At 35.7% G+C, this 65,926-nt stretch overlaps 5 protein-coding genes across 6 annotated transcripts in view; all 5 read right to left on the bottom strand.

Annotated features, from left to right (window-relative positions):
* Positions 1–5,199: 5,199 nt before the first annotated feature.
* Positions 5,200–21,392, bottom strand: LOC123526332 (uncharacterized). Of its 2 annotated transcripts, none has more exons than XM_053522853.1 (4): positions 19,116–21,392; positions 13,400–14,636; positions 11,184–11,332; positions 5,200–7,818 (listed from the first exon to the last, which is right to left on the bottom strand). In XM_053522853.1, the coding sequence occupies exons 2-4, from the start codon at positions 14,628–14,630 to the stop codon at positions 7,516–7,518; spliced, it is 1,683 nt and encodes a 560-aa protein (XP_053378828.1). In that variant the 5' UTR covers positions 14,631–14,636; positions 19,116–21,392; the 3' UTR covers positions 5,200–7,515. The 2 variants fall into 2 exon arrangements, with proteins under 2 accessions (XP_053378828.1, XP_053378829.1); XM_053522854.1 differs by having other exon boundaries at positions 7,674–7,808.
* Positions 21,393–25,490: 4,098 nt separating this feature from the next.
* LOC128548333 (uncharacterized) lies at positions 25,491–29,658 on the bottom strand. Its single transcript, XM_053522852.1, has 2 exons — positions 29,278–29,658; positions 25,491–25,945 (listed from the first exon to the last, which is right to left on the bottom strand). The coding sequence occupies exons 1-2, from the start codon at positions 29,359–29,361 to the stop codon at positions 25,499–25,501; spliced, it is 531 nt and encodes a 176-aa protein (XP_053378827.1). The 5' UTR covers positions 29,362–29,658; the 3' UTR covers positions 25,491–25,498.
* A 1,304-nt stretch (positions 29,659–30,962) lies between these two features.
* LOC123526331 (uncharacterized) lies at positions 30,963–34,154 on the bottom strand. Its single transcript, XM_053523993.1, has 2 exons — positions 33,977–34,154; positions 30,963–32,012 (listed from the first exon to the last, which is right to left on the bottom strand). The coding sequence occupies exons 1-2, from the start codon at positions 34,115–34,117 to the stop codon at positions 30,963–30,965; spliced, it is 1,191 nt and encodes a 396-aa protein (XP_053379968.1). The 5' UTR covers positions 34,118–34,154.
* A 3,609-nt stretch (positions 34,155–37,763) lies between these two features.
* Positions 37,764–46,728, bottom strand: LOC123526330 (uncharacterized). Its single transcript, XM_045305441.2, has 4 exons — positions 46,570–46,728; positions 43,739–44,984; positions 41,911–42,149; positions 37,764–38,773 (listed from the first exon to the last, which is right to left on the bottom strand). The coding sequence occupies exons 2-4, from the start codon at positions 44,979–44,981 to the stop codon at positions 38,093–38,095; spliced, it is 2,163 nt and encodes a 720-aa protein (XP_045161376.2). The 5' UTR covers positions 44,982–44,984; positions 46,570–46,728; the 3' UTR covers positions 37,764–38,092.
* Positions 46,729–65,352: 18,624 nt separating this feature from the next.
* The window catches only part of LOC128548332 (uncharacterized), an 8,998-nt gene continuing 8,424 nt past the window's right edge, over positions 65,353–65,926 (bottom strand). The window contains exon 2 of the mRNA XM_053522851.1: positions 65,353–65,926. This exon is cut by the window's right edge and continues 2,497 nt beyond it. The gene's annotated coding sequence lies outside the window, so the exon portion shown is untranslated.

Genomic DNA, 65,926 nt, shown 5'->3' with positions numbered 1-65,926 from the left:
TATTAAAACATATGACACGTTAAAATAATCAAAATAATGATTGAAATTAGTGTGAAATGTCCGGTGCACTTTAATCATGGTCAAATATCTCAAAAATAAGCACACGGACCTATACATTTTATTTCACCAAATTATAGGTCATGTGATTATTTACAACTGTAAGAAGTTTCACCAAAATCTACATTGTAGGAAAAAGTCTATTCGCGAAAATGTTATGAAAGTAATGATTTTCCCATAGACTCCCATTATGAAATATTGCGTGAGGTCCAAATTTTTCAAATCAGTCTAGCAAAAAATCAAGCACACGACCCTATCTTTTTTATTTGCTGAATGTTGTAGGTATATTCTGACGTTTTGAAAAATCAGAGTTTAATCAAATTCTACATTGTAGAAAAATTTCCGATCCAAACGTGCAGAACTACCTTAATAACGTTTCTTAATTTCGTAAAATGTCTTTAAAGGAATTTATGCATTATTTTCCTTTATCTTCATGCATTGCTAAACTTTCTATCTTGGCCTCACTGACACTTATTACCTGCTGCCGCAGGTATATTGGAATGCAACAAGTAGTGTAGCACATGGGGAATGGGTGATATCACGTGCTTTTTTACCGATATGTGATTGGTTTATCGCATTTATGGAACGCCGTTTTCGCAATATAGCTGGCGAGCTATATGATATATAGAGAAATGCTTGTGATCTGAATTCCTCATTCATTATTTCATATAATTTATTCAAACTTTCAGCAATGATCAATATTGATATTTAATTGTGCATAAGAGATTTTTAAATGCTCTTTTAATTTCCTGGATTATGGTTCTGTGTTGTTTTACTCTATATGTCAACGACGTCCAGGTGAAAGCATGAAACACATTTGTAACAGCTCTAGTAAAGTGTTTCAATAGTCAAGGAATGTGACCAGCTGAGATAAAAGCTATGTTATACATAAAAGGGAAATATAGTTATTTTGCTCAAAACAATGACTTTCAGAATTAAGAAATGCCATTTTAAAGAACTATTAAAATAAATTTAGATTAGATTAAAAATAGATTTATCTCCTGTTGCGATTCTGTGTATTTCATACTTATTTGGAAATGTCTATTTCGTAGATCTACTTGTAAAACACGTAGAATGGAGTAATATTTCCCACATGAAAGCGTATAGTACGATAAAAAAACAAGCTCGATTTTCACCCATAAATTACTTTTTAGACTGTGGTCACACAAACATCGATAACAAGTTCTTGTCTGTTTAACTTCTGGCCGCAGGAAATCTTTCGACTTGTAAAATAACTGTAAGTGTAAGCCTGAGAAAAGCCTGTATGTTGTATATTGAATACAGAGAGATTTTTCGGTATTACGGATACCTATGAAGATTTATCAGTGCTATTATTGCAAGTCTGCCATCGATGTGCGTAGAGATAATGTAGACCACCATATTGGTCCGAGAGCTCACGGACTTTTATTGCAACAACTGAGGCCAAAGGAAGTTTATACATTTTTGGAAACAATATTTCATATCCTCCATGAAAACCCATTTCTTAAGTGTCAAAGCCGTGCCTATCTATATTTTGTTCACTTATGTTTGTTATAGGGGAGGTAAAACTCACTTGTAAAAATATTAGGGGGTAGGGTAAAGTTTACGTCAACAACTTTTTTCACTGATTAATTACAGTAACTATCTGATTGTCAGTAAATGTATATATGTCCCACCATGACAGCAATAACGAATTCATCAAAAAGGACCGAAAGGCAAACTGGATATTCAAGGTCAAAGGTCAGATTTATGTAAAAATCACAAAAATTGGCATATTTGAAATTTATTTTTATTCTTAAAAAATAGTTTGTTATCATAAGATACTCATCTTTATTTATGTAATGTGTATATATCAGCCAAAATCAGAAATGTAAATTTTATTGCAAAAAGTCAAGGTCAACCCTGATAATTGAAGGTCAAACTTCATTTTTATGCAAAAATGTGAAAATTATAACCATAACTTTTTCTAATCTGTTTAATATGTTTTCAAATTATTAGTCACTAAAATTAATTCGTTTTAATGTTTGTATGTCAGGCAAAGTCAGCAGTGCGGATGTAACCCCAAAACTGTCAAGAGTAAAGCTAATATCAAGGGTCAAAGGTCAAATTTGTGTTAAAAATCGCACGAATAGCTGCCTGTTTGATATATAACAGATATATTTTAATCATTATAAGTAATTGCTCTGGTTTATTTTAATGTATATATGTCTCACAATGTCAATAATAAATATATGGTCAAGTTCAAATGTAATACTAAGGGTCAAAGGTCATTTTCAAGTAAAAGAATGAAAAAAATAGCTCTTTAACTTTTCTCTTTTTACTATATATATGTCAGACGATGTCATGGAAGAGAAAATATGTCAAGGTCAAACCTGTTATTAAAGGTCGGGAGTCTTTTTATGAATAGATCAAACTGTAGCATACTTACTCATTACTTTGTTCAAAAATAGCTTGTTGTTATAATTCACGTTTAGCAATTTATTTTAATGTATACATGTCAAGCAAGGTCAGCAATGTAGGTTTTATCCTAAAAGTTCAAAGCCAACCGTTTTATCAAAGGTCAAAGGTCGAATTTGTGTGAAAATTCGCAAAAACAGCATTTTTGCAATGATTTTTCTTCATTGTTTCAGGTATTTTTGTCGACACTTGTAACGGATCATTCTTCATTTTAAAGTACATATAACAGATGATAACATTCTTCCTTGATTATGAAAAATCAGTCGTTGTCAAACCTGACATTAAAGGTCAAAGGAGAGGGTCTTCAAGAAATCCGCCACTATGAAAAAAAGGCTTTAACAAGTTGGGGAGCAAATGAAAAGATCCTACGTTAAGTCTACACAGGCACCGTATGGCCCATAGCAGAGTACGCATCCACCTCAAGGGTAACTTCTTCCAAAATCAGTAACGATAAACTGGACAATGTTCAAAATTCAGGCCTGAGGATAATTCTCGGAGCAACGAAAACACTCCAAAAAAGAAATGGAAAAGACAGCCAACTTTGAGCCATTAGAGATAAGACGAGAGTACAAAACCCTTGTGCAGGCAGAGAAGGCAAAGAGACTACCATCGCACCCACTCCACTCAAAACTCGAGAGCAGACCTAAAAACAGACTGAAACGACAGAGTCTCGACCATATCGTCAAAGAACTGCAGAAAGGAAAGGCAGCAGCACTAGACGCAGAGACAGAGCCGCTTGTGCCCGATGAATGGGTTCCTAGACAATGTGCTCCAAAGATCAGATTGGTGGTGCCAGGAGTAGAAGAAAAGGGAAAACAATATCAAGCTCACTAACAATCTCTTACGTTAGAAATGATCAATGACCGCTATCCAGCACACTCTTGGATCCAAGCATATACCGATGGATCAATTGAAAAAGCAGTTCATAATGCTGGGAGTGGTGCCTACATCAAATTTCCAGAACAAAATATAGATTGGCATTGCTTTGACACTAGATGCGGCAGTGAACTGCACGGTTTCTGCAGGTCGCTGGCATCTCCCCACAGCTTGGTCTCATTTGGGATGTCTGTGGGCTAAACTTTCTGGCATACTTCTTCCAGATAGTAACCGCTCTGCAGGATATGGAATGGTATTTGATCCGCACTGGCATTTTGGTGTCTTTGCAACACCCCGCTTCTTCATATGTTTTCTCAGGCCACAGTGCCCAGTGCGCTGACGGAGGATAGTTGTTTGGCTGTGCCTGATTAGCTTGCGCAGACTGTCATGATTTGGCAGGTAGCCTCCATCATTTATGTTCTTCCAGTTTGACGCAAATCCGTTCTTCCGCAGAATCTGAGATTCTCTGTATGAAGTTGGAAGTTTGGGACTGTATTTGCTTGGCTGCTTCCTTTGCAAGTTTGTCCGCAGCTTCATCTTCGTCTATGCCCACATTTCCAACAGCTGTCTCGTTAAGATGTCTGATGGACCTGCTGAGAGAGTCTGAAGAGCTCACTTGGAGTCTGTCAGGAAAACAATATTTTGTCTATTTTCTCCTCGCGCATATAGTTAGGGTGTGGCCGAAATGGGGGCTTGAGTCTCTCCTATAAAGTTTGAGAATCTCTTGCCGACTGGATGAGAGAGTGTGAGAGAATCTGATGTAGGCAACACTTCCAGCATTTGGAACTGCTTTTTCCACTGATCCATCGGTATATGCTTGGATGTACGAGTGCGCTGGATAGCGGTCATTGATCATTTCTAGCGTAAAAGATTGTTGGTGGGCCTGATATTGTTTTCCATTTTCTTCTGCTCCTGGCTTCTTCAATCTGATCTTTGGAGCACATTGTCTAGGAACCCATTCATCAGGCACAAGCGGCTCTGTCTCTGTGTCCAGTGCTGCTGGTTTTCCTTTCTGCAGTCCTTTGACGATATGGTCGAGACTCTGTCGTTTCAGTCTGTTCTTAGTTCTGCTCTCGAGTTTTGAATTGAATGGATGTGATGTTAGTCTCTTTGCCTTCTCTACCTGCAAAAGGGCTTTGTACTCTCTTCTTGTCTCTAATGGCTCAATGTTGGATGTCTTTTTCATTTCTTTACTTGGAGTTGTTTTCATTGCTCCGAGAATTATCCTCCGGCCTGAATTTTGAACCTTGTCCATTTATCTTTACTGATTTTGGAAGAAGTTACCCTTGAGGCTGATGCGTACTCGGCTATGGGCCGTACGGTGCCTGTGCAGACTTAACGTAATTTCATTTGCTCCGCAACTTGTTCAAGCCATTTTTTCATAATGGCAAGTTTCTTGAAGACCCTCTCCTTTGACCTTTAATGTCAGGTTTGACAACGACTGATTTTTCATAATTAAGGAAGAATGATATCACCTGTTATATATACTTTAAAATGAATAATGATCAGTTACTAGTGTTGACAAAAATACCCTAAAACAATAAAGAAAAATCATTGCAAAAATGCTGTTTTTGCGAATTTTCACACAAATTTGACCTTTGACCTTTGATAAAAAGGGCTGGCTTTGACTTATTAGGATAAAACCTACATTGCTGACCTTGCTTGACATGTACACATTAAAATAAATTTCTAACAATGAATTATAACAACAAGCTATTTTTGAACAAAGTAATGAGTAAGTATGCTACATTTTGATCTTTTACACAAAAATGACCTCTGACCTTTAATAACAGGTTTGACCTTGACTTATTATCTCTTCCATGACATCGTCTGACATATATACAGTAAAATGAACAATGATCAGTTACTGAAATGACAAAACAAATACTTTTAAGCAATAAAAATTATTACAAATAGGTGATATTATTGCAACATTTTACTCACTTTTTGACCTTTGACCTTTCATATTATGGTTGAATTTGAATGTTTTGAAATTATATGTGAATACCAGACATCGCCTAACATTTATATATTAAAATGAACTGATATCATTGACTAGATCGTCAAGATATTGTTAATAAAGAGAACGTTAAAGAGCTATTGTTTCATTCTTTTACTTGAAAATGACCTTTGACCCTTAATATTACGTCTGATTTTAGACGATATCTTTATTATTGACATTGTGAGACATATTTACATCAAAATAAATCACGAGAAATTACTTATAATGATTAAAATATATCTATTATTTTTCAAACTGGAAGCTATTCATGCGATTTTTCACACAAATTTGACGTTTGGCCCTTGATATTAGCTTTACTCTTGACAGTTTTGGGGTTACATCTGCACTGCTGACTTTGCCTGACATACAAACATTAAAACGAATTAACTCCAATGACTATTAATGTGAAAACATTTTAAACAGATTAGAAAAAGTTAAGGTAACAATTTTCACATTTTTACATAAAAATAAAGTTTGACCTTCAATTATCAGGGTTTACGTTGACTTTTTGCAAAAAAATTTACATTTCTGATTTTGGCTGATATATACACATTACATAAATAAAGATGAGTATCTTATGATAACAAACTAATTTTTAAGAATAAAAATAAATTTCAAATATGCCAATTTTGTGATTTTTACATAAATCTGACCTTTGACCTTGAATATCCAGTTTGTCCTTCAGTCCTTTTTGATGAATTACTTATTGCTGTCATTGTGGAACATACATACATACATTTACTGACAATCAGATAGTTCCTGTAATTAATCAGTAAAATAACTGGTAGACGTAAACTTTACCCTACCCCCTAATATTTTTACAAGTGAGTTTTACCTCCCCTATCACAAACATCAGTGAACAAAATATAGATAGGCACGGCTTTGACACTTAAGAAATGGGTTTTCATGGAGGATATGAAATATTGTTTCCAAAAATGTATAAACTTCTTTTGGCCTCAATTGTTGCAATAAAAGTCCGTGAGCTCTCGGACCATATAGGTTGCAATAATGCATCCAAACTTAAATATAGGAAATATTTCTTTCGGAAACTCAATTAGGAATCAAGACGACAGGGAGATCTATATCTTCCATTAACTTATCCATCTTTCCATCAACTCCAATATTATTGAACGTTGACTACATAAACATTATCATAATATCTCCTTTTCAAAGTTGCCTCACTATAATATGTATGACACGGGATACTTTTTGAAACTTTAGTGCACATGAATAGACTCTCCTTCCCACATCCTTCATCCATTACGAATATTGCCAGTACGTGAATGAAATATTTTTGGTAAAGTATATCTTTTATTGGATGTCTTTGCAAAGTTTACGAAAGCAATGATACCCGTCAATCTTCTATAAAAGGAACACGGCTTAGTCTAAATATAGTCCTGAAACAATATATGTGCATCACATCCACGTAAAGTATATGAGTATAACACTGCTTTGCGATTGGCTATTTACAGATTACCATGGCCTAATTTCAGTTATTAAGTTTAATCAACAGCAGGCAGTTAACCTAACCAATGGTTAGATTCTGTAGCAGTACAAATCCGTTCTGTGCAAATGACAGCCAACTTAATGAATCAGAGGAGAATGACGAATGATTTCAGACACAATATTTCTAATAAAATCGTCACGGAGTACATGCGCCACACCCGTGGACTGAACTCGCGATCTCGCGATCCGTAGATCTGCTCTCTATTGAGGTAAGTGGATCGGCTCGTTAGAATGTTGCATAGAAATAAGCAGTTATGCATACATTTGAATAGATTATTCAAAAGGCATAAAACAGAAGGACTTTCTTAAAGACAACCGGATCTCTTTACAAGGTTAAACAACTAAAAGTGTTGTTGTTGTTTGCTGCTACCTGAGACATTATTCACAAGTGATACATTTTTCCTCTACGTTTTGCCTTCGATGGTAAAGTATTTCACAAGTAGACAAGTTTTGTCGATTAATTGAACTTTGCAAACATCTTTACTTGCTCTTGATTTACTAGTGGTCGTGCTGTGTACACACGTCGAGGTGTAGCTCGAAATTTCAGAAGATTCCCCATAGTAAACTGCCTGTCCTGGAACAGATAGCGTTAAATCTAACCTATGAACCAAGTTCTTAATGTTAACACATCTTTACAATTATTTTTGCCTTTGGTACAATATTTCACAAGAAGCCATGTTTTGTCCGTCAGATGAGTTTTGAGTTTTGAGGGAATTCTCCACCTCGTCCTGTGCTTGATCTGTTGCCTGTGCTGAAGCAGTTGATGCTAAACGTGTAAATCCACCAGATGAAATCCGACGGGATTCTGCATCATGCATGGTTTGTGCTGGATTGTCGGTCTGTTCGAAAACTGTTGGCGCTAAAAGGAAAGACTCGCGATACGAAGTCTCACGCCATATTCCTGTGTCCTTGGGATCGACGTCAAGGTGTTCTGGAATACCCTGAAAAAAAGAAAGAAATCGATTCACGATATACTTGCTGACGAAATATCTAAAGGTTTGATGAAATATAATACGTACTTTCATTTTGTATATGTTCACGACATAGCCGCATATTGCGATTATGATTTGTGCACATCTCATTTTGGATCCGTTATAAAGTTTGGAAAAGAGCTTCGTTGCTGTTATTATTGCCGCCGGTGAGTTCATCTTATTTAGACAATACGACTGAAGACTGGTAGTGCACTACTGATTACATGTACTTGACCATCATCATAATATAACAAGCTTACACACATCTATGACGAACACTGAAAACATATATGTTTGTTTGTTTGTTTGTTTTGGGTTTAACGCCGTTTTTCAACAGTATTTCAGTCATGTAACGGCGAGCAGTTAAACTAACCAGTGTTCATGGATTCTGTACCAGTACAAACCTGTTCTCCGCAAGTAACTACCAACTTCCACATTTGAATCAGAGGTGGAGGACTAATGATTTCAGACACAATGGCGTTTATCAAATAGTCATGGAGAACATACGTCCCGCCCGAGGATCGAACTCACGACCCTGCGATCCGTAGACCAACGCTCTTACCTACTGAGATAAGCGGGTGGGTTTGAAAACATATATGTAATTACGCACAGGTAAGTTTGGAAAAGTTCTGACAAATAATTGTGACAACCTTTTTCAATTTACAATAATAATCGAAATAATATTACAATGTTTCTGGTAATAAAGAAGCGATAAATATGTCAAACACTTTACACAAAATGTAAACTAGTACGAAACAAGAGCTGTCACTAATGGTGACAAATGCCCCCGCAGCACCTTGACCTTTGATCTGGTGACCCCAAAGTCAGTAGGGGTGGTGTACTCAATAAGTACTATCAGCATGTGAAGTTTGAAGGTCCTGGGTGCAGTGGTTCGCATGTAAAGTGCCTTCATGCAAAAAGTTAACGTTGGCCCCTGTGGCCTAGACCTGGTGACCCCAAAGTCAGTAGGGTCGGTGTACTCATAAAATACTATCAGCATGTAAAGTTTGAAGGTCCTGGGTGAAGTGGTTCGCGAGTAAAGTGCCTTCATGCAAAAAGTTAATGTTGGCCCCTCTGACCTTGACCTTTGATCTGGTGACCCTAAAGTCAGTAGGAGTGGTGTACTCAATAAGTACTATCAGTATGTGACGTTTGAAGGTCCTGGGTGCAGTGGTTCCCGAGTAAAGTGCCTTCATGTAAAAAGTTAACGTTGGCCCCTGTGACCTTGACCTTTGACCTGGTGATCCCAAAGTCAGTAGGGATAGTGTACTCAATAAGTACTATCAGCATGTGAAGTTCGAAGGTCCTGGGTGAAGTGGTTCGCGAGTAAAGTACCTTCATGCAAAAAGTTAACGTTGGCCCCTGTAACCTTGACCTTTGACCTAGTGACCCCAAAGTCAGTAGGGGTGATGAACTTAATAAGTACTATCTGCAAATGAAGTTTGAAGGTCCTGAGTGAAGTGGTTCGTGACTAAAGTGCCTTCATGCAAAAAGTTAACGTTGGCCTCTGTGACCTTGAACTTTGACCTGGTGACCCCAATGTTAGTAGGGGTGGTGTACTCAAGAAGGACTATCAGCATGTAAAGTTTTAAGGTCCTGGGTGAAGTGGTTCGCGAGTAAAGTGCCTTCATGCAAAAAGTTAACGTTGGCCCCTGTGACCTTGACCTTTGATCTGGTGACCCCAAAGTCAGTAGGGATAGTGTACTCAATTAGTACTATCAGTATGTGAAGTTTGAAGGTTCTGGGTGCAGTGGTTCGCGAGTAAAGTGCCTTCATGCAAAAAGTTAACGTTGTGACGAACGAACGAACGAACGAACTAACTACTAACTAACTAACTAACGAACGGACGGACAGTTGAAAACTAATATGCCTCCCTTCGGGGGCATAAAAACTTAACCCAAGTTAAAAGGGGCCATTTTTTCAGTCAAACTCCTAGATGGAGATATGTACACTTGCCTCAAACTGGACATGTTGATGGTACACAAGTGTTGAAAGTTTCAAAGACCTATCTAAAAAAACTTTGTCAAAATGCGGACTGGTACGAAAATATTATACAAAATTATACTGTCTTGCCTTGCAGGTAGAAATTGGTAATTCCAAAAGTGTAATATGTAACTTAGGAGAGATCTAAAACTTGATCCGTTAATTGTAGCAGAACCAGTTGCAAAAAAGTATCGTTTCCATCTAATTCTGAAAATATTTGTTTAAATCCATGTTCAAATTAGGACATAAAATGACTAAATACCTCGTCTTCCTTTTTATATCTAAAATCAACAGAAATCCAAGGACTGCAGTTTAAAAATGGCCCTTATCTAATCTGACTAAAGTACTTGATCTTCTAAACGAAGATCTGAGAATGGCCCATTCACATTCGTCTTTGGTATTTTTATTTTCGCAAGTCTACTTTTATTTGAACCAATCAAACGACTTTATTCAACAAGTATTTGACTGAACCATCAAAATAGTGTCGAATGTCAAAGGGTTAGAAACATGTACAGTCAGATCGGAGCCCGAACCCTGGACCCCTCGCTTACAGGGCGAGTGCCCTACCAACTGAGCTAACCGGCTGTCTTACACCTTACGTGACCAAGTCCGTACCATGACATATGATTTCTCTCAAACATGAGGGCTTAGTCGCAATGTGGTCGTCATAAGAATTGTAAATATGAAAAACCAAGGCTAAATATAGATTTTTTAAACTAAACTTTCATATGCAAAATGCAAGTAAGGCTCTGATTTACTTAGCGGAAAGGTCGTCAGAACGAGGCTATCAATAACGCGTGATCCGATCCAATGTGCGTAGTATTAATTGGAGATGTACTTTAGTCAGATTGGTCCCTTATCCAACGTGCCACAAACAGATCTGAGAAAAAGTGGGAATCGTGTTTGACGAAAGAAACATTTTCATTGGAGGGTCAAAATATGGAATCACTTCAAAAAATTATCATACTCGAACTGTAGTGGTCGTATGAGTCTTGGGAGTTGACTATATATGTTTGTATGTGTTTGTTAATAGATATGTTCAAAGAATGTTAGACACTGAATGGGAGTCTTTAGACATCAACTGAAACCTCACTTACCCATAATATTTTGAAATTAGAAATGGGTTTCATTATTTCTTATTCAAATTACTAACATGTTTCATGAAAATCAGATATTCGGCTAATAAACTGATTTATTCTAATTAGCAAAGTTATGCCTTTTATTCACATTTTTTAACACTATTCTTTTCCGCTTGATACATAATCAGTCTGAAATGTTGTCACCATTTTCTTACGATGACTAAACATACTTAACAGCTGTTCAAATTTGAAAATAAAACACAATGTACATACATTCTTTAAATATTCAACTGCCATATCAGGATCGTAGTAACTTGCTCTCATAGCCTTGTGAACTGCTTCAGGTTCGAAACCCATGTCAATAAACTTTGAAACTGTACTTTGGTTGAACTGACCCCATTCCTGCTGCAGTAGGCGTTTCTCTTAAAAGAAAAACACAATTTTAAACGTAAATGTCTTGTGATTCTGAATACATCTGCACTCCTTCCTGAAAGGTGATATGAAAATATCAAATAAGAGATATCGAGTTATGAACATACATGAAGTCGCCCACCTAGGTTGACACACTGTACTTCAGAAGCTAAACATTGTGTCATATCCCTCTCATTCCGTAGAAATTATGTAGAAATTAATAATACCAGAAAACATAAAGGTTTCCTATTTGAAAATATTGTTAAAATAAATTACATCACTTTCAGAGATCTCTGGTCTAGATTAAGGAGGAGAAAAGCAAAATATAACACAAGATAAATAAAAACCAAATAATATAAGTAGAAAATTTACTTCAGTATTTTCAGTATATTTATATGCATTTATATGTGTTTACATTCATGTTCCGAAAATAACTGATCACAACTGTTAAGTCTTTGTATTCACTATGTTGTATTCAGTATGATATTGAAAGTATTTATTATCTCTCTGTATAGTTTCAGACAAAAATGTTCTTTTCATGTGACATAACGTATGTTCTTGGTATTGCATTTACTGGTGACTTATAGGCCCATTTGGCAAGGTGTGTTTAATTGCTACATATTGTATATTAGTGACATAACAGCCTTACACGTAACCGCATACCCCTAGCTAAACAAGTGCCACCGTAGAGACCATTACTAGACAGACGAAGAGTCCAATGTTTGGTAAGTGATCCCCACTATCTCCCCCCCCCCCCCCCACCAAAAAAAAAAAAACAACAACAAAAAACATACTATCTTGTAATATTAAAAAAATAAAAATATGAAACAGAACTTTGAAAAACATAGTTATGCCGCCATCCTCATAGACTTAGCATGTGACGTTTTCTATGGACTATAACTCTGTCGAAATGACTAGAACACTGCAATGAAATGCACAGTTTCACTTTATGAATACCCCTGCTCCGGTCAATATCCCTTTGAGAGTTTCTGAAGAAGAACCAATACCAATGAAATCCTGGTACCACATGTCGAATAATAAGCCTTTCACAATGTGCACTCACATGTGAATATTTATGAGACCCGTTTTTTCTCCTAATTAATGTCAGGAGTTTAAATTAGACGAAATTCTTACATGCCTTTTTTTTAAAAGAAACTTACATATTACTAAGGTGGTTTTGTTTTAATATTGATTTGTAAGCTAAAATGAAGAAAGTATAAAAATAACAAAAAAAAAAAAATATAGTTTTAGGCTTTAGCTGTGATAATAGGGCATAAATAACTGCCAAAATATGTCATTAACAAGATTTGTCAAAATCACTGTTTTCCCAATTCTTTCCATACATACATTGATTGAGTCTGATTAAACATTTTGTTAACACATTGTAGTGTTTTCTGTAAATATTTGTATTTTCAAAAGTTTTCTTTAGCTCACTGAGTCAACTAATATTTATTTTGGTTTTAATTTGTTTCTAAAGGAGTTCAATAAAATTGATGTTAAACATATTACAAAAATTACCTTCTTATTGGTTAAAAACACAATAAGGTCGAATCATTGCATAATTGTGTAGTGAAGATAGACTATATGAATTATAAATCCATAGTCATTAATTCTGTCACGTTTCATCAAATATCGACCAGTTTTAATTGGAGCAGAAATAATCCGAGGACGTATTCTAGCATAAAACAGATGTTTTGCCACTTTTAGGGGATGTTTTAATAGGAGAGAAAACGTGTGTTAACAGTGATTCTCACGCTCGCGTGCTGTTAAAACACCATTTATTTGTGCGGGTACTGTGGCAAAGCGTAAACGTATTAAGGCTCCAAAGGGGATAGTTCAAAAGGAAATGACTTCAACGTGAAAAGACAACGTAATTTTTACCGCGCATTTCATGGAAATTTAGTGATATTGAGAGAAAACATATTCATTTATTTGGTTCTTAAGCATTTTATGCTAGAATAGCGTTATAGTGTTTTAACATCTTCAGAATCCTTTGGGGTTCTGCAGCTGTTATAACACAAAAAACCCATACATTTACCCTACATTGACGTACAAAATAATAATACAACATAACATACCCTCATCTCTACTCTGTCTCTCTTGTTGAATCAGGTGCCTCAAAAATGCATCAAACTCATTAACGGTACTGATTTTGTCTGGTAACTGCCAGAGTTTCCTCATTCCGTTAAGCATAGATTTTCTGTTGATTGTTTTCTCTTCTACGAAGGTCTTAGATCGAAGGCGAATATGCCTATTCACTAAACTAATAACGTATTCCTGTCGGGTGCACACATCTAGTTCCTTTATCACAGATTTGAGACATTCTGCGACAGTTCTGTTTTTATTTTTGCACTTAATATCATGGTGAATACAAACTGTTTTCAGCATGTATGACGTAAACGATGGAAGGCGGAAGAGGTGATCACAGTATAATTTCGTAATATATTTCATGAATATATAGATGACTTTGTGCTCTTGTTTCATTACAGACTGCATGTATTGAACCTCAGCTTCAGTCACAGTCACCTTAACATCGAAATTGTTTCTTGTCGCAACAAGCAACAGAGACTTGCGACTTAAAACAAGTTCTGCAAAAGCTGGGCCTACACAGTCTTCTGCTTTGAAACAATCTTCAATGTTATGATATCTTATTGCAAGGGATAAATCTACAGATATTTCTCTGTTTTCCAGTTCAAATTCGATGAAAATGTTAGGTGTACTATATTCGGCTCCTTTTAAAAATAAGGGGATATTGTTCACTGTTTGTAATTGAACTTTACACGCTATGTCGGTTAGCGATACGTCAGTCAGCCCTATCTTATTCCCATTTCGAATTTTCTCCCACAGTGTTGAAATGAAAACATGTCCGAATCTATATTCGCCCTTGTTTTTTGGATAATCGACACTTTGGAAACATTGCAGATGCCCGTTTTTACAGAGCGTGTTCCATCTTGATTTTAATCTGTCGTCTGCAACTGCAACTTTGACTAAACCTTCCTGAAAGTTACTTGCATTGTTATCTATAATTACAGAATCTGGTTGCGACAAGTCATCTATTACAGCTAAAAAGTCGAACTCATCAGGATGTATTATTTTAGTCCCCTCAGCATAACTTCCTGCGTGAATCAGTTCCGATAACTTAAATAAAGTATTTGTATTTTCTACCGCATCCAGCCAAGTCTTTAAATGGAATTCAATTGCATTACGAATCAGGTTTGCTCTCTCACATTTAGTTTCTTTCTGCACTGACTTGACTATACCTTCTATTAGTGGAGAAAGTTTTTCTTCATTTTGTAATGCACGTTCCATCACATTCTAAAACATAAAAAAGGAATTTTATCAGTGAATATAGAAGAAATAATTTCTAAAAAAATAGTTATTCTTTTTAATCAAGAGGGCCATGATGGCCCTATATCGCTCACCTGAGTAGAGTTGTTTGCTTGAACATATTTCTTAGCTAAAGCTTTAAAAACAAGAAAATCAGGAGAGTGGGTCAAGCTAAAGATTATGCAAGATTACTTTTTAAATCTGTAAACAAAATATTACAGGTGGTCTAAATCCTTTTGCTGTAGCTGAGAAAATAAGAGAGTAGGTCAGTAGGTCACACTGACGGTCAGTGAAAGTCTGTTTAAAGATCGGCATGCAAAACTATACATGTCATCCTCATTTCAAGGCTTATCTTAAAAAACAAGAAGATAGGTCTGTAGGTCATATTCATGATTACTGAAGTCAGTTTTAAGATTGGTGTGCAAAACTGTACATATCATACACATTTCAAGGCTGTATCTAAACAAACTAACCAGTAGGTCAACGTTACAGTCAAGTAACTCCTAATTACTTTGGGTCATAAGATAATTAGAATTAAACAGCCTAGGAAATATGATCAGATAATTTTTGAAGTATTTTTTCCTATATAACTCATATAAAAACTGTGTGACCCTTGGGGCAGGGCCTCTTTTAACCCCAGGCGCACAACTTGAACACTCTTGTTAGAGAGCCACTAGGCAATGCTACATACTGAATATCAAAAGCCTTGGCCTTGGACTTTCAGTCAAGAAGATTTTTAAAAGGTTTTCCTATGTAAGTCTATGTTAAATTTTGGACCCTTAGGGCAGGGCCTCTTTTTACCCAAGAGGCACAATTTGAACAGTCTTGGCAAAGGACCACTAGACAATGCAACATACCAAAAATCAAAAGCCTAGGCCTTGCAGTTTAAGACAAGAAGATGTTTAAATGTTTTCCCTATACAAGTCTATGTAAAACTTGGGACTTCCGGGACGGAGCCTCTTTTCACCAAAGGGACGTAATTTGAACAATCTTGATAGAGAACCACAAGGCAATGCTACATACCAAACATCAAAGGCCTAGGTCTTGTTGTTTCAGACAAGAAGATCTTTAATTTTTTCCTATTTAAGTCTATGTAAAACTTGAGACCTTCGGGGCGGGGCCTCTTTTCACCCTAGTGGCATAATTTGAACAATCTTTATTGAGGACCATCATATGATGTCACATGCAAAATATTAAGGCTCTATGCCTTGTGGTTTTGGACAAGAAGATTTTCAAAGTTTTCCCTATATAAGTCTAAGTAAATCATGTGACCCCCAGGGCGGGGCCATATTTGACCCTAGAGGAATAATTTAAACAAACTTGGTAGAGGACCACTTGATGATGCTTTATACCAAATATAAAAGCCATATGACCAGTGGTTTTGGACAAGAAGATTTTTCAAGTTTTTCCTTTCGGTTTCCATGGCAACCAGAGTTCTACATGGAATTCAATTCTTTGAACAATTTTCAAAGAAGACCATCCAAGAAACATCCCTGTGAAGTGTCATCAAAATTGGTCTAACGGTTTAGGAGACGTTGTTTGTAGGAATTTGTGTACGGACGACGGACGGACGGGCGGACGACGGATGGTGCGCTCACCCTGAGCCTTTGGCTCGGCTCAGGTGAGCTAAAAAGGAAGATTTAATCAGTTATAGCCTCTTATACAATTTAGTAATCTTCTGATATTAGCAAGTTTTTTTTACGTTTTTTTTTCTGGCAGATTTAATTTTTAATTGTACAGATAAAATGTGAAAAGAGTAGTACAAAAGGGTAAAATAGATGATTATTGGATAAGATAAATTTATAAGATAATTCTTGCACTTTAACTTTTCTTTAGCAGGTACTTGTCATCCTATCAAAAGACATAAAATTACGTATGTTTCGAAACAGAATATCAAAGTAGATATTGATCAACAAAAGTTTTTCTTGGCAAATATTATGCATTTTTCTTTATTTTTTTGTTTCAGTTGCATAATATCATTATGTTAAGTTTCGTAAGACTCCATTTTTAGTTCCAAAGTAACTGTCTATATAAGAACTATGTATAACATGAACATCAGTAAAAAAAATGCATTCAAGATTAAATCATGATTCTCACAAAAAATAAATACTTTTGCTGTAGTAAATGGGCATTGATTGTAATTTTTCGAGTGAATCTATTTTCATTTTAGGGAAATAAAACTCATGAGCTAATTCATAGTTTGCTTTTTACTATGTGTGTATAGTGTTTTCAAAGCAGACATAATGATAACTATGCCTGTTGTAATACCATTTTGCTTAAACAGATGCTTACTGTGACATAAAAGTCGTCAAATAAGGCATTTAAATGCACATTCATTGCTTTCTATAAAATTAGTTAGCCTTTTAAGAGCAAAATAGAGACTCGGACTTTGGAATGGACAACAAGGTTACATTCGGCAGTAAGTCCTCTGAAACAGTATTTAATCGTTCGTTTCTGTTTAATATTAATATACATATTGTAAATAACATTGACACCAATTAAAGGGCAGGGATTTTATAAACTACACAGGTTTTGTCTCAAATAGGTAGGTTTTGACGGGTTAGTATCAAAACTAGCTTTTGGCAAGCTAACATTTTCTCTCATGAAAATTGATCATAAATAAATGCATGACTCAACATGGACTCATGGTCTGATGGAGTCTGTTTCATGTATAAAAAAGTAATGTATATAGTGGGAATGTAGTTAGAGGATATAAAAGCCACTGTTAAAGGTCACGGGAAGAACAGCTAGTCAGCGAAGAGTATCACTATCCCATGACCCGGAGTACCAATTAATTCCATTGATTCTAGATGCTTGTATTATCATCGACTGAAATCTAATACCATCTTAGGTAGTAAGTTACTGAATTGCATCGATATCTGCTTGTTATGGTTTCGTCTCTAATCGAAGTGACGACTCCGGCGAAGTGAATACCATTTTCACTATGTTAGTGTCAGAAGTGTCCGACACCTCTGGATCCTGCCCGATACGTAGCAGAGTGCCGATAAGGCAATACCCCGGTCCGTTTTTTTTTGTTTTTTTTGGGGGGCGGGGGTGGGGGGGGGGGGGGGAGGTTTATTTGTTTATTTGGCTTTCCACTTTTTCATTTTATATTTTTATTTCTATTGATTCCATTTCTCTGACAAAGGCACGAAACTCGTGCCAAACCGAAAGTGCCTTCATTTGTTCCGGTTACAACATCAACCGTGGAATCGCAAAATAATTACATCATCAAAGATTATTCTAAACAATAAGTGTAATGTTTGTTCCAGTTAATTCGATAAAGGTATACTAATCTCTGCCTTTTAGTGAAATTACTTCATTGGGTTTACATCACAGGCCAATAAAAACATAATAATAAAGGGTGAGTGTGGGGTCATTACCTCTATGTAATGCCTCTACACGTCTATTGGTCGTTAAGGGGGTGTAGCAGTTAAATGAACTTTTTGTTGAACGCATGTTTGGTACTGATGAAGAAGTAACGGGTGTTTCAGTATCAATATCGATATCAGGATAGTCAAATGGTTCAAAATACTCAGAATCCTCCCCACTGTCGCTTCCACTTGCAACTCTGTATTTTTTACTGGTTTTAAGGTGACCAGGAGAGGATTTATTGCGCCTTCGTTTGTTGTTCTGTTTGCGCGGCATTAATTCTCGATAACAGTTATACAGTTATACAGTTATTGTATTTTTCCGTGATAAACGCTCACCGTCAAATGATTAATTTCCAGTCACTATAAATATTCTCAACATATTGTACACATTATATCCTTGATATCTGACTCAATTCGGGTTAAATTCCAAAAATTCTACATTTTTCTTTGTTGGTTTACAAAAATGCCGCCATATTGTTTACAACCGGAAAAATCCCTGTAAATGAGCACTACGTAAGCGCTCAGGCCCTTCTCGCACACCATACCTATAGTTCGGACTTCTTTCATGTGTAAAGGCATGTGCACAAAAATGACAAATTTTGCCAACACCTGGTAAATTGTAATGTGTTTTTTAGAAAAGTAATAAACGGAGATAGAAAAATAGCTCTCAGCTCATTTACACGGATAGTTTAGCTTTATTATGTATGTTATAGTTTTTCGCAGTTATGCACGATGACATAGAATACTTACCCCGAAAATTGTGACATGAACATACTGATAACTTTTCCCACTTTACTTTTTTAATTAAAGTAAGAGTTCAGCACTTCATGGTTTTGATGTATTGTCACATTGGAATGACGTTTGTTTTACAGTAACTTCGAAATTCCTCAGAAATAATATCATGTACCCCACCCACCTAATTCATAATTTCAAAATAGCATAGGCCTTAATAAGTACACATGAAATAGTTAAATGCAAGTCCGTTTTTGTAGAAAATATACAGTGAAACTACACAAACAGTGTATTGTCAAATAATCCTTAAGTACTAAAATCACACATCAAAGGTAAAGTTAAGTGATAGATATCTACTTACTTTTAGTGATGCAAAATGGCGTATAAACAACTAAGGGATATAACTGAGACTATTTTAAGGTTGTTCGTAATCTCTGAACCGTACTAATACCGTACATCCAACACGGAAGTAGTGTTTATTGCAGTATTGTATTTAACCACGATATGATTATAATGAATTGAATTAGATAAATATATTACTTTATATATTAAGTTAATGTTCATTCATATAATTTATGTCTGACAAATTTTTGGGGAAAACACTTAGTTTATTAACTGCTCTTCAAATTTTCCTCTGCTTAACTTAGAATGCTAAACTTCAATATGTCTTCAATCTGTGCAGCAAACGTCTTTAATTATTTTTACATATTTAAATAAGTCCATTCATTTAAAATGCAACAGAAAAGCTCACAAACATCTAGGACTTACACACGAGCGAATGAAGGCAGGCACTTGACGATACAAACAAAATCACCTAAGTCAAGAGGTCGGTGATGTTAGCAATTTTATTTGCGTCTTTAAACAAAAATTAATTGACTGTATGAATCAAATGTGGCATGAAAATATTCATAGCTCGACTCGTTGTGATACATACAAACATTTTAAAACTTGTTTAAATCCCGAAAGGTATTTGTGCTTGAACTTGCCATTTTATGTTAGAAAATCACTTGCAAGATTTAGATGTTCTAGCCATAAATTTGCTATCGAGACTGGTCGCCATTTTGCAATTCCAAGAGAAGATCGAATATGTAGATACTGTTTCATTAATTTTGATATTGAATGCATATAAGATGAATTCCACGTATTTTTTAAATGTTACAAATATAGGCAAGAAAGACAAATTTTTATATATTCCTGGTATGCTGGTGGAAACGAATTCCCTCATTTTATTAATCTCATGCAATCTTCAAATGATGATAGAATTAAATACATTGCTTTTTATGTTAACGCTATTATGAAGCTAAAGGATAATGAATAGTTACATTTCTGTGCACAACTCATATTATTATATTTGTTTTATTGTAATATTGTATTATGGGCCGGAGGCCTTTATTTACAAAATAAACTTTGTTCTTGTTCTTGTTCATATAATTTATGTCTGACAAATTTTGGGGGAAAACACTTAGTTTATTAACTGCTCTTCAAATTTTCCTCTGCTTAACTTAGAATGCTAAACTTCAATATGTCTTCAATCTGTGCAGCAAACGTCTTTAATTATTTTTACATATTTAAATAAGTCCATTCATTTAAAATGCAACAGAAAAGCTCACAAACATCTAGGACTTACACACGAGCGAATGAAGGCAGGCACTTGACGATACAAACAAAATCACCCCTTTCCCTTGTCATATATTTGACACAATTTTAATGTCTTTTCAATATTCGAACATACTTAAGACAGAAATTTGGTAAAAATTTATAAGTCGTAAAAATATTTTTTCCGGTGTAACAGTCGGAAAAAATCAACTGGTTGGTTCCCCCTCCCGGTTGTTCCCTCCCACCACCCTAGTTTTTGTGCATTAACAAGGGAGAAAAACCAAATGGTTCCCCCCACTAGTTTTTGTACATAAACAAGGGAGAAAAAAAGACAACTGGTTGTTTTTTTTTTCTCCCTCCTAGTTTTTCCCCCGGGGCCCCTAGTTTTGTACATAAACAAGGCAGAAAAAACAACCGGTTGGTTTTTTCTCGCCCTTGGTTGGTTGTCCCCCTAGTTTTTGTACATAAACAAGGGAGAAAAAAAAACAACTAGTTGGATATACCCCCTAGTTCCCCCTCCCCTAGTTTTTGCACACAAACAAGGGAGAAAAAACAACCGGTTGTTTTTTTCCTCCCCCCTGGTTTGTTTTTGCATCTAGTTTTTGTGCATAAACAAGGGAAAAAACACAGCAAGTTTTTTTCTCCCTTCCCCCGCTCCCCCCATAACTGGTTGTTTCTTCCCTTGTTTATGCAAAACAAAACTAGGGGAAAATCTGAGTGGTTGGTTCTTTCCCCCTAGTGTGTATGTGTCTACATGTGTGAGTAATAGGCAGTGATGGGGATGCAGCTGACTGGTTGACTCTTTCCCTCTTAGCATGTATGTGTGAATAATAGATGGTGAAAGGGGAAGAAACTGACTTGTTGGTTCTTTCCCCCTAGTATCTACATGATTGTGTGATTAATGTACAGTAATGCGGGAAACACTGACTATTTGGTTCTTTCCCCCTAGTGTGTATGTATCAACATGTGTGAATTTTAGGCGGTGAAGGGGGAAGAAACTGACTGGTTGGCTCTTTCCCACCTAGCATGTACAAGTGTATGTGTCTACTGTGTGAATAATAGGCAGTGAAGGAGAAGAATCTAAAACTGGTTGGTTCTTTCCCCTAGTATGTACGGGGTCTACATGTGGGGAATAAAGTAGTGATGGGGGATGAACTGACGGGTTTAGTTCTTTCGCCCTAGCATGTATGTGTGAATAAAGGACGGTGAAAGGGGAAGAAACGACTTGTTGGTTCTTTCCCCTAGTTGTACGTGCCTGCATGTGTGAATGATAAGCAATGAAGGGGGAAGAAACTGACTGGTTGGTTCTTTCCCCCCTAGTGCGTATGTATGTACATGTGTGAAAAATAGGTGGTACAGGGGGAAGAAAATGACTTCTTGGTTCTCTCCCGCTTAGAATGTATGTATTTACATGTGTGATTAATGTACAGTAAAGGGGGAAGAAACTGACAAGTTGGTTTTTACCCCTAGTGTGTATGTATCTACATGTGTGGATTATAGGCGGTGAAGGGGGAAGAAACTGACTGGTTAGTTCTTCCCCTCTAGTATGTACAAGTGTATGTGTCTACATGTGTGATTAATAGACAATGAAGGGAGAAGAAACTGACTGGTTGGTTCTTTCCTCCTAGTGTATTCTTCTTTCTCCCTTGTTTATGCAAAAAATCACCTTTACCGTGTGTTATTAATACATGCAGATATACACATACCAGGGGGGAAAGAACCAACTAGTCAGTCTCTTCCCCTTCACTGTGTTTACTGAGACATCCAGATAAAAGGGGTTTGGGGGTTGGGGGGGGGGGGGGGGGTGGAGAAAGAACCAACTAGTCAGTTTCTTCCCTTTTCACCGTATATTATTCAGACATGCATTCCCCCTTTACAGTGTATTATTCAGACATGCAGATACATAACATACAAGGGGGAAAAACCAACTAGTCAATTACTTCCCCCTTCACCGTGTATTATTCAGACATGCAGATATACACATACTAGGGGGGAAAGAACCAATTAGTCAGTTTCTTCCCCCTTACTGTGTATTACTCAGACATGCAGATACATGAAAGGGGGAAATACCAATTAGACAGTTTCTTCCCACTTCACTAGTATTATCCAGACATGCAGATACATACATACAAGGGGTGGGGGGGGGGGAACCAACTAGTCAGTTTCTTACCCCTTCACAGTGTATTATTCAGACATGCAAATGTACATGTAACAGGGGGAAGAACCAACTAGTCAGTTTCTACCCCCTTAACAGTGTATTATTCAGACATGCAGATACATAAAAAGGGGAAAAGAACCAACTAGTCAGTTTCTTCACCCTTCACTGTGTATTATTCAGACATGCAGATATACACATACCAGGGGAGAAAGAACCAACTAGTCAGTTTCTTCCCCTTTACTGTGTATTATTCTGACATGCAGATACATAAAATGGGGAAAGAACCAAATAGTCAGTTTCTTCCCCCTTCACCGTGTATTATTCATACATGCAGATACATACAATGGGGGGAAAACCAACTAGTTAATTTCTTCTTTATCACTAGCCATGATTCCTGACAATGTGGTATTTGATGATTTGTAGTTATTTCATATATGGAGAGGAATTTATATAAGTTTTAAATAACTTGTTTTCCGATCCATTAATTTCATGCATTTATTGTTGTATACCATGTATGTCAAACTTGCTGAAATAAAGTTTAAACCAATTTCTTCCCCCTTCATCATGTATTATTCACACATGCAGATATACACATACTGCGGGGGGGGGGGGGGGGGGGGGGGGGGAAGGGGAAGGAGAGGAATCAAATGGTCAATTTCTTTCCCCTTCACCGTGTATTATTCAGACATGCGGATACATACATACAAGGGTGGGGGGGGGGGGGGGGGGGGGGGACCAACTAGTCAATTTCTTCCCCCTTCACCGTGTATTATTCGGACACGCGGATATATACATACAAGGGGGGGGGGACCAACTGGTCAATTTCTTCCCCCTTCACCGTGTATTATTCAGACATGCAGATACATATATACCAGGGGGGAAAGAACCAACTAGTCAGTTTCTTCCCCCTTCACAGTGTATTATTCAGACATGCAGATATAAATATATCAGGGGGAAAGAACCAATTAGTCAATTTCTTTCCCCTTCATCGTGTATTATTCAGACATGCAGATACATACATACAAGGTGGGAAAGAACCAACTAGTGAGTTTCCTCCACCTGTGTATTATTCAGACAAGCAACTAGGGGGGAAATAAAAACGAACTGGTTGTTTCTTCTTCCTTGTTTAAGCACAAAAGCTGGGTGGGGGTTGGGGTGGGGGGCGAGGAAACAACTAGGGGGTGAAAAAACCCAACCAGTTAGTTTTCTCCCACATGTTAATGCACAAAAACTTAATTTCTAGTAGGGAAAAAAGGCAACCAGTGGGGCGGGGGAGAAAAAAACAACTGGTTGGTGTTTTCTCCCGTAATTATGCACAAAAACTGGGGGTGGGGGGTGGGGGGGGGGGAACAACCAGGAGGGGAGAAAACTCAACAGGTTGTTTTTTTCTCCCTTGTTCATGAACAAAAACTAGGGGAGAATAAAACATCCGGGGAGAGGGGTGGGGGCGGAGAAAAAACCAATCAGTTGGGTTTTTTCCCCTTGTTTATGTACAAAAACTTAGTTATTAGGGGGAAGAAACAACCAGAGGGAGAAAAAAACAACTTAAGAAACACTTGACTACCACCTAAATATAAACTGGAACTGATTAAACGTCATTTTTTAAGGGGAAAAAAGTTTTATTTATTAATTCCATCAGCCTATCAGCCTATCATGGCCTATCATGTGCACAAGCTTACACACATCTTTGACAAACAGTGAAAACACATATACGTACAGTTAAGTTTGGAGAAGGTTTGACAAATAATTTTTACGACCTTTTTCAATTTACATTAATGATTTAAAATAATATTACATTGAATCAGTTAATTTACATCAAACTTCATAAAAACAGATATAATAGATACGTGAAATATAACATACAAAAAGTAGTACATTTGAAAAGTCATCCAATAAAAAGTTATGAAGATAAAAAAAATTTCAAAATCTCACATCATAACAGACTACTTTTGACCCGACCCTTAATGTTTTTATTGCCTTGGAGATTCTTTTTTCAACTTTTTTACAAGAAGTTGCAAAACTGCACTTTTTATGCTTTAAGCATGATCAGAGATATTAGAAATCAACATTCTGTTGTTCTAAAGTCATTGTTTGTATTCATTTTTGACACAAAAATAAATTTCGAAAAGTCCAACTTTATAATAAAAACAAATACCGACCTACCTAACCTATGTTTTTCAGCACATTACTGTAAACTAACAACTTTTTACGCCCAAGATTGAATCGACATAGTGTGAAAAGTTGCAGTCCATGTTAAAACCCTCGTGTAGTCGGTGATTATAAATAGATAGGCTCTAGTTTCACAGCTTAAGTAAATTCTAAGGTCCAAAGTCAAAACCACAAATCCAATTACCAAATTATAACTGCAATATATAAAAAAAGATTAGAAACGTTTCACTATCTGCTTTGCATAGTGAAATGGATGAAAGTCTGCTGGAAAACAAGTTTGGCATACAGTTTTCATTCAAAGAAAAAAACAAGCAAATTTAATTTAAATGCTTGGAAAAGTCCCCAATTATAAAATTACATGTCGTTTTTTGGGAGTGCTACCCGGTCACAAATTAAATAAAAGATAATCTGGTCAGTTGTAACAATCAGTTGAAAATCGGAAAATTATTTAATTTATGCATACATTTGAAAATTATATTAAAAACACGAAGGATTATCTTTATAACCCAAATCCAAGTAGATCTCTTTACAAGGTTAAAAGAAAAAAGCGTTGTTGTGGTTTGCTGCTACAGGGAGACCTTTCACAAGTCCATACATGTTTCCTTATCGTTTTGCATTGTGGTAAAGTATTTCACACGTAGACAAGCTTTGTTTATTGCTGGTTTTGGGAAGTTCTGTCTTAAATCTTGATTTACAAGTGGCCGTGGTGTTGTACACAAGAAAAAGTCTAACTCGAAAAATCCGAAGATTCGTCATAATAAACTGCCTATCCTGGAGCAGATAGCGTTAAACCTATTAACCAGTTCTTTAATGTTAGCATTTTATATTTGTTTTTGCCTTTGGTACAATATTTCACAAGTAACCATGTTTTGTCCGTTAGATGAGTTTTGAGGGAATTCTCCACTTTGTCCCAACTGACTAGTGACTATGTTGTGTACGCTAGAGGAAGCCTGTTCCCCATTATTATCAATCTTTCCAGGATCATCTATCCCTACATCAGTAAGCTCATCAGAAATACTCTCACGGGATTCTCCAACACACTGTGCTTGATCCATGGTCTGTGCTGAAGCAGCTGGTTCTAAACATGTAAGTCCACCAGACGAAATCTGACAGGATTCTCCAACATGCATGGTCTGTGCTCGATAGTCGGTTTGTTCAAAAACAGTTGGCTCTAAAGGGAAGAACTCACCATACGAAGTCTCACAATCATTTGGTCCTGTGGTCTTGGGATCTTTGAGAGCAAGCTCGACAAGATGTTCTGGAATACCCTGAAAAAAAGAACCGATTCGCGATATACATTCTGATGAAATATTTAGATATTTGATGAAATGTAAAAAAAAAACAAGGAAGAATATCCAAAAAGGGAAAGCCCCGTTAAAAACGTAGCCTCCCCAAGACACACACGAACAACTTCGCACACCATACACAAAAATGAACACCAAAAAAAGGGCGAAACAAACAAATACAGGAACACAGTGGGGCACCCCCTTGGAACGGTCAGTGGCAAAACCACCATGGGAGTTTAAACCGGTTTAAAGGTGCACCTAACCTCACTCTTACCCCCACCATGTTCCAAAGTCACAGGACAGTGTAAATAAAAGTAATCCCCGCCAAGTGAAACCCTAACATACGTAAAGGCAACAGAAGGTATGTAATGTAAAACACAAATATGCTCTTGTAGATATGATATAAAAATACAATCCATAAGAACCTAAAACGCATGTACTCAATGCCTTTGCAGAAGAATACTTACTTTTATTTTGCATACGTTCACGACATAGCCGCATATTGCGATTGTGATTTGTGCAATCTCATTTTTGATCAGTTATAAAGTTTGGAAAAGAGTTTCGTTGATGTTAGTTTTGCCAGTGAGTTTCTGTTATTTAGACAATAAGATTGAAGAATGGCAGTATAAAATTGATTCTTTTGTTGTAGCTTTTTCAAAATAGGACACAGCTTAGATTTAAGTTGTGGGAAAGAACTTTGTTTTTTATGTTATAGTTAATTGTCGAGTTTTACTTAATTGAAAAGTGGCAATGATGCAAAAAATGTTATTCTTGTTATAGCTACTAGCATTTAAAATTCGAACGATTTGTCAATATTTGAACATATAAAAAGAAGTGTTGATATCATGAATTATTACATTATTTATTTCGAAGAAAGTTATGGAACATGTTTTTTAAACTATGAAACACTTGACTACCACCTAAATATAAACTGGAACTGATTAAACGTCATTTTTAAGGTAAGAAAATTTTATTAATTCATTCCATCAGCCTATCAGCCTATCATGGCCTATCATGTGCACAAGCTTACACACATCTTTGACAAACAGTGAAAACATATATATAATAAGTGTACTCATTGTCCATATGGTTAGACGATATTAACATGATGTAGTGTGTCCAAAAATAAAAGTTATCATAAAAACAATGCATTTTTATCACGAAAATGAATATACTTTCTGGTATTTGTAATATTTATGTCAAGTAAGGTTAATCATAGGACATGCAGTAGAAACCAGCGTGCAGTCTAACCGCCAATATAAATGAGATACAACTATTCAACTGCAATCTTTCCATTTCTGGCCAGAAAACAAGAATTATTTGCATCCACATACAAAACATGGCGGTATAACAGTATTTTTACAGGGAAAATATATAAGATGAAATTTTGAGAATACCCTACATGCTAATTCTGGTTAATGTATATCATTTTACTATATATTTATATATTCGGCAGATGTTTAAACTAAATCATACATATATTTATTTCAGTTGGTTTAAAAACTGTAAAAGCTGTAGGTAACTGTACGATATTTATTTCTCCAGTCAGTTTCTTACCATTTGAGCTGTGATAGAAACTGCTTTAAATGTCATTTCCTTGTAGGCTGCTGGCAACGAGACACAAAATTGTACACATATGTGTTGATCAAGATAATACAACCAACCAATCACATATTATACACCACATGCCTCGTTTTATTCTTATCCGAAATTGTTTGCAGTTTACATTTGACATTCGAGTTCACAACCAATACTATTCATCCACTTCCCAGCATGTGAACTGCTACCATTATTGCACAAATAATCCACACTATATAAAAGTTTGTTTTGTGTAAGTCAAAATTTAACGTATATTCTGTTGTGTTCTATATAGCGCCATTTTCACGATAAACACATACAAAGCTGATTTACATAACACAAAAGCAGCCACTCAGGGCGCCAAATTCATCCCCTACTAGTACAGACACAGAGCGTGCTTACCAGAGGGAGAGAATGAGACAAAGCCCAAAGCCTCTAGTACAGAGAAAGAAAGAGAGAGAGAGAGAGAGGTAGAGGTGGGGGGGGGGGGTTTGGGGGAGGGATGGAGAGAGAGGGAGATCCTTTTAAATAAAGCCTGTCCTGCTAATAGACAGAGACTGGTTCTTTAACGTGCCCGGTAAATAGCACCGATATACATGAAGCCGCCTTTCATTGGAAGACCAGTGCTGGCATCTTAGTTAGTGGGATACACTCAAGTTCAAGTGCCTTGACTTTGATTCGAACCACAGACCTCTTGATTGACAGTCAAGCGTGTTACCACTAGACCTAGGGCCACCTAGCCCCTATAAGGGTTCTCTACAGACCTGGTAACTGGATCTCTAACACTTTCTTTTAAATCCACCATTTGGATATCTACATTTTGTAAAATAAGGATTTTATGTAAAAAAAAAAGTTCAGTTTTCACATTAGCTTTAAATTCATAAGTACTCCCTGTTTTGCTCTCATATATGTCAAAACCTTTCTTTCGAAATAGCTGCCGCATATTTCTTTTCTATTTTAACAACTTAGCTACATACTAAATTATACTGTCTTGCCTCTGGCAGGTAGAAATTGATAATAAAAATCACCAATAACAACGTTGTAATATGTAATTAAGGAAAGAAAATGCTAAAGCAAACTTGTTTTTGTATTTTCGCAGAACCACTTGCGATAAAGCATCATTTTTCATCAAACTCTGAAAATAATTCGTTTGAATTCATGTTCAAATTTGGGCATGCATGTACTAAATAACTCCTCTTCCTTATTCTATTATTCCATGGTCTGCGTTTGACAAATAACCCTTATCAAACGTGCCACAAAAAGATCTGAGGAAAAGTATGTATCGTGTTTGAAGATTCGACAATCACAATGTGGAATCACCTCAAATAATTATGAAACCTGAAATGTAGTGACGATGTATGGCCCTGAAGTTGGCTATATATTGTTTGTATGCCTTAACCAAATAGATAAATTATGCTCAAAGAATGATTGACGTTAAATGGAAGTCATTCGACATTAAGTGAAACCTCCTCCCCCACAATATTTTGAAATTAGAAATGGGATTTAATTTTTGCTGATTCATATAACTAATATATATTATGAAAATCAGATAGCTGTTTAACTGATTATTGTAATTAATTAGTAAAAGTTAGCTTCAGCGATAGGTACGTCTTTTGTTTCTTTTGTCCACAATATATCTTTTTACAGCCTGATACATAATCAATCTGAAATGTCATTACAATTATATAACAAGATAAAACAGTTGTTCAAATTTTAAGAAAACACAATGTACATACATTAATCAAATATTCAACTGCCATATCAGGATCGTTAAAACTTGCTGTCATAGCCTTGTGAACTTCTTCAGGTTCGAAACCCATGCCAATAAACCGTGTTACTGTACTTTGATAGAACTGATCAATTTCCTGCTGCAGTAGGCGTTTCTCTTAAAAGAAAAAATACACGCATTTTAAACGGGAATGTCTTATAACGCTGAATACATCTGCACTCATTCCTGAAAGATAATATGAAACTATTCATTAAGACAGTTATGAACATCCATGAAGTCGCCCGCCTATGTTGACATTCGTACTTTGGGAGGTAAATAGTGTGTGAATATTGCTCTCATTCTGTAGAGAGTATCTGAAAAACATAAAGGTTCTTATCTGAAAAAATTGTAAAAAATAAATTTGGTTCTTATCTGAAAAGATTGTAAAAAATGTTTATTTTATGTTTTTTTATACGCCCGAAGGGACGTATTATTTTATGACCCCGGTGTCCGTCTGTTCGTCCGTCCGAGCTCACATTTGCATACTTAGGTGGCTATAGGAACAATAGGTAACTGTACTTTTTCTTTGATGTCATTCATTCCGTAAGGCTTTTATGCGGTTATTTTTCTCTTACGTGGCTAAAAGAACAATAGAGAGAACAAAAGAGTAGCCACATAAGTATCCCTATGTAGGAACGTCCGTTTGGTGTTCGCTCTTGAACCCCTTGAAGGATTTCGAAGAAATCTGACACAAATGTTCATCACATCCAGACGACGTAGAGAGCGCATGTTTTGGATGGCTTGCTTCAGTCAATGTCACACTTAGGAGTCAAAGGTCATATGAGCCGCGCCATGAGAAAACCAACATAGTGGGTTTGCGATCAGCATGGATCCAGACCAACCTGCGCATCCGCGCAGTCTGGTCAGAATCCATGCTGTTAGCTTTCAAAGCCTACTGGAATTATAGAAACTGTTAGCGAAAAGCATGGATCCTGACCAGACTGTGCGAATGCGCAGGCTGGTCTGGATCCATGCTGGTCGCAAACCCACTATGTTGGTTATCTCATGGCGCGGCTCATATGATTTTGTTTTGTGTCAGCTCTGTAACTCTTGAGACGATGCGCAAAGCAATGTTTGGGATGGCTCGCTTCAAGGTCAAATTCATACTTAGGGGTCAAAGCAATTTCGTGTCCGCTCTGTAACTCTTGAACACCTTGAAGGATTTCAAAGAAACTTGACACAAATGTTCACCATATCGAGACGACGTGCAGAGCGCATGTTTTAGATGGTTCACTTCAAGGTCAATGTCACACATAGGGGTCAAAGCAATTTTGTGTCCACTCTGTAACTCTTGAACCGCTTGAAGGATTTCGAAGAAACTTGACACAAATGTTCACCACATCGAGTCGACGTGCAGAGCGCATGTTTACTGCACGAATGATTTTAAAGAAACTTGGCAAAATGTTAACCAAAATGTTAAGACGACGTGCAGAACGCATGTTTCTGGTGGCTCACTTCAAGGTCAAGGTCACACTTAGGGGTCAAATGTCATACCTTCGGGCGTATATTGTTCCGCATTGTGGTGCTCTTGTTTCCCAAACTTTTTCCCCTGTTTTTTATGGTTCCTTCAAGGTCAATGTACACATAGGGGTCAAGCAATTTTGTGTCCCCTCTGAAAACAAAAAAGGGGAAAAGCTGAATGCTTTCACTACACTAATAACGTATCCTGCGTGTGCACACATCTAGTTCCCTAATCACAGATTTGAGGCATTTTGCGATAGTTCTGTCTTCGGTAATACACTTGATATCATGGTGAATACAAACTGTTTTCAGCATGTATGAAGAAAACGATGTAACGGGGTTGAGGTGATCAGCGTATAATTTCTCAATATATTTCATGAATATGTAGATGAGTTTGTGCTCTTTTTTCATAACAGAGTGCATGTATTGAACCTCTGCTTCCGTCACAGTCACCTTAAAATCGAATTCATGCCTAGTCCCGATAAGCAAGAGAGACTTGCGACTTAAAACAAGTTCTGCAAAAGCTGGGCCTACACAGTCTTCTGCTTCGAAACAATCTTCAATTTTATGATATCTGATTGCGGGGGATAAATCTACAGTTATTTCTCTGTTTTCCAGTTCAAATTTGATGAGAACGTTAGGTGCCTTGTAATCCGCCCCTACTAAAAATAAGGGAATATTGTTTACTGTTGGTAACTGAATTCTACAGGCTATGTCTGTTGGCGACCCGCTGGTCGGTCCTATCCTCTTTCCACTTCGTACTTTCTTCCACAGTAAGGAAATAAAAACATGTCCGAACCTACATTTATCGTCTCTCACTGGAAAATTTATGGGTTGAAAACAATGCAGATGACCATTTTTACAAAGCGAGTTCCATCTAGACTTTAATCTGTCGTCTGCAACTGCAACTCTCACTAAACCACTTTGAAGGCCACTTGCACATTTATCTATAATTACAGAACCTGGTTGCGACAAGTCATCAACTACAGCTAAAAAGTCGAACTCATCAGGATGTATTATTTTAGTCCCCTCCGCATAACTTCCGACCTGAATCAACTCCGATACCTTAAACAATGGATTGATATTTTCCATCTCATCCAGCCAAGTTTTTAAATGGCATTCAATTGCATCACGAATCTGGTCTGCTCTCTCACATTTAGTTTCTTTTTGCACTGACTCGACTATACCTTCTATAAGTGGAGAAAGATTTTCTTCATTTGGTGATATACGTTCCATCATTTTCTAAAACATGAAAAAGAATACTAACTAGCGATGAAAATGGAAGAAACCATGTTTACTTTATTCTGTTTTAAAAACAAACAGGCATATCTAATCAATAACAGTCTCCGAGACGTTCTAGCAATTTATCGATATTAGCATTTTTTTTCTAGCAGATACAAAAAAAATTGTATAAATGTAATTAGAAAAGTTTAGCAGTAACGTGAGGATGAGTTGATTATCATTCCAGATATAATTTATAATTTTTGCACTTCACATTTTCTGCGATTGACACTAAATATCATTAAATAAAAGTCCATTCGTTTCATGCAAATATAAATCAACAGTTACTCTAAGCAACTTTACAGATCATAATGTTGCATTTTTTTCTCAATGCAGAATATAAGTATGTTATGTTTTGTTAATGTCCATTGTTTTAGTTTAGATTTTTTGGTATAATAATTAAGTATAAAAGGACAAAAACTAAATTATATTTAAGACAAAATCATGGTCAAATCATGATCATAAAACTTTTTCTCTGGTCAAATGGGAATAAAATGTAAATCTATTTTCATTTGAGAGAAATAAACGCCTCAGAAATTATTAATATTGTATTCTACTATTTATGTACTTAGCTGCAAATGATCTTACCAGAATAGTTTCTTTTACAACTGTATAAGGAGGGGGTTGGGTGGGAGGTTGAGGGGGGGGGGGGGGGGGTAAAATGTGTACGGGGGCATAAAAAGTACAAAGTACAATGTTTTTTTTTTAAACAGTAAAGGCATCCTTTTTTCTGCTTTTAACTATGAAGTGTCTTTAAGTACTTATGTACTTATGAACATTTGATCTACCAGACTTTGAACTGGGAATTAAAACAAATACGACATGTACCGTATTTTCCGGACAATAGGCCGCGGCCTATACGTTTAAAGAAGTGAAATTTTCAGGGGTGCGGGCTATACGTCGAAGCGGCCTATACGTCAATTTATTTTTTCTAAATGGGCCTGTCATGCGGCCTATGCAACGGTTTTAATTTTTCACTTGCATTTTGAAAGCCGATCGAATCATGTAAAATGTAAAGAATGGTCACTATTGCCGCGAGGGCCTTTGAAAACAGCTTAAGAAACCTACATTGGACTTAACAGTCCAATGCATTTGACGAATTAACAAGTGCAATTACCTGTAAATACAATGACTATTTATCGCGGACAATCTTTATACGACATGGTCATGTTCGACGCATAGTAGTGTATAGGCCGCGGCCAATATGCCGGAGCGGCCTATACGTTCAATTTTATTTCTGATATAGTTAAAATATACGACTGCGGCCAATACGGTGCAGTGGCCTATTGTCCGGAAAATACGGTATTCTTATAATGCACTTGAACATGTGTGATGATAATAAGTGGAAAAATTTGAATAGGCAGTTATAAAAAAAACCCTGATACTAGGTACTGAACATTGTGTGTACATCCTTCTAAAAAGATTAATAAAAAGGAATACATTGCGGCAAGTAATGCATCAGCTGTACCTCAAATAGTGTTACCATATAGTAAGATCGGAAGGACTGTTTATAACAAAATTCTAATAATTGTTTTCTTCAAGTTTTTGGTTTAGCTCCGTAAAATTTAGTGTGCTGAACTATAGACTCGTCAGTAGCCAAAAGCAAAAGCCTACGGACCGGCGGTTTATTGAAGGAGTCATATGTTATGATTTGTAACAACAACAACAACAACAACAACAATAATGATATAAAATAACGAAAAGCTACTAGTATTGTTTTCACATGTCGGCATTTGTTTCTTGTTCAGCTACTCAGATCAGGATCGCAGGAAGACCAGATGTTGCTACATTTTGTAATATACAGAAACAAGCATTTTTTGATTTTCGTTTTCGCAGAGCGCACGGCTAACTACACTACTGCTACTTGTAACAAGGTCAGATACTACCCTAGTTTACGCACGTACATTGTCTAGGAAAATACTTACAATTGTCTGTATATGAATGATATATAACGAGATAACGTTCTTTATTCCGTATACACATTCATCAAAGTAGTCCAACTGAAGTATTTTACACACTACGTTAAAGTGTCGGTTGTTATTCAGAAATGCATTATCAATAAACATCAGATCATCACGTGGTTGTAGAGCGTATCAAGTTGAGAATGATGGTGATTGCGTGGTTGTTGCATAATTTAAATGGTAATGAAGCTCTTTCGAATTTTGGGACCTTTCGATCTTTTTTACATATTTGGATAACTTTGTTCAAAGTTAATAAACATTTATGTATAAGTTACCGAAAGAATTTAATGTGCAGAAGCAGATCTGAAGCAGTGTGTTTCTTGAAGCAAAACGACAATGATCCTAAAACTCATTGCTTGGCAGACACAGTAGGGCTTAAACTCTAATGGTCAGTACATAAGCGATCGTGCCGCAAGTGTTGGAAATAAGGAAAAATGCATATTAGAGGGAGTAGGGGTGGGAGGATTTGGAATATAGTTGGTCCCAAAGATCTAAATGTTTATATAAAATAAAGGATGAACGGAATTGGTATAACGTAATCACAACCAAGACAGAAATAGTTTAGTATATGCTTAAATATAATAAATTTTGGTCACTTTGCTTAAGCAATCATATGAATATAAAAAAGAACTATTGACAATGACAATGACAATGACAATTTCTTTATTGATATATAGGCCACCGGCCCAAAACAACATAATGTTTACACAAGTATTATTATGCTAATGTACAGAGCAGTGTAAATTTTACAAGTAGGTTTCAAACAATGTAATATCAAACATATACACATAAATTCACTTCATAGCCATATCCTTACCATCTATAAGTATGATCTGTGAACTGTTCATGAATTGTAACTTAATAACTATATTTTCTGTAATATTAAACATTTTTAAACTGCAGGTAATTTGTAGTACAATTTCAATTGTTTATTTATACTTTTACTGTGCTCGAAAAAAGATATTTGAAAGTTCTGTATATATCTGTGTTTTAATTCAACTGTTGTGAAATTTTAACCATTGATATTTACATTGACAAATATATTTTTAGCAGACATTCCTTTGAAATGCAGTTTTTCTTACTTGGTTGTGCAACAAGTCAACAAGTATATTAGAAATGTATGAATTTCGGAGCTATATACACTGTTATAAAACTTACATTTTGGTTCACATTGTTGAAATATTTCAATATCAATCAAATGCACAGGTAAAATTAAAAAATGATATTGAAATCAAGAGCAACAGTCTACTTTTTTCAGTACTTCTGAATTAAAGGGGGGTAATTTTCAAAATTCCATAAAAATAACTAAATATTCATTTCCAAAAACATTTCGTTTCAAAGATCTAAATCTATGAAATGAATCCTTTTGTTCCTTAAACAAAACTCTTATGCAATGTACTAAGAATAAAAAAATGTTAAAAATGTTGCTCAAATGTGATTCGGGCTTCCCATCTGTATATATAATAAACTTATTGTATGCACGTCATCTTTGTTAAATACTATATATATTGAATATTCTATCATCTAAAATGCACGAATGTTAACGTTGAATCAAAATCCTTTAAAATGTTCTAAATGTGAACCAATTTTACGAAGCATTGCAATAACATTATGCGGCCTAAAAATCCTTTGTTTCCGGTAGCATGCTCAAAACAATTAGGGTAGGTACATGTAGGTCGGACATTTTTGTTATTTTTTATCAAGTCAGACCTTTCGGAAATAATTGTTTTGTAACAAATAAGTACAAAGAAGGGGGATAACGCCTTTACAGGATCAGTGAGTTGATTTCTAACATCGCTGACCATGTTTAAAGCATAAAAAGTGCAATTTTGCAACTGTTTGCTAAAAAGTTGAAAAAAAATCTCCAAGGCATGTGTGAGTATTTGAGTGACTAACTCAAATCCTTGTCCAGTGGATATTCTGTGAATATCATTTTCTTCAGCTATGCATCAAATACTATACAGATTTCAACTGTGTCATTGCTGAGTGTTTAAGGTCGCTTACATCCAAACAGTTGTCCTTCGTCACTATGGTGTCGGAACTTTGGGGGTATTGATTTCTTTCATCATTGCAGAAAGCAAGTGAGTTCTGCCCGGGGAACCTTTCGTAACTAATAATGCTCGACGGGACACCTGGGAATGCAATGAAAGGCTGGAAAACTGCCGGAAAATATGAACCTAAAACTGAGTCGTCGTGATGTTAAATCCAATCAAAATTAATTCATGGCTTCCTTCAGGTAAACTCTATGTGATATTTCAACCAGAACAAGTCAAGCATTTTGTTGCAGATTTATTTTCCAAAACTTAAGGAGACTCTTATAAACGATTTGAACACTAAAGTAGAAGGCGAAAACTATAATTCTTATTTTCGAAGACGGAGTGGTGAATAGTATGATAGACATGCCAAAAAGGGAAGTGAAGATTCAAAATTGTCACTATACTATAAAATGAGTGTGAAGTCCTTCCTATGAAATAGATATTCCATATGGGTTCAATGCGAGGGCGGTTTTCACTTAAATTGTGCGTTTTATTAATGGTGTTTCCATTGTTGCTATGTTTTCTGCCAAGTTTGAGTACATGCTTGTTTTTTTTTATATTTTGATACGTATTTACACGAGTATTTTTGAGCATTCTTTTACCATTACTGGTATTCGTGATTCATCTGACGGGCTTAACTTTTATTTATACTATCCTGTGCCCTTGCGTCCTTTACTTTGCCTTTGTTGTCTGTTTTTCACATATTTGTGTATTTAAGTCATTACACATCCATACAATCTACTGTTGTAGGTTTTCGTTTTTGAGGTGCTGCGTTCCATTCTTGGAACATGGTTACTTCTTCTGAATCAGTGGCCTTTTTTAGACAACAAGTAAGATTTGTAAATCATACAATGACCAGTGACATATACACGAGAATTTTGCTTAAGTAAATACGAACCAGTTTTTTTACTCAAGAAAAGATCTTGACTTGAGTTGAATAATGTTAGGACTCTATTAATCAGGAGAACTAACCAAACTAACCATTAAAATAAAATGATTCTGTGTTGTATATTATGGCAGAGATTTACTTTATCTTTCTGATACATGATGCATCTTATGCTGAAAGTGATTCATTAAGTTTTACTTTTAACATCAAAGTTATAAAATTGCACATTCTGATAAAAGTGTCCCAAAGTTATTATATTCAGATTGAAAGGTTCATTCTTATTGTGGAGTCGACGAAACATTAAAATTTTACTGTTCATGATAGAACCAGTATTAGCTACCAAAAATTGCTCTAAAGAGTAAATATCTAATTAATTTTTTGTTGCCCAGCTATATGTGTTATTTAGATTTATGTTGTTCGGGTTTGTCAAGTATTACTGTGATTTATTATGAGATCACCCAAATTGCCCGTCACAAGACCGATAATATTTTTACTTGATTAATATTTTTCGTTTTAGGATTGAAACCTTTTCACACATAGTAATGGTATTAAGCATGACACATCAGTTGCAATGGCCGGCAATTTGATGAATCATGCCGACCTGTAGAGAGATAAATGGGAAAATGTGACCATAGACATCACTCTATTATTTGATAAAGATGGCTTTGTAGAACTAATTTTCTTGCTAAAGCCTGTATATGTCTTTTTAGATATAACCTTACTTATCAGTTTAAATGTTTAGCCACATCTACAATATGCATGTAAATTAAAACGATAAAAAGACGACGTTTGAACCAAGGTTGCTGAAAAGTAATCACAGTAATGCATATGCCAATGAATAATAATTTTAATATGTACTGCAGGATTATAGTTTACAACCAAAAGGCAGATAGACATGTTATGAGGTCAAAATACTTGAAAGTTATTTTTTGCTTCCTCCTGAAATATTAACCACAAGTTATATATGTTTTCTTTACTGCTTTTACTTATTGTGGACTACTTCGCAAGAAGCTATGCTTTCTCTATTAATCTTAATCTACAAGAGATCATGTCGTGTGCACAAGGCGAGTTTTGACCATCAGGTTCAGTAAACACGCCATTATCAACCGCATATCTTGGAACAGCTAACGCTTAATATATACAGCAAATTCTAGATATCTACAAATAGTTTTGCCTTTGATACAATATTTTACAGGAAGACATATCGTTTCCATTAGATGAGTAATGAGAGAGTTCTCCACTTCTTTCCAATTCACTAGTGGTCAAGTTGTGTGCATCATACAAGGTCTGACAAGAAGTTCCAGGGGATTCTCCACTATAAACAGTCTTTCTGGGATCATACATCGCTAAACCTGTACGCTCACAAAGCCACCTCTGATGAGACTTTGTAAGATCCATGGTATGTGCTGGATCCATTGTGTTTTCGGGATGATATTGTGCTAAACCTGTCTGTTCAGGAGAGAAAGTATGACTGAATTCTCCAACATCCATATTCTGTGATGGGTCCATACTTTGTCCTGGATCATATAGCATAACACCTGTACATTCACCAGACAAACACTGACTGGATTCTCCATCATCCATAGTCTGTGCTGAAGCAGATGGTGCTAAATATGGAAGACCTCTAGACAAAATCTGACGGGATTCTCCAACATCCGTTTTCTGCGATGGGTCCATGCTCTGTCTTGGGTTATAAAGCCCTACACCTGTAAACTCACCAGACAAACCCCGACGGGAATCTTCAACGTCTGTGGTCTGTGTTTGTAGCGCTTTAATTGCGGTTGCATTTGTATCTGTGGACTGTCGGCCTAGCTCGCCTTCATGAACGTTTAGTGTACCCTGCAAAAAAAACCCAATTCATTCTTTACTTGAATATTTGTGAATATAAGACAATTTAGATTTTTATCAAGAATCTGGATGTTTTGTTTCACAGAACGTAATGAACTTTGATTTTCATCTCAAACAAATGCGCCACAAAAAACTTGAATATCATCATTGTGTAAACTGATAACTGATAAGATAAGATATAACAGGGTACTTTTGAAAAGTCATTCAAAAGCACTTAAGAAAATAAAATGGATTTCAAATCGTCCAATTGTTCCCATATGATTGCTATATTTATGACTGTTTACACAGGTACGCAATGGAAATAAGAATTATCAACAATCGTCAATTTTATAAGAATGCGTCGAATAAAGCTACATAGGATCATAAATTTCTCACAAAAAGGTAACTTTACCACCAAACAAATAAAAAAGAAAATATAACAATTACAAAACCCCACATGTATATATATATATATATATATATATATATATATATATATATATATAAGTTTTTGAGTCTTAAACTGTAAAACCTCCATGAAACAAAAACCTAAATGAATGAAAAAAAATGCTATGCAATCTGTTTGTTTTGGTAATGAGAGCCGATGTGTCCAAGCGGTTCCTTCAACTCTCTTATTTCTACCCTATTTTATCAATTTTACAAACTTCAATCAAACTGCTGTTATTATCGTTTTCAAGGGATGTTTTAACAGCAGAATAAAGCCGTGTTAACATGGAGATCACACGCTGTTAACATGCCTATTTACATATGCTATATAATATACTAAGACTACTATTTTTACCACTCATATAGACTATGTTTACAACTACCTACGTTATATTGCCAGAACAAAATACCATTATCTATTTTGCCACTCAAACTTTGCCTTCAGTTAGCTAAATCTATCAACCACTCATATAGACTATGTTTACAACTACCTACGTTATATTGCCAGGACAAAATACCATTATCTATTTTGCCACTCAAACTTTGCCTTCAGTTAGCTAAATCTATCAACCACTCATATAGACTATGTTTACAACTACCTACGTTATATTGCCAGGACAAAATACCATTATCTATTTTGCCACTCAAACTTTGCCTTCAGTTAGCTAAATCTATCAACCACTCATATAGACTATGTTTACAACTACCTACGTTATATTGCCAGGACAAAATACCATTATCTATTTTGCCACTCAAACTTTGCCTTCAGTTAGCTAAATCTATCAACCACTCATATAGACTATGTTTACAACTACCTACGTTATATTGCCAGGACAAAATACCATTATCTATTTTGCCACTCAACTTTGCCTTCAGTTAGCTAAATCTATCAACCACTCATATAGACTATGTTTACAACTACCTACGTTATATTGCCAGGACAAATACCATTATCTATTTTGCCACTCAAACTTTGCCTTCAGTTAGCTAAATCTATCAACCACTCATATAGACTATGTTTACAACTACCTACGTTATATTGCCAGGACAAAATACCATTATCTATTTTGCCACTCAAACTTTGCCTTCAGTTAGCTAAATCTATCAACCACTCATATAGACTATGTTTACAACTACCTACGTTATATTGCCAGGACAAAATACCATTATCTATTTTGCCACTCAAACTTTGCCTTCAGTTAGCTAAATCTATCAACCACTCATACAGACTATGTTTACAACTACCTACGATTTATTGCCAGGACAAAATACCATTATCTATTTTGCCACTCAAACTTTGCCTTCAGTTAGCTAAATCTATCAACCACTCATACAGACTATGTTTACAACTACCTACGTTATATTGCCAGGACAAAATACCATTATCTATTTTGCCACTCAAACTTTGCCTTCAGTTAGCTAAATCTATCAACTTTTAAAATTTCATCAACACATGTTCGTATCTTTATCTCTTTTTAGACAATTCGACAACATCGCGTGACAACGAACCAATCTATCAGCAGTCAATAAAATCAACATTCTGGACCCTGCAAGGACTAAGAAACCACTGCAATGAGAGTTTAAACTAAAACTTACCGCCAAAGGTCTATTCACACACCAAAATTCTTGTTTCAAAATGGTTTACTTCTAAAATCCTTAACGTTGATTGGCTCTATATTTATATTTAACGAAATGGCGAATTAATTGTATCATGTTTTTTTTCCAAATAGTAGTTACTTGAATGAAACATTTGACCGAATATAAAACTGATGCGGTGGAGTCAACCTTGGCTTTGCAGGAATTTGGGGGTTGGTTTAATGTTTTACATAAAATTTATATTGCAATGGTTGCTTTGTAAGCGCTTGCAAGGCCCAGAATGTTCATTTAACTGACTATTTATACCTGACCAAATGGCGAATTAATTGTATCATGTTTTTTTTTCCAAATAGTAGTTACTTGAATGAAACATTTGACCTATAAAAAATGATGCGGTGGAGGCAACCTTGGCTTTGCAGGAATTTGGCGTTTGGTTTATCGTTTTACATAAAATTTATATTGCAATGGTTGCTTTGTAAGCGCTTGCAAGGCCCAGAATGTTCATTTAACTGACTGCTTATATCTGCAGAGACTCTACCACGCGTTGAATACTACATATTAAACTGTATTCGCTAAGACAGATCAGTGTAACAGACTAATATCTGCATTCGTTGTTATGTGATGTGAGTAAGGATTCGCACTGTGTATTGTTCGATACAATGTCGGATTGTCGAAAAATAAATATATAAAAAAGTGTTGATGCAATTTTAAAAGTTGGTACATTTGAATAACTTAAGGCAATGTTTGAATGCAAAGATAGCTGATATTTTTTCCTGACTATATAAAGAAAGTAGATGAAAACATAGCTATAAAACCCTTACCTAGGGTGTAGTCATATTAGTATGGGATTTTTATAACTTTGGCTCCAAGACACAAAAATACGTCATTAAACTCAATCCACTCTTGTGCCGGACCCCTTTGATTTATCTTATATAATTAGTGGAAGTTAGCTTCAGCAATAAGTATTGCCTTCATCAGTATTTTGTTCAGGTTGTAGCACTATACATTTCTATATATCGATACATAAACAGTCTGAAATGTTTTAGCAGTAGACGAGAGTGATAAAACACATGTTCAAATTGGAGATAGTATTACAATGAACATACCTTTAACAAATATTCAACAGCACTGTGAGGGTTATTGTGACTCGCTCTCATAGCAATTCGAACTTCTTCAGGTTTGAAACCCATCTCAATAATCTGTGACACTGCTTTGTCATCAAATTGTTGAACAACTTGATCTTTTTCATTCTGTGTTGGGCTCAATTTTGATACGATTGTTGTACCCTGATTAGCATTGCTGAACTGATCCAATGGCTGCGGCCGTAGGAACGTGTGGTGTTGATCTGAAAAGTATTAAACATTTTAAACGTGAATGCTATACAGTTCAGAATACATTCCTGAACGGGTGATATGAACAAATATGGCAAACTTATTTCGAGGGATGAACATTTTGTCACATCAAACATTCCTTTATAATACCAGACAGTTCCTTAAATATATTTCAAATTTTAAAGACTGTAAATAATAAATGATATTAGTTCTAAAATCAATGCCATTATTGCTTTCACTAAAACTTGATGGAAACATTTATAAGATTAACTACTTTGCTCAGGGATACGGGAGAGAACATTTAATAGAAGACCTGTATAAAAGGCAAGTCAAGACATATGTTCATTTAAGTTTATCACTGAATATAATCCAAAATTAGCATACAGATTTAAAATAACATTCTATCTCTACTGGGTACCAAAGAATACCCAAGACGGTCACTGTATTTAAAGTGGATAAATTACAAACAGTTTAATAAAGATCTTTACAAATGGTATATAATTCAGAATAATCTTCCATAGGCATGACTGAAATATAACTATTCAATATGTCCACCAAATAGGTAAATAGAAAAAATGTTTTTTTTTGTTGTTTTTTTTTTATCTCAGTTTGTACAAAAAGTGTTACTAGATAAGAAAAACAGATTAAACTTGTACGTTTATAAGTTATTCTAGTAGTTTAGTGTTCTTGAATTTGACACAACAAATATATATCAAAATATACAAGTATTTTAATCGCACATAACCACACCAGTCATCATAAACGGAGCCGGGGTACACTGTTCCACAATAATTGTTTTTAGGGTAAACACTTATTCGTTCATATTCTTTCTTCATATGTATAATTTGTTTCGTAAATACACAAGTATTTTGTTATGATATTGTGGCGTATGGCATTACATACAATTACATACACTTTGCTTTGTTACGTTTTATGTTGAGTTTAACGTCGCACCAACACAAGTATAGGTCGTATGGCTACTTTAACCTATGATTATGGAGAAAGTCCCAAAGTGACCTTTGTGCATTACTGCATCACGAGCGGGCACCTGTGTAGAACCATCGACCTTCAGTAAGCCAGATGGATGGCTTCTTCACATCAAGAATTCAACGCCCCGAATGAGGCTCGAACCTACATCGGTGAGGGGCAAGTGATTATCGGTCAGAGACCTTAGCCACTAGGCCACGGAGGCCCCGTTCATATATAAATCAATAATTATGTTTGCAAATTATAGTCAGTAATATTGTATTTTGTTTATCATATTGTTGCTATTAAGGGTCCTGGAATTTGATTTTAAGGCTAAACAATACCTTTTCATGAGCTCACGATTGAACCACTCGGTACAATCATTACATAGTTTTGCTTTAGAGACACTTGAATTACAGTCACTAATAAGATATAAGATATATATAAGAATATCCCTTCGAAGCAAAGAAGTCCAGCTGTGACCAGTCATTAAATTCAAAGCTATTGGTCTTGGAAAGTTTCGTCAAATTTCGACCAACCTTCTAAATAAGACAAGACGCAATGACAAGATTTCGTGACGTACAGGCAGACGGACGTACGGACATAAAGAAGGATACTACTAAACAATATATCATACCCTCATTCCTTCTCTGATTCTCTTGCTGAAACACACGCTTTAAAAACGCATCAAAGTCGTCAACGGTGTTAATTGTTTTGGGCAGCTGACATATTTTCCTCAAGCCATCGTGCACATATTTTCTGTTAGCTTTCATCTTTTCTAAGAATGCACTGGATTCATACAGGTGAAATATAACATGCCTGTTTACTACACTAACCACGTGTCCCTGCCGAGCACACTCCTCTAGTTCCCTAATTACTGACTTGAAACATTCTGTGATAGTTCTGTCTTCAGTTTTACACTTGATATCATGGTGAATGCAAACGCTCTTCAGCATGTATGAAGTAAACTTTGCATGAGGGAAATCAGTAGGCGTATATATTTCCTCAATATACTTCAGAAATATGTAGATGACTTTGTGCTCTTGTTTCATTACAGATTGCATGTATTGAACCTCTGCTTCTGTCACAGTTACCTTAAAATCAAAATCGTGCTTTGTTCCGATAAGCAGCAGGGACTTGCGACTTAGAACAAGTTCTGAAAAAGCTTGACCTGCACAATCCTCTACCGTGAAACAATCCTCAACTGCATGATATCGTATTGCTGGGGACAAATCCACGGATATATCTCTATCTCCTAGTTTAAAATGTAGGAGAACATTGGGAACCCAGTAAACCACTGATGTTAAAATTAATGTAATATTGTCAACTGTTGGTAACTGAAGTTTACAAACTAGGTCAATCGGCGTTCCGGCCATGAAATGTCCTAACCTTTTTCCGTAATCTTTCTTCTTCCGTACTGCGGAAATGAAAACATGTCCAAACCTATATTCGCATAACTCAGGAAAATTTACGCGCTGAAAACATTGGAGGTGTCCGTTTTTACAAAGCGCGTTCCATCTAGACTTTAACCTGTCGTCTGCAACTGCAACCCTCACTAAGTTTTGTTGTAAGTCACTTTCACTTTTATCTATTGATACCGAATTTGGTTTTGATAAGTCTTCAATTACGGCTAAAAAATCAAACTCATCAGGTTGTACTATTTTAGTCCCCTCCGCATAACTTCCAACCTGAATCAACTCCGATACCTTAAATAATGGGTTAAGTTTTTCTGCCTCATCTAGCCAAGCCTTTAAATGGACTTCAACTGCATTACGAATCTGGTTTGCTCTCTGACATTTAGTTTCTGTCTGAACTGATGTGACTATACCGTCTATTAATTGAGAGAGTTTCGATTCATCTTCTGATACTTTTTCCGTCATGTTCTGAAGTATATAGAAGCATTCATTGAATTATAATTGTAGGTAAATGTAATTTTCCACTCTAACAACATTTGAAAAAAATATAAAGATGCTACATTTTACCTTTAAGGCAGATAAACTACGTTGCCTTAATTACATTTTGCTTTCACTTTTCAGACGCGTTAATATCATTCTACATACAGAGGACCTCTGATAGATTTGCTTAAGCATTTACCCCAAAATAAATCATAACCAGTGGCCAGTATTATTACTTATAGGCTAAATATTTTTAAAAAAATCTTGTCAATTATAAATGCCTACAATGTTTTTTTTAAGGTAAATCTATTAATGTTCTGTAGTATGTATAGAAAATAGAAATATTGATAACAATAGCCAACTCGCTACTCGATGCCTTTTAACTTTGTTATGTGTTATTGTTTTTTCCTGACTGCAGCGAAATACACAATAAGCGGAACTTTAAGGTAAAGTCTTGCTTAAGTTTCCAAATATAGACTGATTTTTTTGTTAGGTTGAACGTCGCACTGACACAATCATAGGTCATATGGTGACTTTCAAGCTTTAATGGTGGAGGAAGGCCCCTCCATGCATTATTTCATCACGAGCGGGCACCTGTGTAGAACCACCGACCTTCCGTAAGCCAGCTGGATGGCTTCCTCGCATGAAGAATTCAACGCCCAGAGTAAGGCTCGAACCCACATCGGTGAGGGCCAAGTGATTTGACGTCAGCGACCTTAACCACTCGACCACGGAGGCCCCTTAGACTAAATCTAGAATACAGCGTGATTAGGCCGTAAATTCAAATAAGTTTACATAAAGCTTTTCCGTTAATCTGAAAATGAGCAAAGAACATTATTTTTTTGCCAAATTTTAGTGAATAATGTTATATAACATTAGGACGGCCAGCACATTTTTATACAATCTCGCAAGGCATACGTATGTTTTTGACAACACAGAAAATGACGTCAGATGACTTTCAGCTTTTCCCGGAAGTAACGAAAATGAAAGTACACCGGCTAAACTTAAAAACGAAAGTCACATTTGCATTGGCCAATAGCCAGGGTTCACGCGCAGGAGCCAGTCCGGATGCGTAAGGACTTGTTTTGCTAATGAGTCAATTTCAGCTCTTTTTTCAGCACATTTTCTAACGATTTGAAAATACCTGGGCTTTAGCACGACATGTCAGCTTTTTATCTGTATTTAATATATTGGCACTCGGAAACATGATCCCTGGCCTTTTCAACATGTTTACATATAAGGCCAACTTTCTACGTAGCTACGCAGTTGCTATTTGCACAAATAGATAATGATCCAACATTGCACAATTCCTTGATTATATTTACATGTTAAAGAAAGATTACGAGAATAACCCCTGGATGAATACAGCAAGAGCCATACACTGTATAGTTAGTCACACCCAAATTTACACTGATTGGGCAGACGGTGTACCTAGTACTTTAAATACCAGTAAATAAAATATAGTCTGCATTTTACCAAATGATATAGAATTGTAAACACCATCAACATATATAAAACAAACGACATAACACGTTAGCATATAAAATAGTATGTACAAAAAGAAAATACTTACAATATTGTAACTGATATATATGATAACATCTGTTTTATTCTGCTCATATACTGGTGCTTAACTGAATAAATCCGATTTATATCATAAACACAACGTGTAAGAATTTGATACGAATGTAACGTAACAGCGAGAGAGCGTATCAAGCAAACAGCGACGTGCCTTTACTACCTAACACTTGGTTAGTTCTGAATTCGTGTTCGTATCAATATCAAAGCTGGACTAGTTCAACTGTATAGTGCAAGTTTCCCTTTGGCAAATATTTCAATAAAAAATGCCAGTAACTGATTTGGCGGCTCAGACTCGAAAAGAGTGTTTTCATTCCATTTAAGAAATAATATATCTCATCCAGTGATTTGTCGTTGAATAAATCATTGTTTGGAGTTCAGATGCGAAGGAATTATATCACGAGGGCGCAGCCCGAGTGATATAATAATACGCATCTGAACGACAAACAATGATTTATTCAAGAGCAAATCACTAAATGAGATATCTTATTTCGATTCTAACACGTTACCAAGGATTTTAAGTACATCATTGACGTCATTCATTAAATATTTGCCCGTTTTCAATCGGTTTCTTTTCCAGCGCGCCGCTATGCCGTTTGACGCCATGACGTAATAACTGTGACGTCAGAACAGTGATTTGTTGTATAATAATTCACTGTTTTCTGCCTTCTTTGTTTAATAGGAAAATGAATCGGATCGTGTTAGAATGGTTTATAAATGCGCCTCATTCGAAGAATATCCGTCCAGTATTAAAAATAGGTATAAGCATTTAACCTTCCTGGATCGAGTAACCCAGTTACTATATTTAGTAAAAACATCCGTACAGCCCTACTCTGTACCAATAAGTCACGTGGGTTCCCCACCGTAACGAACATATTCGCCCTTAACACGGGCGAGGAACTGTTACACGAGACTCGGTTGTGGAGGATATCATGTTACAGATTTAGGATGCTATGTTACAGTATTCCTGGATAACGTTACAGCATTCGGAGGATAATAATAGTTGTCGGTATTTTGTTTGCCAAAGACGTGGTAAAGATTTATCTCTTTTTCCAAAAATAAAAACTGTTTTCTAGATCAGTGATATGCACGTCTGTTGAGACATGGCTTAACCTGCGAAACACAGTCTATTGATGTCAATCAAGCGTTTTATGAAAAATTCCGAAATTTTGATAGAAAAATATCTAAAAGAAATTGGTTAAAAGATATTCCAACCGTATTTCATGCAAATTTGCATTGATTAAAATCCTCTTCAGGCATGGACTTATAAAACGAGGTAGAAAAATTACTGTTGGTCTAATATTTCTTGGTTTTATAGAATGTTGCAGCTTAGCCGGATATGTTACAGTTGTGGGGTGCTGCTTTTGAATGAGTTACAGATTTAGGATGATACTTTTTCCTTCTTCAGGATTCTGTTGTTAGATCTAAATACTGCTAAACAACATTTATTTTGTCATTTGAGGCAGTCAGACATGTACTAGAGTGGCGTTGCTGTAACGACGTTTAAAAACACAGGAAAGTCCACCTAACGGGAGAAGATGTCGGTTGTGATATGTCAAGAATCACATATGATGAACAGTTGATGATACAAGTTATGCAGAGCAAATCTCCCATCCCTTTTCCATGCAAATTGACCGATCGTTTGAACAATCTCTAAATACATCGGTTGTTAAATATTTTTCCATAACCTCTAAATAAATCACCAAAGATATCGCGGAGCGAAATCGAAAAATGTTTTAAGTGTGTATTTATTTATATTCACATAGATTAATTACTTTCGTTCAAATCTAAAAAGAGAGTGAGTTACTATGTTTATAAGGTAACTCTTAATTTTTGAACAACCCGAATTTAATGTGCTCGTGCTCGCGTTTACGCAATGCCTACAGTCCCGAGACATGCCTTCTAATGGCGCATAGTCCTGAAAAGCCCTTGCCACCGTCATACACACAAAGACAAAGACGCATATACTTTTAGATGAAAATCCTGAAACATTATCCATTTTAACTATCAGTTGCGTATAAAATCCTCTGTTAAATGATTTAGGCTCCTAACTGTGACCAAACAGATCCAATGCTTCAGATTAGCCTATTTGATTGTGGCAGCTACGCGCCTGCAAGCAGACTATGATTCGATGGTTGTTCCGACAGTAAACACGTATACATGTTTAACAAAAAAGAATCTTTTGTTATTTGAAATAAAGTTTTATTGCACATGTGCGAGTTGTCGTGAAAAAAGCCAATTAATTTCTTAAGTTCTCCATTACCGATTCCGAGAGGATAATTTCTTTTAAGCTTATTAGTAATTGAAATCGTTGATAACGACACGCATTGCCAAACTCTTCTGAAGCTAGGACACATCGTTTGCTAGCTTAATACATGTAGCATAAACAGGTACTATTTATGAAAGAACAGCTTATTAAAGTGCAAACGACGATTCAATGCGAATTGGTGATTATGGTATCATATACATTAGATATAGAACACTAGCTTTCCATTGAAAATGTTTATATATCATTTATTATATATATAGCTGTTGAATCAGATTTAGAATTTCGAAATTAGAAAAAAATGCACTTGGTATAATATATTTGTTACATCTTACAAAAAATCCCGCATAATTCATGATATCTAAATTTTATTTGCTATCCTGGTATTGTATATTGTCAAAATGTATTCCAAAAAGTATCATCCTAAATCTGTAACACATCCAGAAGAAGCACCCCATAACTGTAACATTCTATAAAACCACAAAAAATTAGACCCACATTGATTTTTCTACCTCGTATTATAACTGCGTGCCTAAAGAGGGTCTTTATCGATGCAAATGAGCATAAAATATGGTTGAAACATATTTTAATCAACTTCTTTTAGATAATTTTCTATCAAAATTTCGGATTTTGTCATTAAACGCTTGATAGACATCAATATACTGTGTTTCACGTGTTAAACCATGTCTCAGCAGACGTACATACCATTGATCTAGAAAAACAATTTTTACTTTTGCAAAAAAAAAAGAGATAAATATTTACTATTTTTTTTGGCAAACAAAACACCGACAGTGATTTTTATCCTCCGAATGCTGTAACGTTATCCAGGAATACTGTAACAGTAGCATCCTAAATCTGTAACATGATATCCTCCACAACCAAGTCTCGTGTAACAGTTCCTCCCCCGTGCTTAATAACACATAGCTACTTTGATTTACTAAAATCGATACAAATAATTTTGCACAAGAGTTTTGTTTCCTCAGGACACAGGGCACATCTTTATACACTCTCGCGAAGAATATGTGTTTTTAACAATACAGAAAATTACGCCATATGACCTTCAGCTTTTCCCAGAAATAATGAAACTGAAAGTACACTAGGTAAACTTGAAACCTAAAATCGCATCCATACACCCAAAAGTATGCGCGTGGACTTATTTGCCAGTTGGGATTCAGTTTTTAGCTATTTCTTACGACTGTAAAATATCTGGGGTTGAGATTTTTATCAGCGCAAAACTCATACGTTTCCGTAACAGAGCAAGGAATATGGAGATTTTTCAAACCTCGTCAAATCGTTTTTAAGAGCATTTTTGATGTTGTCTAAAAGTGTCAATATATTCCTCAAGAGGCAGTCTTTTTGTATTTGGGAGCCGCTAACCTAGACATTTCAGTCATATTTTCAAAACATGACTTTTGCGTGATAAATGTTTATTTTACGGAGGCCAGAAAGGGCAACAGACGCTAGTTCTAATACGTTTAATTACGTTACAGGTGCTAAAAGAATATTTGTGTGAATTTTACATAGCTATCTACATAATTAAGACAAAAATGATCTAAGGTTAAAAGGCTGATGTCGTATCCATGTCGTAAATAGGTAGATTTTTGACAAAAGTCTGAGAATTCTGTTTTATTTTACTCCCTCTTTAAAGGTGTTTTTCACAATTATTTCTAGCGGACAGAATTTTTTGTAACTGTGCATATTTATAGATTAATGTATGACAAGTTAAAATAAAAAATAAAAATGATAGGTACCCGTGCTTCTTTTTTCAATATTTAAAGTTTATTAAGAACACCAAATCGGTATTTTTGTCTGAAGAAACAATACATACATGTCATAATAAAGCTACTGCAAACAACTATTTATTCAAAGTTTCACTCTGATGTTACTGTTTATGCATCACAATTAATGAAACCACTATAACTATGCATAAAATGTCAACATATAGATATATTAACTCAGCAAAGATACTCTTGACAGATGTCGAAAGTATCTGAAACTGAGAAAAACACGAAGTATTTCTTAATGATATGAAAAATCTAGCGGACAGAATTTTACCAAATTTTATATTATGTAAGCTAGAACTAAAACAAAAAAATCTAAATAAAAAAAATAATATCAACCCGTGCTTGTTTTCAAGAAAAATTAAAAAATATTCACTCCACCCACAAAAGTATTTTTTCATTACCCCACCCACCTAAAAATTATGAACATTTTTTTTCTTACAAAACAAATTACACAATGTTATTATCAGTTTCTTAACCAGGTTTCTTACTCACATGCGGAATAATGCTCCTTTAAGGTAGCATGCCTCTAGGTCAAATACTTTTTGAGATACGTGCTACACAAGCTTTCACATGCCGTTTACGTATATATTTTGTCCACGTCAAGGGACATAAATCTGTTTTTACTGAGTGAAACCTCAAATAAAAACACTGGTGCACAACTTCGCATGCTGAATTTAATTCTTGTGTGGTTTCATGACTCTTGACGCATATACTTTTGAGGTACATGCAACACAAATGTCTATACCCTTTATGTACAATTTGACTGTCAAGGGCCATAACTCTGGTCTTACTACGTGAAATGCGGGATGGAGCACAAAAAGTATAACAACATTTTTAGGAAGTCACATTTGCACTTGAAGGAGATAGATCTACGTTAAGATTTTCTGGAATTTTATTTGATTTGTAGTCGGCTGCATCATTACTGGACGAAATAGTTTACTTTCAAATTGGCTGTCCACAATGTATTCGATTCGAGCACTTCCTACGACTATTCCTCTAATAAAACACCATCACTTTTAAAGGTAAAATATGGATGCATGACCTATATTGTCATTACATACGATATTTTTGTGCGAGTGCGCTGCATATCCGAAAATTTTGCACTTTCGGCGGCGAATCCTGAACTTTACAGTGGTTATTGCTTGCTGCGCGATTGAGCTGCGCACAAAATATTGTGATGAACTCCTTTAAATAAGATTCCTTTTATTTAAAAGCTACATTTTCAATGGTTTTTGTACCTGTAATATCATTGCTGTTGTTCTGAAATCGATATATGTAATTTCCTAAAGAACTTAATTTTTTCATCTACCTGCAAAACAACATCATTCCTGCGATACTGTAACAGCCTTTTCCAGTGTTGCCTTACTAGAATATGTATGACATAGGCTACGTTTTGAAAATTTAGTAGACATGGAATGACCCTCTATTCCCCCATACCTCATCAACTACGAAAATTGCCAGTATGTTAATGAAATATTATAGGGTTAAAGCACGTTCTTTTTTCCGTGTAACAACATCTGCAGAATCCCGAGGTATTGGCACCAACATAGCCCAAGGGATTTTACAGTAAAAGCAAGCTGGAACACAAAAGTCCACTCCGTCCATTTTAGGGGGAAAACATCACGGAGTCTTACACTTTATTATTGCACCATCAAATGGGAAAGCGTAACAGCTGACTGTGCCAGTCCATTCGAGGATTTTGTTGGTGATTCTCCATCCTAACTCACTTGTAAATGTTACAATTTTTCAAAATCCCCTGATTCTTTTATGCACCGTTTCACTGTCAGAAGTTCACATACCGTATCCAAACTATTCTGACTATTCTGAAGTGTTTTAAGGTTTGTGTTATACTTCTATAAAAGTTCGGACGATCTAACATTTAGTAAAAGTCTTCCGTAGTGTCTGATTTCTGTAACCCTGTTGTAAAATAACTTGATTTCCAGCATTAAAAAACCTTATACTTTCAGCCAGCTCTTGCAAAATGAATATGTTGCGAAATATAGAAACCGTCGCTCGAGGGACACCCCAATCAATGTAGGGGAAGTTGACAACTTCAAAATTGAGTTCATCTCTTTGATGATATATTTTTGTTTCTTAAATGTCATTCAAAAATGATATATTTAAGTCCAAAAATGTTAAATGTAAGTCCAAAAATGACGCTTCTAAATCTGAGATATAAGCCTTGTTAAACTGTAATTCTTTTTGATAAATATGTTTCACCATTTCTGAAAAATATTGGTTATGCATATCTAAAGTATCATCAAGGTACCTCGAGGTTCCATTTAAAGATTTAATAATGTCAAACTGCGTCTCATTGAACAAACTGAGCATGAAAGCTGATTTATAACAATATAACAATAAATCAGCAATGAGTGGGGAGCAGTTAGTCACCACAGGGGTACCAATTACTTGTCTGTAAGTTTTATTGCCAAATTTAATAAATATGTTATCTAACAGAAATCTTAGCGCTTTACAGACCTGATCCCATAGGTAGTACACGTATCTAATAAATTTATTGTTGGAAAAAATGCTCTAGTTTCATTCAATGCCAAATAATTACGTTTTCTCTTGCAAATGTTTTCTCAATTAAAGCTACCAGTTTTTCTTTTATGACATTGTGTAGTAAACTCGTATAAATCAACGAACATCTGTAGTGTTTGTTAAATAGCTTTTTGATAACATCTCCAGATTTCTTGATGGACCAAAACAGATAAACACCAGAGCTCCTAAATTACTTACAGCAATACTTCTGCACGTCTGCACGTGGTCTTTTGTTGCAGTTGCTTTATATGGGATTTATGTAGTTTAGGACGCTTATAAGAATGATTTATATGCAACTGTGACACTAAACAAGAGGGCCAAGATGGCCCTAGGTCGCTCACCTAAGAAACACACCATAACAGTGTAAAACATGTTTGACCTAGTGATTTCATGGAAACAAATATTCTGACCAATTTTCATTAAGATTGGACCAAAAAATTGGTCTCTTGCGATAAAACAAGCATTTTCTTAGATATGACCTAGTTTTTGACCCTAGATGACCCATGTTCAAACTCGACCTAGATTTTATCAAGGCAATCATTCTGACCAAAATTCATGAAGATCAATTGAAAAATACAGCATCTATCACATACACAAGTTTTTTTCTTTGATTTGACCAAGTGACGTAGTTTTTGACCTCAGATGACCCATATTCAAATTCGACCTAGATTTCATTAAGGCAATCATCCTGACCAAATTTCATAAAAATCAATTGAAAAAAAAACAGTCTCTATCGCATACACAAGATTTTTCTTTAATTTGACCTAGTGACCTAGTTTTTGACCTCAGATAACCCATATTCAAACTCAACCTAGATTTCATCAAGGCAATCACTCTGACCAAATTTCATGAAGATCAATTGAAAACTACATCCTCTATCGCATACACAATGTTTTTCTTCGATTTGACCTAGTGACCTAGTTTTTGACCCCAAATGACCCATTTTCGAACTCGGCCTAGATTTTATCAAGGTTATCATTCTGGCTAAATTTCATGAAGATCAGTTGAAAAATACAGCCTTTATCGCATACACAAGGTTTTTCCTTAATTTGACCTAGTGACCTAGTTTTTGACCCCAGATGACCCATTTTCAATCTTGGCCTAGATTTCATCAAGGTTATCATTCTGACCAAAATTCATGAAGATCAATTGAAAAATACCGCCTCTATCGCATACACAAGGGTTTTGTTTGATTTGACCTAGTGACCTAGTTTTGACCCGAGATGATCCATTTTCGAACTCGGCCTAGATTTCATCAAGGCTATCATTCTGACCAATATTCATGAAGATCAATTGAAAAATACAGCCTCTATCGCATACATAAGGTTTTTCTTTGATTTGAACTAGTCACCTAGTTTTTAACCCGAGATGACCCATTTTCGAACTCGGCCTAGATTTCATCAAGGTAATCATTCTGACCAATATTCATGAAGAATAATTGAAAAATACTGCCTCTATCGTATACACAAGGTTTTTCTTTGATTTGACCTAGTGACCTAGTTTTTGACCCGAGATGACCCATTTTCGAACTCGGCCTAGATTTCATCAAGGCAATCATTCTGACCAATATTTATGAAGATCAATTGAAAAATACAGCCTCTATCGCATACACAAGGTTTTTCTTTGATTTGACCTAGTGACCTAGTTTTCGACCCGAGCTGACCCATTTTCAAACTCGGTCTATAGTTCATCAAGGTTATCATTCTGACCAAAATTCATGAAGATTAATTGAAACATACAGCCTCTATCGCATACACAAGGTTTTTCTTTGATATGACCTAGTGACCTAGTTTTTGACCCCAGATGACCCATTTTCAAACTCGGCCTAGATTTCATCAAGATAATCATTCTGACCAAAATTCATGAAGATCAGTTGAAAAATACAGCCTCTATCGCATACACAAGCTAAATGTTGACGGACAGACAGACGACAGACAGACGCCGGAGATCGAGTGATCAGAAAAGCTCACCTGAGCATTGCTCAGGTGAGCTAAAAACAACTGGTCTTTTGGCCATCCACTTTCGAAGAAGTTATGTCTGCCAGGGGCGCGGCAAATTTTGTTTATTATTATATCGGGACTGGAAAATTGAATCTTTTTGTTTATAAGAATATATTTCTCTGAGGTGTATACTTGTCTGTTCTGGCAAGAAATTACATATATCTGTCTTCATGGAATATATATAAGAAGTTGTGATAATAAAACAAGAGGGCCTTGATGGCCCTATATCGCTAACCTGAGAAGAGTTGCTTGCTTGAACAAATTTTAAAAACAAGAAAATTAGGAGAGTGGGTCAAGGTAAAGATTATGCAAGATTACTTTTGAAATATGTAAAAATATATTACAGGTGGTCCAAATCCTTTTGCTGTAGCTTAGAAAACAAGAAAGTAGGTCAGTAGGTCAAATTGATGGTCACTGAAAGTCTGTATAAAGATCTGCATGCAAAACTATACATGTCATCCAAATTTCAAAACTGTATCTTAAACAAGAGGGCCATGATGGTGCTATATCGCTCACCCCAGTTTAATTGCTTGCCTGAACAAATTTCTTTGCTAAAGCTTCAAAAACAAGAAGAACTAGGTGAGAAGGTCATGGTAAAAATTCTTCAAGATAGGTACTGAAATATATATGATGCTACATACCAAATATCAAAGCCCTAGGCCCTGAGGTTTTGGACAAGAAGATTTTTTAAAGTTTTTCCTGTCCGTTGCCAGAGTTCTGTGTGGAATTTAATTTTTTGAACAATTTTGAAAGGGGGCCATCCAAGGATCCTTCCTGTGAAGTTTCATCAAAATTGAACTGGTGGATTAGGAGGAGATGTTGTTAAAAGGAAAGTGTGGACGGATGGACGGACGCCGGACGGTGAGCGATCACAATAGCAGGAAAGTGTGGACGGACGGACGCCGGACGGTGAGCGATCACAATAGCTCATCCTGAGCCTTTGGCTCAGGTGAGCTAAAATTCACATTCTTAACCAGTTTAAGACAAAACTTAAACATTATAATCGTTTAAAAATATGTTTTAGGACAAAATACGAAAAGGGGCCTCCGTGGCCGAGTGGTTAGAATCGTTGACTTCAAACCATTTGCCCCTCATCGATGTGGGTTCAAAACCTCATTTGGGGCGTGAGGAAGCCATCCACCTGGCATACGGAAGGTCGGTGGTTCTACCCAGGTGCCCGCTCTTGATGAAATTGTGCACGGAGGGGCACCTGGGGTCTTCATCCACCATTAAAGCTGGAAAGTCGCCATATGACCTAAAATTGTGTCGGTGCGACGTTAAACCCAACAAAATGAATAAATAAATACGAAAAACGTAATTTATAGCTATAGTTTGACGTAACCTGGACTTGCAGGTTAACTTTACAAATATCAGCGAGGAAACGTAAACGATATTTTTTCAGCCTGTAAAAACTTACAGGTTTGAAAAATCGGAAATAATGGTGTAACGTCATTTTTTCGGATAAGGTACAATAAAGCCTGGACTGTGTGTACGGAAATGAAAAGTGTTTCATGAATTAATGGCAATCCATGTGTAAATCTATTAATATTAAAACGATTAGGAGGAGATGTTGTTAAAAAGAAAGTGTGGAGGATGGACGGACGCTGGACGGTGAGCAATCACAATAGCAGGAAAGCGTGGACAGACGGACGCCGGACGGTAAGCGATCACAATAGCTCATCCTGAGCCTTTGGCTCAGGTGAGCTAAAATTCACATTCTTAACCAGTTTAAGACAAAACTTGAACATTATAATCGTTTAAAAAATATGTTTTAGGACAAAATACGAAAAGGTGCCTCCATGGCCGAGTGGTTAGAGTCGTTGACTTCAAACCATTTGCCCCTCATCGATGTGAGTTCGAAACCTCATTTAGGACGTGAGGAAGCCATCCAGCTGGCATACGGAAGGTCGGTGGTTCTACCCAGGTGCCCGCTCGTGATAAAATTGTGCACGGAGGGGCACCTGGGGTCTTCCTCCACCATTAAAGCTGGAAAGTCGCCATATGACCTAAAATTGTGTCGGTGCGACGTTAAACCCAACAAAATGAATAAATAAATACGAAAAACGTAATTTATAGCTATAGTTCGACGTAGCCTGGACTTGCAGGTTAACTTTACAAATATCAACGAGGAAATGTAAACGATATTTTTCAGCCTGTAAAAACTTACAGGTTTGAAAAATCGGAAATAATGGTGTAACGTCATTTTTTCGGATAAGGTACAATCAAGTATGATAGTAAAACGTTTGGCACGTTAAATAATATCAAAATTTATATTGCCAAAAAATCAGCTTGTAATATACAAATGTCTTTAATCAAGAGAAATTACCTCAAAAACAAGCACACTGACATTTACATTTTATTTCATCATATAACAGACCTGCCATTAAACTGCGATATCAAGAAAAACAATTTCCATGTCAGAATCGTGTCTGGGCCGCCGCGGCAATATAAACTTCTTAATACCCCAAGGGGGATTTCATATTTAGCAACCGTTTCATATAAAACTTTATAATTAAGGCAGTTCGTCTCTGGTACCCCGTTAAAAACGATGGAAAAATATTGACAAAAAAACCCCAACACCAAAAAAACCCCAAAAAAAAACAACAAACAAATAAAACAACTACTAGTAGTTTGCATATGTTTCGATAACACATTATCTGTCAGTAACTAAGTTTCAAAGCCTTCTTGAGAAATATATAATTTTCTGTTATCTAAAAATACCATACGATCTGGAGGTCAGTGCCTTTAATACCGTTGAATCCATTTTGTACGTCGTACCATTTTCTTCTTGACATATTAATTCTATTTGTCACAAACTAACACTAAAACATACGAATACGTATGTTTTAAACAATATGTTATGAAAGTATTCATGTTTTCTGTAACGTTTTATATTTTCATTGAAATTAACCATGATGTAAAAGCATAATAACTTTATCACTGTGTTCAATGTCACCTCACTTAAACAGGTTTTAATTAGAGATTTTCAGCTTACTTCGACGCGTACTGCGGACCACGGACTGCGAACTTACTATAGGGGTTTTCTCAAACTGTATGTAAGGTTTTTTTTTCAAAACTGAACAGTGGCATATTTAGCATCCGGTTCTAATGCCGTAATACTGTTTCTATTTAAAATATCCGAGAAAAGACAGTTATAAAATTTAATATCCGTTGTATTTTATATATGAATTACCAATATACATGTATTTTATCTTACAAGCATTCGTAACAGCGTTGGCGCATATTTTATACTTTTTTTAATTAACGTATCTATTATTCTATAATCTTTAAGGATAGCATGGTGTAATAGCCATATTTCATATCTTGTAACTGGATGGTAATATTTAAATGAAATTTGGTCACTTTAAAGACATTCAAAATTAAAAACGTTTCACCGAGAGATTTTTCGAATTATATCATTTTTTGGGGAGATAATCGGTATTGAAGTTAACATTGATGCCTATGGGAAATATATAATTTCTTTGATTATGAGAATCTGAGCTTGAGTTTTGAGAACATTTTGCGGTAGAAAGCTGCATTTTATGATTCCGATACAAATATCAAAAAGAAATCTAAAAATCCCCATAGGGAAAAGGAGAAAATTATGTTTTTCTAGTTTTCAGGGGAGATAACTCATGAAAAACCAAAATTATCAGGGGAGGTAATCTAGTGGAAAATTTTGAGAACTTCTGTCACTATATAACTTGTCAATATGCACCTTTTTTCTATCATTTGACATTTTCAAAGCTTACATTATTAAGTTGTATGTACGCTTTTGGTGAAATTGAGGCCTATTACGGGTAGTCGTCCTTAAATGCGTATCCATAAACAAGAAATCGCAAACTTATTCTTTTTTATCTGAAGTGTAGCAACTTATTCAAATGCTTGTAGTTAATTTCGTTAGGTTCTAGCCAGTATTCGCTAGCAGTGAAAACGGCTGTTAATTCAACGATCAGCATACCTTTTAATCAAGGATTTGAACCAATGACTACCTGGTAAGGAGACAGACACTCTTCCCCTCTGCCGCAAGAGGTTCGCCAATTTAAGATCAGGGAATCAAAACAAAATTATGTTACAAGTAAGTTGAATATTTGGTATCAAAGAATGTACTATTGAATATAGTAACATTGTTTCGTACTCATGCACTCGGGTTGCTGAAATGCAATTGATCGACGCACAATTCTGCACGATATGATGCGTGACAGTTTAATGCACCGGGGTAAAAATGTCTTACTTGGTATTATACATGTATATTCTAAACTATTTCAAACCCTACAAATTCATTTTTATACGGTACTGAATTCATTCAGATTTCCCGGTCACGTTATCTTATCAGGTTATAAAAGATGGCTACATTATAAATTTTTAAACCAATATATACCGTGAGCTTTCATGAGTTTAAATCTTTGTCCAAGTTGCCCAAAGCTGAGTATCTACACATACCATGTGTGTGCATGTGTTCGAAAAGGTACCGGACTAAAAAGGTTTTGTCAATGATAAAGGCTAGTTTTGACTACTAAGCTGGTTGTATCAAATGACCACACAGAATTGCTCAAATTGTGTCAAAAATATAATTTCGTTGACAATTCTATGCATGCACTGGCCATAAAACATTTTTTTTTGGAATATGATCGGAATCTGACCTTGGACGCGTCCCATGCCTAATGTTTACAAAACAATTTTCGGTCTCCGCTGGGTTTTAGATTGACATTTTGACAGCCAGTTTTAATGATACTTAAAGATTAAATTCCAGTTGAAACTGATAATTCATACTGAGTAGTCACTTTAAGATAGTAAATTTAAAACAACTTTTAACATGCAATTCTGATATCAGATTATGAAAATACGAAGTGACTGTTTCCTTTTTGTCTCCAAACATGCTGATACATAACTAATTCAGGATTGTTTAGCTAAAATATGGTAATGTATCGGATCTTGTTTCGACGGGGTTGAAAGATACATGTATGAGAATGTTTAGACAAAGTGTTGAAATAAATCATTCAAAATATTTCAATAAAACTTCTATTTTATCGAACATTAGATACAATCAACAAAATTAATGAAAAGCAATGACCTTTTTCGTACAGAAGTCTACAAGAACACGGTATATATACTATGCAACAAAAAATAAACGGACTTTCATTACATTCAGGATGTTTTATTATTTTTAACAGTAATATTTTGTACTGCGTTTTTTTTATTATGTTGCTGGGAAAAAACTAGTCTAGGAATTGTATGGACGGACATATATTAAATCCAGGAATCGCCGTTATCTTCAAATCTATGTTTCAAGTTGTATTATTAATGCATGAACATATTAAGGTAAATTGTTATCGTAGTAAAGTGGGTTCGAAACTTCACACGTCATATCTTTCGATTCGCAAGGAGGCTAAATAACGCCAGAAATGCCTCAAAATATTAAAACAAAATATTAAAGCATACGGATAATTGGAGAACCTGCTTAACGCAAGTAAAGTGTGACAGAGTATTTAGATGACATCTGAATATTGCGATTACGTGTTTTTAATGTAGCCTGCATACTATTCATATATTTTCAAACGTATGTTATGTATAATAGCAGATAATTATATCACAATACACTAATTTGTACAATGAAGGCAAAAGTTACAACACATATAGGTAAAAGAAACATATATACCGTAAGTATGTTTTCTGTTTTGCAAACCTTTAATATTTTGAGAAAACCCCTACTGTAAGTAGGCAGTCCGCTATCTGCAGTCCGTGTCGAAGTAAGTTGAAAATCTCTATTATGTTCAGGACAAGCCTATCAAAAATGGTAAATTGAATTTAAAAAAGGGTAATGTTTGTTCTTGTTGCTAAATGATAAGTAAGACAACCCAGAGTTATGGGGCGTCCTCATGATATCCCATATGCATATATGCAGTTTAAATAGATTTCCTTCTGCATTTTTTGAGCTACACAACTCCATTTAATAAGGAATGATGAACGAAAATTACGCAAGGTAGAGTTTTGGTTTTGTACACTTCAACCTTGTTTAATGTCTTCTATCTATCTCTTTAAATGCCCCTTCAGGCCTTTTAAATCTTATGGCCAAGACAAAGTAATTTTACAAGAAATGTCACAGAAGACAGCATGGTCAATTTCAATGCTAGAAAGTGAAACATGGCACATCAGAGGAAGATGGAGTTGTCAATGGTGTGTTTAATGAGTTTTTTTTCAGGATAAAGACATTGGCCAATAGTTTAAGCCGGTGTCACATGTATAAAGTAATAACACTTACAAATATACAGGTAAAATGTATCAAAACATTAACTAATTATAAAGGGAAACTAGAAAATGCTTTTGTAAAAAAGCGCATGTCTCCCCCAATGCAAAGTCCTATAGGCAAGAAGTCAATAGGAGTCAGGAGCGAAAGTCAAAGAGACACTGATGGTTGGCTGCAATAGGTCATCTACTCTGCATGTCCAATCATCCTATTAAGTTTCAAAATTCTAGGTCAAGTAGTTCTCAAGTTATTTCCAAAAAACATGATTTTACATGAACAGGCCACTGTGACCTTGACCTTTAATAGACTGACCCCAAAAACAATAGGGGTCATCTACTCTGCATGACCAATCATCCTATGAAGTTTCAACATTCTGGGTCAAGTGGTTCTCAAGTTACTGACCGAAAATGGTTTTCAATGTTCAGGCCCCTGTGACCTTGACCTTTAACAGAGTTACCCCAAAATCGATAGGGATCATCTGCTTTGCATATACAGTCATCCTATGAAGTTTCAACGTTCTGGGTCAAGTGGTTCTCTAGTTATTGATCGGAAATGGTTATCAATATTCATGCCCCTGTGACCTTGACCTTTGACGGAGTGACCCCAAAATCGATAGGGTTCATCTACTCTTCATGACCAATCATCCTACGAAGATTCAACATTCTGGGTCAAGTGGTTCTCTAGTAATTGACCGGAATTTTTTTTCAATGATCAGGCCCCTGTGACCTTGACCTTTGACATAGTGACCCCAAAATCAATAGGAGTCATCTGCTCTTCATGACCAATCATCCTATGAAGATTCAACATTCTGGGTCAAGTGGTTCTCTAGTTATTGATCGGAAATTGTTTTCAATGTTCAGGCCCCTGTGACCTTGACCTTTAACGGAGTAACCCTAAAATCGATAGGGGTCATCTGCTTTGCATGTACAGTCATCCTATGAAGTTTCAACGTTCTGGGTCAAGTGGTTCTCTAGTTATTGATCGGAAATGGTTTTCATTGTTCAGGCCCCTGTGACCTTGACCTTTGACGGAGTGACCTCAATATCAATAGGGGTCATCTACTCTTCATGATCAATCATCCTATGAAGTTTCAACATTCTGGGTCAAGTGGTTCTTTAGTTATTGATCGGAAATTGTTTTGAATGTTCAGGCCCCTGTGACCTCCACCTTTGACGGAGTGACCCCAAAAACAATAGGGGTCGTCTACTCCAGCAGCCCTACAATCCTGTGAAGTTTGAAGGTTCTAGGTCAAATGGTTCTCCAGTTATTGCATAATAATACATGAAAATTTCTGCAAGAGTATTGCACCATGTGCCATATCATGTGGCTAATGATGTGGAACAACTATTTCAACTTTGAATCATATCTATTTAATATTAACTGAGAAAGAGCAAAATTGCGTCTCAACTTGAACCTGACATTCTTAGTAGAAAGGGGCATAATTGATAAAATATTTCTGCTAGTGTTATGGACCATGTGTCATATGGTGTGGGTATTAAGGTGGAACAAACATCTTAAGTTTGAATCAAGCATTCAGTTACAACAGAGATATGGTGAAAAAGTATCAAAATAGCCTGAAATTTAAAGAAAAAGGGAGAAATAATTCATAAAAATATTTGCAAAAGAGTTATGGACCCTGTGTCGTTTGACTAGGACGATGATGTGGAAGAACAATTTTAAGTTTAAATATAATGCATCAATAAATTACAAAGAAAGAGTTAAAGTGCATCAAAATTAACCTGAGATTCTAAGTAAAAAGGGGCATATTTATACAATACTAGTACACAGATTCATTGTCCTTATGTCATATAATTAGGATGGTGATGTGGAGCAACTATTTTAAGCTTAAGTTAAATCTATTGAATAACAACAGAGATACACAGAAAGTGCACAAACACTTTAACCTAAAATTACAAGTTAACCGGGGAATAAATAATGAAATATTGGTGCCAGAGTAATGGCCCTTGTGTCCTTTGATGCGGGTGATGATGTGGAACATAAATTAAAGTCTGATTCAAATCCCTTCTGCAGCAACAGAGATAGTGTGAAAACGCAACAAAATTAACCTACATTTCTAAGTAAAAAGGGGCATAATGCATGAAAAATCGGTGCCAGAATTATGGCACTTGTGTCATGTAAAAACAAGGATATTCATGAAATAATGATGCCAGAGTTATGATCCTTATATTATTTGATGTGAGTGATAATGAGGAATTACAATGTTACGTTAAAAGCAAATCAATCACGTAATGGCATCAAAATTTTAACCAAAGTGAGGACGCGGAAGGAAGCCGAGGCCGAGCCGAGCACGATAGATCTCCATACACTTTGTTTAGTCGAGCAAAAAGGAAAGTAATTCAAAAAGTAAGCATGGTTATTGCTTTTGTCCATTGCATTTTTTCCACATGTCCTCTGTCACTGAACTAAATTTCAGCAAAAGCCCTCTGGGATACTTGCAAGACTAAAGTGAAAGGGAGATAATACAAATAAATCAACAAAACAACATTTGCGTATTGAATTCAGACATCATTGTAAAATATATAAAGCTTATTACCTTGACAATTTAATACTTTACACTCATATTCTATTAACACATGTAGATATATACAAACATCATATCACTTATAATTATCATCAGGAAAAATTATTTAGTTAATCTTCTGATTGTAATGAAAACAGGTCAAGTCCAGCTCATTCCAGTTTAATAAACATGACATTTTCGAATTTAATTTATTACTAGTATTCACCACACAGTGTAATGATACCATCACTGTATCAAACAGTTGGACGCATTTTTGTGCTTGAAAAAATGCGGATTTTTCTTGCTTTTGTTTAACCAAACAAATGCGACTCACTACGTTGGAGATGCTCTTATTTATTCCATGTTTGAAACTGAAACATGTCCTCACCGCCCCTGTTTAAACCATCAAACATGACTTGATACTTTGGAAATGATCTTATCTCTTCCTTCACTTGTCTAAAATCCTTTTCAGGTATCACGGTACACGCCAGCATATTGATCAAAACTTGTTTTGGCAGAACGTCTACACTTCCAATGAGTCTTCTTAGCGAGTACTCGTTAAAACTGCGTTATAGAGGTGAACAATACTCTTAAATTAATCATGCAGGGTGGTAAAATGAGTGCTGTATCTCCGAGATTTGAAAACTGGAATTGAAATGCGTTCAGTTTGGCAATTTTGGTATGTATCTATAATGATCTCTGATGTGTCAGGCTGAAAACTATAGAAAGACACTATACGAAGATTTATTGCTGCAGGCAGACATTTAACTAAAGAAGATTGCACATCAGGTTGTAAGATTACAAGTTAACCGGGGAATAATTAATGAAATATTGGTGCCAGAGTAATGGCCCTTGTGTCCTTTGATGCGGGTGATGATGTGGAACATAAATTAAAGTCTGATTCAAATCCCTTCTGCAGTAACAGAGATAATGTGAAAACGCAACAAAATTAACCTAAATTTCTAAGTAAAAAGGGACATAATGTATGAAAAATCGGTGCCAGAATTATGGAACTTGTGTCATGTAAAAACGAGGATATTCATGAAATAATGATGCCAGAGTTATGATCCTTACGTAATTTGATGTGAGTGATAATGAGGAATTACAATGTTAAGTTTGAAGCAAATCAATCAAGTAATTACAGAGATAAATGGCATCAAAATTTTAACCAAAGTGAGGACGCGGAAGGAAGTCGAGGCCGAGTCGAGCACGGTAGCTCTCCATACACTTTGTTTAGTCGAGCAAAAAGGAAGGTAATTCAAAAAGTAAGCATGGTTGTTGCTTTTGTCCATTGCACTTTTTCCACATGTCCTCTGTCACTGAACTAAATTTCAGCAAAAGCCCTCTGGGATACTTGCAAGACTAAAGTGAAATGGGTGTATTTTGAAAAGGAGATAATACAAACAAATCAACAAAACAACATTTGCGTACTGAATTCAGACATCATTGTAAAGTAATAAAGCTTATTACCTTGACAACTTAATACATTTACACTCATATTCTATTAACACATGTAGATGTATACAAACATCATATCACTTTCTAATTATCATCAGGAACATCTATTTAGTTAATCTTCATGATTGTAATGCAAACAGGTCAAGTCCAGCTCATTCCAGTTTAATAAACATGACATTTTTCGATTTTAAATTAATATATATTAGTATTCACCACGCAGTGTAATGGTACCATCACTATATCAAACAGTTGGACGCATTTTTTGTGCTTGAAAAAATAAGCGGACTTTTCTTGCTTTTGTTTAACCAAACAAATGCGACTCAATACGTTGGAGATGCTCTTATTTATTCCATGTTTGAAACTGAAACATGTCCTCACCGCCCCTGTTTAAACCATCAAACATGACTTGATACTTTTGAGATGATCTTATCTCTTCCTTCACTTGTCTAAAATCTTTTTCAGGTATCACGGTACACGCCAGCATATTGATCAAAACTTGTTTTGGCAGAACGTCTACACTTTCAATGAGACTTCT

This window comes from Mercenaria mercenaria, chromosome 14 (assembly GCF_021730395.1).
Source record: "Mercenaria mercenaria strain notata chromosome 14, MADL_Memer_1, whole genome shotgun sequence".
NCBI lineage: Eukaryota > Metazoa > Mollusca > Bivalvia > Venerida > Veneridae > Mercenaria > Mercenaria mercenaria.
This window is presented reverse-complemented; position numbering and strand designations above follow the sequence as displayed.

What these genes read in the sequence shown, in the direction of transcription:
- LOC123526330 (XM_045305441.2), bottom strand. Translation starts at nt 44,981, where the DNA reads ATGACGGAAAAAGTATCAGAAGATGAATCGAAACTCTCTCAATTAATA. An exon ending in GAATCAGAGAAGGAATGAGG is followed by an intron (nt 42,150 to 43,738) that starts GTATGATATATT and finishes AATACTTTTCAG; the next exon opens with ATCAACACCACACGTTCCTA. An exon ending in CTGTTGAATATTTGTTAAAG is followed by an intron (nt 38,774 to 41,910) that starts GTATGTTCATTG and finishes TTTTTTTTGCAG; the next exon opens with GGTACACTAAACGTTCATGA.
- LOC123526332 (XM_053522853.1), bottom strand. Translation starts at nt 14,630, where the DNA reads ATGGAACGTGCATTACAAAATGAAGAAAAACTTTCTCCACTAATAGAA. An exon ending in GAGACAGAGTAGAGATGAGG is followed by an intron (nt 11,333 to 13,399) that starts GTATGTTATGTT and finishes TTTTCTTTTAAG; the next exon opens with AGAAACGCCTACTGCAGCAG. An exon ending in CAGTTGAATATTTAAAGAAT is followed by an intron (nt 7,819 to 11,183) that starts GTATGTACATTG and finishes TCTTTTTTTCAG; the next exon opens with GGTATTCCAGAACACCTTGA.
- LOC123526331 (XM_053523993.1), bottom strand. Translation starts at nt 34,117, where the DNA reads ATGTTTATTGATAATGCATTTCTGAATAACAACCGACACTTTAACGTA. An exon ending in TCATTCATATACAGACAATT is followed by an intron (nt 32,013 to 33,976) that starts GTAAGTATTTTC and finishes TTCATGTTTTAG; the next exon opens with AAAATGATGGAACGTATATC.
- LOC128548333 (XM_053522852.1), bottom strand. Translation starts at nt 29,361, where the DNA reads ATGGGTTTCGAACCTGAAGAAGTTCACAAGGCTATGACAGCAAGTTTT. An exon ending in CAGTTGAATATTTGATTAAT is followed by an intron (nt 25,946 to 29,277) that starts GTATGTACATTG and finishes TCTTTTTTTCAG; the next exon opens with GGTATTCCAGAACATCTTGT.